A 72089-nucleotide genomic window follows, 5' to 3' on the forward strand; every position below is an offset into this window, starting at 1 on the left:
TACCCGGATCCTGAACGCCACAGTTCCGACTGTGCCGCAGTATGTCAGGTGGTCGGAAGTCCCGTGCACATTTGATAGGGAGGATCACCCTGTCATTGTGCCAAAAGAATGCTACGCCTTGGTTGTAAGTCCCCGCATAGACGGGTATGACTTCTCCAAGTGCCTCATGGATGGTGGAGCCAGCTTGAACATCATGTACCTGGAGACTCTAGAGCGGATGAACCTCACCAAGGAACAGCTCAAACACAGCAACACTGAGTTTCATGGCGTGGTTCCGGGTAAGAAGGCGAATTCCCTCGGCATCATCACACTTCCCGTGGCTTTTGGCGATGTTCACAATTTCCGCGAGGAGAAGATCACGTTTGAAGTTGTGCCCTTCAAGAGCTCCTACCATGTCATCTTCGGCAGGCCCACCTACCACAAGTTCCACGCAAGAGCGTGCTACATCTACAACAAGCTCAAGATTCCGGGTCCTAAGGGTATGATTACCGTATCCGGAGACTACAAAAAGGCTCATGAGTGCGAGTTAGGCGAAGCCGCCTTCGCAGAGTCTGTGATATCTGGAGAAGAGCTGAAAGGCTACAGAGCCGCCGTGGATCCGACTGAAATGCAGACCACCAAGAAGCAGATCTCCGAGCACAAAAACTCCTTCAAGGCCGCGATAGAGACCAAGAAAGTCAACTTCAAGGAAGACGACAATTCCAAGCAGGTCTCAGTCGGAGCCAACATGGACCCCAAATAGGAAGACGCGCTCGTCGAGTTCCTCCGCGCTAACATGGATATCTTCGCATGGCAGCCTTCTGACATGTCCGGAGTACCAAGGGAACTCGCCGAGCACTACCTCAACATAAACCCGGGGGCTAAACCGGTGAAGCAAGCTATGAAACGCTTTGGAGACAAGAAGCGCCGCGCCATAGGAATGGAGTTAGCAAAGTTACTCGAGGCAGGTTTTGTAATAGAAGTTATCCACACTGATTGGATCGCAAATCCCGTCCTTGTACCCAAAAAGAACACTGAAATACTAAGAATGTGCATCGATTACTCTGGCTTGAACAAACATTGCCCAAAAGATCCGTTTCCCCTGCCGCGCATTGACCAAGTCATTGATTCGACGGCAGGGGCGGAACTTCTGTGTTTTCTTGATGCGTATTCCGGGTATCATCAGATCCGGATGAACGAGTCCGACCAAAAGGCGACCTCATTCATCACCCCGTTCGGCACTTACTGCTACGTTACTATGCCCTTTGGCTTGAAAAACGCAGGTGCCACCTACCAACGTACGATGCAGCTGTGCTTGAAGGACCAAATTGGCTGGAACGTACACGCTTACGTCGACGACATCGCGGTCATGACTCGGAAAAGATCCGACTTGATCAGCGATCTCACAGAAACCTTTGAGAATCTCCGTCGGTACAAGATGATGTTGAATCCGCTAAAGTGCGTCTTTGGCGTACCAGCTGGAAAACTCCTTGGCTTCATTGTCTCTAATAGGGGCATTGAAGTGAACCCGGAAAAAATAAAGGCAATTTTGTGCATAAAAAGGCCAACTTGTCTCAAAGATGTGCAACGGCTTACTGGTTGTGTCGCAGCAATCAGCAGGTTTGTTAGCCGTCTGGGCGAGAAGGCACTACCCTTATACAAGCTACTGAAGAAAACAGACAAATTTGTCTGGGACGAGGCAGCAGATGCAGCACTTCAAGGGTTGAAGGAAATACTCACCTCCCCACCTATCCTAGCAGCTCCAGGAGAGTCAGAGCCTATGCTCCTTTATCTGGCAGCTACCAACAGGGTCATAAGCCTCGTCATCGTGGTTGAGCGACAGGAAGAAGGTCACGAGTACGGAGTCCAAAGGCCAGTCTACTATATTAGCGAAGTCCTTACGGAGTCCAAACAGCGCTACCCTCACTTTCAGAAGCTGGCCTACGGAGTATTCCTAGGCAGCAGGAAGCTGAGACACTACTTCCAGGAGCATCGAGTAACAGTCGTGAGCAAGGCTCCGCTGTCAACGATTCTCAACAACGCTGACGCAACAGGACGCACAACAAAGTGGGGCATTGAGTTATCTGCCTTCGACATCAACTACAAAGCCAGGACCGCGGTCAAATCCCAGGTCTTGGCAGATTTCGTCGCAGATTGGACAGAAGCTCCGGATATGAACCTGGAGCCGGAACCTGAGACATGGGTCATGCACTTCGATGGATCCAAGCAGCATCAAGGCTCGGGAGCCGGAGTCACCCTGAAGTCCCCTACCGGAGAAGAACTGCAGTACGTCTTGCAGATACACTTCGAAGCTACAAACAATATGGCGGAATACGAGGCTCTACTACACGGATTGCGCATCGCCAAGGAGATAGGGATCAAGCACATCATATGTTGCGGAGATTCAGACCTGGTGGCACAGCAAGTAGCCGGAACCTGGAACGCCAGAAACTCCATCATGGCGGCTTATAGAGACGAAGTTGACGAGATCGCCAAACATTTCCTCGGATACGAAGTCAAGTACGTCAGGCGAGATGACAACACAGCGGCAGATATGCTATCCAAGCTCGGATCCGGCAGGAAGCCAATTCCGCCTGGAATTTTCCTGGAGCATCTCCGGATACCCTCGGTGAAGGGCGCTAACCCGGAAACCCAGAAGTGGCAGTGTCTCCGGCTAGGGAAGTGATGGCTATCATTCCGGCTTGGACACAGCCTTTCCTGGACTACCTCATCGATCAAAAGTTGCCAGAGGACGAGGTCCTCGCGCGACAGATAGTCAGACGAGCAAGATCCTACACAATTGTTGATGGACAGCTCTACAAACGAAGCGCAACAGGGGTATTTCTCAAATGCGTCTCCAATCAAGATGGCATTGAAATCCTCAGAGAGATCCACGCAGGGGACTGTGGGCATCATGCCGCCCCCAGGTCACTCGTTGCAAAAGCTTTTCGGCTAGGTTTTTACTGGCTCACAGCTAAAGAAGATGCTGACAAGATAGTCAAGACCTGTCGAGGTTGTCAGTACTATGCTACTCAACCAAACGCTCCAGCCCAAGAGCTGAAGACCATACCTATCACCTGGCCGTTTGCGGTCTGGGGGCTCGATATGGTTGGTAAGTTAAAAAGATCATCTCCTGGCGGTTTTGAATACCTTCTGGTCGCTGTTGACAAGTTCAGCAAGTGGATCGAGGCAAAGCCAGTGAGGAAAGCCGACGGTGCTACGGCACTAAAATTTGTCTGCAGCCTCGTGATGAGATTCGGCATCCCACACAACATAATCACAGACAATGGCACAAACTTCGCACAGGGAGAATTGAAGGATTACTGTGAGACAGTAGGGATTCGACTGGACCTCGCATCTGTGGCTCATCCACAATCGAATGGTCAGGTCGAAAGGGATAACGGCCTAATATTATCAGGAATTAAGCCGCGCCTTGAAGAACCGCTGCGACGAGCAGCTGGAGCTTGGGCTGACGAATTGGAAGCTGTTTTGTGGAGTTTACGAACTACCCCTAACAGATCAACAGGGTTTACCCCATTTTTCCTGGTATATGGATCCGAAGCCGTGCTTCCCTCCGACATCATCCACGATTCACCGCGAGTTTCCGCCTACAATGAAGAAACAGCTGACGAGGCCAGACAGCTATCTGTGGACCTGATCGAGGAAGCTCGGAACCTAGCTGACCAGCGCTCCGCCATCTACCAGCAGAAGCTCCGGCGCTATCACAGTCGTCGAGTTCGGAATCGCTCCTTCGTGGCAGGAGACCTGGTCCTCCGCCTTCGGCAGGTGAAAGACCATAAGCTGCCGTCTCCATGGGAAGGACCCTTCGTCGTTAGCAAAGTGCTTCATAACAGGTCATACTACCTTGTTGATTTCCGTGAGCTGAAGGATAGACCTGCTAATTGGCACCGGAAACGCAAGCGTGAGGATCCGGATGACATCTACGACGAGACAGATCACCCTTGGAACATTGCACAGCTACGTCCTTTCTACACTTAGCGTATTTTTTCCCGAGTTACAAACTCTGTAATAGTTATACATGATCAATGAAATAAAGCTTATGGTTCACTCTCCGAGTCTTTTACCTCCTTTACTTGTTCATTTTTAGATCATGTATGTTTTCCGACTAAAACCGCAGAGCTGGATTTTTCCGCCTAGGCGTGTATGAAAGTTGTGATTTTCAAAAATCGTCCTTTAGGACGTAAGCTTAAGTTTTCTGATTAAATTGTTATCTGTTGCGAACTCGTGGATTCCTAGTAGCGATTTTCGGCACCTATGCTTGGGGGCTTGTTTCCGCGGTTATTGACGGATTGCCATTGGGCTTCGTCGCCGCTGGCGAGTGTTTTCGGCTAAGGTCCTCCGGCTCGCGGAAGGTCAAGCGGGCAAGCCGGAAAAACAATAAAAATCAGCACTTGCTTTCCAACATAAAACGAAACAGGCGCATAATATTAACGGATAGCAGGATAAGTGTTTCCGCCCCATGCATAGTCGTTTCGTTTCCTAGCTACTTAAGAATTTAAAGTCTTATTACAAACCCACTCTGGGGCCAAAATGATGCAACTTGTTTCATTGTCTAAACAGGAACTCTACTCGGAGTCCTCTTCTTCAGATTCCTGGTAGGCAGAGCCGTCGTCGTCACTGTCACCGGATCCGGCTTCGGAGTCATCACCAGAGCTTCCTCCGGAATGCTTGACGCTTGACCCGGAGCCTTCCCCATAATACTCCGGCTCACCCTCTTCCTCCTCTGCATCGGAAAATCCCTTGGGCAGATCGTATTTGTTATACCAGAACGAGTGATTCACTCACCTGACAAACAACTGCTCATAGCCTTGGGTTTCCGCAAGGATGGCACCCATGTCGGAACCCTTTGGGGCTCCGCGTGCAACATTCGCAAAGTTGAGCGAGGGGAAGTGAGCCTTGCAGGTGGCCAAGACCAGGGAGGCGACTCCGCGTGCGGAAGATTTTTGCTAGTCCTTGATGAAATCCGGCACTTGTTCCATAAGATTGGTCATCGTATCGATGATTGTGGTTTTGGCCTTCTTCAGAGACAGAGTCTTGACGATTCCGCGACAGGCTTCAAATAACGCATCAATAGAAATCCGCGCTTCATCGTATGCCTCCGTCCTCTTCAGGTTCGACTCTTTCGACCACTCGAAGCCAAGGCTCGCTGTGGAAGAAGGAGGTCCAGTTCCGTTAGAAAGAAAGCATATAAGGTAGTCGGAGCAACGACACGGAAAAAAGCTTACGAAAGATAAGTTGGTCGATGGCCTCCGCCTCCGCTTCTAGAACTTTGTTCTTGGCTACCAAGGAAATCACGCGACCCTGGCTCTTCTCTATTTTTTCATTCAGATCCGCCAGGTCGCGGGCATGCTTCTTGGAGAGCTCCTTCCTCGCCTCAGTCTCCTTGTTGGAGGATTCTTGGATGAAGGTTTTGAGGGATTCGTTCTCCGCCTCAAGCACCTTGACCTTGGCGGACAGCTCATCAAACGAGGAGTGCTTGGCAGTTTCTTCTGAAGGCGGAAAATTGCACATATCAACCATCATGAACAGTTATATCAGTATACGAAATCAACTCGGATCTCGTACCACGGAGGCGGGTCTCAAGAAGCTGGACAGCCTTCTAGTTGTTTTCCGCGTTCTGACGCAGCCCTTCGATCTCCGTGATCTGCTCCAGCACATGAACGCGGAGATCCTCGTGCAATTTCCGCGTCGTCTGAGAAGCAGAGAGGAGTTAGCCGGATATTTAAAATCTGGGGGGCTGGCGAGGAATTCAAATTCTTGAAGGAATAAAAATTTTAAATCTCCGCCTAAGGTACATTTTGAGAAAGCATCGGCTAACACATGTTACTCGGAAATGTCTGACCCAATGCTTGGGGGCTAGTATTACCTGCCGCACTTCTTTGTGCTTGGCGAAAAATTCTTTCAGATCGTTCTCCAGGACGGTGAGCTCTTGCATCTCCTCATCCGACTTCCCCCAGACCTTGTTCAGCATGGCGGAAACTTCCGTGTGGCGCTCGGCGAGTGTAAGCTTTTGCAGAGACTGGGTCGGACGAGGGTCCACCCGGATCGCGTTGGAGGCTTGAACGAGCTTTACCTTCTCCTCATATTCTTCCTCGGTGGGCTCCACGAAAGTGGCGCTTGGTTGATCTTGAGGAGGGGCAGACGAGGAGGCACCCTTGGCGGAATCGCCGTGGTCGGCGGGATCTTCCGGAAGGTCTTCAAGGTCGATGACATCCTTGGGATCCGGCTTGGAAGCAGATGAAGCTTTGGGTGGGACCTCCACCTCTGGAGTAACAGGAACTGAAGCCGGAGATGGCTTGACCTTCTTCTTCAAGACCTTTGGAGCCTTGGGGGGCTGGCTTCCGGAGCTTCAGTAAAAAGAAAAAAGCATAACAAAGTGAGGAATTGCTCGTGGAGCTAGAACTTGGATCTCGGAAACAGACACTTACCCGGAAGGTTTGAAGAAGTTCTGGATGGCGGGCTGCCCCTTGTTGCTGGTGTTAATCAGCTTGAGGCGTTTCTTTTCCGCCTCCGCTTTCCGAGTTGCCGCGGTGCTAGGCACTTCGCGGGCGCGTTTGGCGGTGGGGCTGGAAGGAGCAGGCCTCTTCCTCTTAGGAGGGCGCGGGGCCTCGTGGACTTCCGCCTCTGATGCAGCTTCCGGATCCGTGTTGCCGGTGGAAGGAACCCGGAGAAGAGTTCCGAGTTCACTTTCTTCGAGCGCCTCAAGCTAATGCAGTGTTAAACACTTAGACAAAAAAGTTCAAATACGAAGAAAACTGATGGATTAAACAGTCGAGATGACGTACCGCGGTTCCAGAACCATTCATGTGAATGTTTTTGTTGCACACGTGAACGTGAAGTTCACGCGGAACCTTGATAAGGAGCCGGATCCTCTTGTCGATGGCGTCGGCGGATAAGTTGTCTTTTGTGGCGCGCATTGGATCGTCGCGCCCTGAGTATTGGAACATCAGCCGGTCCCTGTGTTGGAGCGGCTGGATCCGCTTGGTGAACCAGGAAAGGGTCAAGTCCTTCCCTGACAGCCCCTCCTCCGTGAGCTTGCAGATCCGCCTGACGGCGCGAGTGAGCTCGGGCGACTCGGAGAGGTGGGGGCAGTGCGTCCATGTCGGAAGCTCAGTGGCGGGGCAGTTCTTGAACGGCGGTAGCCTCCTTGTGCTCGCCGGGTCGGAAACGTCCTTCAAATAGAAGAAGCCTCCGGACCAGTACCGCGCGGATTCATGGCGGTCAGTGTGGGGGTAGACGCGGCCCGGGCGGAACATGAAGGTGATGGATCCGCATGTTGCCAGCTCGGTGGAGTTCCGGATCCTCTCTTTCTTAACGGTGAAGTAGTATTGAAACAGAGAAAGCTCGGGAGTTACCCGGAGATGGCCCTCGCACAGGGTGACGTGATTGCTGATCGCAAGCACGCTGTTTGGAGAATGTTGTGGGGTTGGAGCCCGTAAACCTTCAGGATCTCCAGGAAGAAGTCCGAAGGCGGAAATGAAAAACCCCGCTCCACCAGTGCCTTTGTCAGCACCATTTCGTTGTCCTCCGGAGCTGGGGCTAAGGCATTAGGAACTGACCTCCAGCTTCCGGGTTGCAGGAAGCCCTCCGCCTCGAGATTCGTCAGCTCCGTCTTGGTGGTGGTGCATGGCCACCACTTTCCCTTGGCTTCAGCATCTCGCTGACGAGCCTTTGATTTTTTGGCGGCGGTCTCTTCCACCTTGTGCTCCGCCTGATCCTCCCCGGAGGCCTTCTCCGGGTTAGCGGAAGTCCCTTCGGTTTGCTTGCCGGAATCCTTTGAAGGACCCAGCTTAACTGGAACGAAAGGTGGAGGGGCGGAGGAGATTGGGGTGGCCATGATTGGTTCAGAGGCTGGAGGCGGAGTCGTTGAAGACATCTGAAGAAAAGACGAATGGCGGAAAATGTTCTTTAGTCGGATCCAGCATCGTCTTCCCCAAGTTCATCCCTACCAACTACGGCGCGAGAGCAAAGTTCGAGAACTCACCGTAATGGCGTTTGCGGCGGTCGGAGTCGCCGGCGACGAGGTTTCCGCGCGGTGGCTCGCTGATGTTAAGAACAAGATGAACACGACGCGGCGGCGAAGCAACTCCGGCGATGTTCCGGTGAAATTTCGGCACGGCGGAGAGGGAGCTCGCGTCGGCGCTTGGCTGAGAGGTGAAGAGGGGGGTGAGTGAGGGTTAAGGCGTCGACAGCGGATATTTATAGGCCGGTGGGACGAGATTCGTGTTCCGCATCCTGTGGTCGGAACGCAAGCGTCGCGCCGTTGGATGCGTGACACGTGTCCTAAACCCTAAACGGTAAAAATGGCTAGAGATAAGTTACCGCGCAAATCGCGCGAAAATGGCGCCAGAATTGGCGGAACCGTTTGAGTCTTTTAAGATTCCGGGTAATTGCGTGAGGATAAGTTGGTTTTCATTCGCGAGCAGGGAGTAACCCGGAAACGTTTTTCGGAACGTCGATGGATGAAGTCTCGCAGGATGGGAGCATTTTTCGACTAAAAGTTGGGAAAGGAAGAAAATGTGAAGTTGGAGTTCTTCAAGTTTCTCCGCGTTACCAACGTTTGCCGGAGATCATGATGGACTAGCAAGGCGGAAACAACAGGTGAAACTCGGAGAACTCTGGGGGCTACTGTTGTGGGTATACTTCATGGGTGTACCATCGACAGTGCCTAGATCCGGCAAGCCCGGGTGGCCCACAGATGGTGATGAGGCATGTGGCCCATCGGGCGGCCCAGTTGCTGTTGATCCTGACGGAAGATGTCCGGCCCAGGAGCAGGGAGCCGGATCCAACCGACATTGAGGAGGAACCCGGATCCACGGAGGCCCATTAAGGGACCCGGATCTGGTACGACGTAGATGGAAGGGCGGATCCTTGGCGTACACGGCAAGACATTGTACCGTAGTTAGGTAACCTGTATCCGGGTAGGACTCTCCATGTAAACCCTAGATCCGTGCGCCTTTATAAGCCGGATCCTGGGAGCCCTAGAGGCAGAACCTCAACTCATTGTAACATCGCGAAAGCGCCCAGATAATTCCAGACAAGCAGCAGTAGGCCCTGTCATCGTGCAGGTGTTCCGAAGCTGGGTAAATCGCGTACCACCGTCCCGTGTGCACTCCGCCCTATGGCCCCTACTTCTTCTCCCCCTCGTGAGGATCCCTCCTCCGGGGTACCATCGATTAGGCAACGACAACCGGATTGGCCAGCCACTCAGTGTGCAGTACTTCCACGATGAAGCCGGCAACCAGTAACTTTGTCACCTCTTCTCCAATGATCTTTCTCCTGTCTTCAGCAAACCGGCGCAGCGTCTATCTTACCGGCTTTGCATCTTTCCGGACATTTAAGGAGTGCTCAGCCAACTCCCTCGGAACACCTACCAAGTCATCAGTAGACCAAGCAAAGATATTCTGATTCTCACGGAGGAAGCTGACGAGCGCGCTTTCCTATGCCTTATTCATGCCGGCACCGATACGAACGGTGCGCTCAGGGTAAGCCGGGTCCAGCACAATGTCCTTTGTTTCTTTTGTCGGCTTGAACGCCGGTGTGCCCAGGTTTGCACTCATTGCTGCTAAGCTCAGCTGTGAAGACTGAGCCAGCGCAACCGCAGTTTGCATCCTCCTCTTTTCCTCTGCGATCACCAGCGATTCCGCCAGGTTTGATCCGGCGGAAGCAGTTTCCAGTGAGACTTTATAATTTCCCACCACAGTTAAGGGTCCACGAGGTGCCGACATCTTCATCTTGAGATACGCCGTGTGAGTTGAGGCCATGAAAGCAGCCAACGCCGGTCTCCCCAGCAACGCATGGTAAGGACTTTCCAAGTCCACCACCTCGAACTCAAGGTTTTCCACCCGGCAATTGTCACGTCCTCCAAACGACACATCCACCCGGACTTTTCCAACCGGCACGCAGGACAGGCCCGGAACGATTCCGTGGAAAGTTGTATGAGTTGGCTGAAGCATGTTTTCTGTTATGCCCAGCATGTTCATGTTGTGCCGGTACATGATGTTTATGCTGCTCCCATTGTCTATCAGCACCTTGCTGAACTTGACTCGAGCGTTTGGCCCTTGCATGATTGGGTCCAAGATAAGAGCATAGCCACCCGGGTTAGGCATTATCTTGGGGTGATCCTTGAACGACCACGAGATCTCTTGATCAGACCACAGAATGTATTTTGGCACTGCCGGCATCACCGCGTTCACTTCCATAGAACGACGATGCAGGCTCTGTCTGTCGGTTGGCTCAGTCACGAACACAACGCAGCACATATCTGGCTTATGGTAAACATTCCGGCCCAAAGGTGCCGGTGGAGGCGGTTGGCCATTGCCCTCTCCCACCTGGTTAACTTGCTGGTACTGCTGCCGGTTTGGCTGAGGCTGTACCGGTAAAGCATTTGCTCCGGTAAGCGGTGGTGGTGGTGGTAGCTGATGCTGTCGTAGCATATCTTGTGGTGGTGGTTGCACGGTGGAGCACCCTTGTGCCTGTGCATCTTTTGCTGCTCCCTTGAGCATCAGGTACTCGGTCCAGGTACAATCCTTCGTCAGATGATTTGACGGGTGAGCCGGATTCGGTGTGTGCCACCGGCAAGGTTGGTCCATGGCAGCTTCCATGGTGTACTTCGCGGGTTCTTGCCAGTTCTTTTTCTGGCCCCAGGGTTTCTTTTCGACCCACTGTTTCTTTGGACCCGCCCATGGCTGCGATCCGGTTCTTTGCCTCTGACTGCCGCTGGCCTCAGAGTTTTCTTGTACAGCAGCAACTTGCTGCGGACCGTACCTTCGATCCGGGAAATCTTCCCTTCTTTTGTTGTTCCAGTTATCCCGGTGTTGCTCTTGGCGCTGCTGTGGCGGGTTTGATTGCTCCGGCTCAGGTTGCACTGCCGGTTGCATTGGGTCTCCCAACGCATAGTTATCCGCCACGCGTATCATTTCCGCCAGCGTTGTCGGCATGTTCCGCTGCAGCTTTTGCCACAACGGCGAACCTCTTCTGCACCCACTGCTAAACCAAGCGATGGCTTGCGCCTCTATCACCCCTTCACAGGAGTTCCTTGTGGTGTTCCACCGGGCCAGGTAGTCTCGGTCTGTTTCATTCGGGCGCTGTATGCACAGAGCGAGCTGCTGCGGCCTGTTTGGCCCCCGGTAGGTGCTGCTGAAGTTACTCACAAAAGCTTCCTCAAAGTCCAACCAACCGTTTATGCTTCCTGCCGGCAAGTTGTTCAGCCAAATTCTTGCCGGTCCCACCAAGAATGATGGTATGATTCTCACGGCCCAACGCCGGTTTCCTCCTCCAGCTACGGTTCCTCCGCCACCAGCGACGTATACCGCGGTCACATAATCTGCGAGCCAGTCTTCCGGCTTCGTGGTGCCATCGTATGTTTTTGTGTCACAGGGCAACTGGAAGTTGCGGACCGGCGGCCCCTCTTTCATGATCCTTGGACCAAAACATTTTGGGCCCGGAGGACCTTCTGCCTCGATCATTTCCGACAAATATACTCTGTCCAGACGGTGCCTCGCATCCCGTTCTGGCAGTTATCTTTCTCCCAATCGTTCTCCCAATGGGTTCCGGTATGCTGCCTGTCTTGTGGAATCAGCCTCATCATAACATTCCGGTACCGCGGCCCTTGCCTGCCGGTATCTCGGGGGATCCATTTCCTCCTCATCATACGCTGCCCTTGCAGCTTGATAATTTTGCCCGGTTTCGTGTCTATCGGCATGATTGTTTCCGGCATAGCCTTCTTTGGTGTAGCCTCTGTTTACCCCTTGGCTTTTTCTACCGGCATCGTGTTGCCCGGCTTGTTGTTTTCCGGCAAGAACCGGATCGTACACAGTCATCTGCTGCGCATTCATCTCTTTTTCTCTTCTTCTGTCCGGATGGGGGGACGAGGCCTGCCCATGGGACTTGCTACCGGCATTCCTTGTTGAACGCGTAGATTTTGAAGCCAAAGCCTTGTTCAGCTTATCAAGCTGCTCAACATTCTGCTGCTCGATAGTTTCAAGTAGCTCCCGGACACGCTCTTGTTGCTTTGCCAGAGCGTCCCCGGAAAGCGATTCGCACAGCTGTACTGCAGCTTTAGCAGCTTTTATAGTTTTATCCGGGCTACTGTACTTAGGCTTCTCTACAATGCTCACAGATGCAGAGGTGCTTTTGCCGGCATGAATTTCCTTACGTAGATCCTGATCTAGATTGCGAGCCTTAAGCTGGTTCTCCGGTATCCTAGCAGCATGAGCGCTAACAGAAGCAAAGCCATGGGCAGCGTTATACTCATGTATGGTTAGGTTCAGCTCGCGCTGCGCCCTGATGACGTCCTTGCCGCTCTCGAGCATCTTCTGGCGCTGAGCCTCCAGCTCCGCCTGAGCTGCTGCCGGGTCGATGTTCTACGCGATGGGCGTGGCGAGGACGCTCATCGCCGCTTGGAGCGGTGTCTCCGGTAGCGCGGACGATGCTCCCGCAGCGCCTGCGTCGCGCTCGAGCGGTGGCTTGGCCGCACGGGTTGAAGCCGCACGCCCAGCACCTTCTTCCACAGCTTCTTTGCCGGCGCCGACCACGCCTGCCATCATCACCTCCATGCTGCCGGGTGCGCGGCCAGCATGTAGCCACCTTGGCGGATCCGGCGCCACCAACACCGGCGAGGGGCGCTGGCGCACAGGGACGGTGCCGAAGTAGATGCGGTGGCTGCCAAACTCGATGATGCGGCCGTTCTTGGGGAAGATGCCGCCGTTGGCGAAGCAGCCCGCGTTGTCGTTGATGAAGTCCATGTCATAGAAGCGCTGCACCAGCGCGGACACTGTACGCTGGCCGGCGACGTCGAGGATGCCCGCCCGAATGTGAACTCCAGCAAGCGCCTCTTCATGCCCCACGGTGGGCGCCAACTGTCGTCGTGGCGAACGAGTAGATGCCATGGGATGGCTTAAGTTGGGGCCGAATGGGCGCAAGAGGATTCGGGGGAGGGTTTGTGATTAGATGGGATGAACTTCCGGATGCTTTCCTCAAGAACTCAGCCAAAGGCAGTGATACAAGAAGAAACACACAAGGAAGAACTCTGCTCTAGATCACGATTTTCATTGATCTCAACATGGTACAAGTTTCTGGTTACAATGTTCCTCTATTCCTCTACCAGTTCATCGTCTGAGCTAAGGGCTATGCCCCCTCTCCTTATATAGGGGAGAGGGTGGCTTACAGGGCAAGAAACCCTAATGGCACCTTTGACTGGACAAACTACTTTACAAAGCTACTTTAATCATGGATGACGCCGGGGTCTTCTTTAATCAGGAAGGGTGACGTCCTCCGGCTTCTTTCAGTATCATCCCTCTCTTTGGCGCCAGGGCTTCGTTTAAAGTCACTTTGCTTTGCTCATCCTTGTCCTCTAGCTCTGAAGAGAATCTTTGACCAGTCTTGCCGACATGCTCTTCTTACCGGTAGACCGGTGTCTTCTTCATCCAGTTCCGGTATACCCCTCTTGGGGATACCGGCCTGACTTTACTTAACAAAACTCTTATCTTTGTGCTCCGGTGTAAACATTAAACCGGTATCTTGATGGCTCAAACCATCCGGTTGGGCATGCCTTTGGCATACCGAGGGTCATCCCCCCAACACCATTGGACTATTAGCATGGACATAGCGAGGATTCGACCATAGAGGGTGCAAAGAAGAAAGCGACTAACCAATGACATAAAACATATTATATATATAGTTAGTTTAAAACAACAATGAATTATTACACAAGTGACTATTGTGTATTTATATTCATTTTTGAAGCATACGATTCTGAAGCAAAATTGTACTTCCAACTGTAGGAAAATTAACTAATCTCTTGCTTTTGACTTGTATGACTCTACGATTGTACAAAAATCAACCGGAAGTGTGTGATTGCTCTATCAACTAGACCAGGTTAATTATTATACTTGTGCTCTCGGAACGTTGATATTATGGGCAGTGCGTGTTGTTCAGAGTAAGATAAACCACTACCTTGTGAAATAGAGACTAGTCCACGTGCAACCAAAAATCAGAAAAATTACGGAATGAAAGTACCTGACTGCAAAGAATAACCATGATCTTTTTTTTTGATAACATCATTTCTATTAGGTCGACAAGCCCGCCTCATTAAAAATCTCCCAGTCCTTACGGTATCCTGGAAGGAAAAGAGTGCGTCCAGAAAACTTGCCGCCTCACAAAAGTTACAGAATAGTTACATCATGGAGGAGAGGTTGGAGGAGAAAGCTAGGGGGTTCATCGACCCAGGTACAAGAAATTCTAGACCTAAAACAATGCCTAGCAATATCATGGGCTACTTTGTTTGTCTCCCTCCTACAATGCATGAATTCTACTACACCAATGCTACCAGCACACTCTAGGATCTCCGCATAGATCGCCGTTGCATCATTCCAAATTCGTTCAGTACCTGTGCAAAGTTGAATCACTTCCAATGAGTCCGATTCTGCCTGGACAGTGGTATAACCGAGGTCCCTTGCCAATTTCAATCCGTGACACATAGCCAGAGCTTCCGCCATACTTGCCGAAGAGACATGGGGTATGAACGTAGACCCAGCAGCTAGAAAACCCCCCTGATTGTCACGGATCACTGCTCCCGTCGCCCCAGCTTCCTCACTTTGTATGAACGCTGCATCAGTATTAACCTTCACATAGTTGTTTCTTGGTTTCACCCAAACCACTCTATCATGTACCTCAGTTGAGGTCTTTATGCGCTCATTGTTCGATGTAATTGCATGAATAGAGGTAATACATTGCCTTATAGGCGGGACTTGCTCACCATGTGATCTTGTCCTTCTCAACCACCAGATATACCAAGAAGCTACCGCCACTAGTTCTCTCATGTGGATAGAGTCGAAACCAGGAACAGTCAGGCTGCTCATATTTAGCAAAGATGCCAATACTTCGGAGCCAGAAGATCCATTTGTCTTAGCATTTTGGATCACACCGGTGATACCAAGCCCGTTCCAAATTAATTCTGCCTCGGGACAGTTGAATAACATGTGAAGAACGTCTTCCTCCTCGGATTTACAGATTGGACAAATACCATCCGTGCCTATATGCCTTTTGAACAGAATATTTTTTAGTGGTATAAGCCCATGTAGAATCCTCCAGCAGTATATTTTAACTTTTGCAGGAACCTGCAATTTCCAAAGTAATCTCCAAATCTGGCTGTCAAGAGGAGTACCAGTAATTAGATACCTGCATGTCACACCATTAAATTGATGGCGCCATTCCGTATGGTATGCCGACCTCCCAGAAAATCTCCCTGATCTTGTCCCATGCCATGCTAAAAAATCATCAAAACCATCTATACTCAGAGGGATCTGCAAAATCCTATTCACATCAATTTGGTGAAAATTTGATTGGATAATCTCCGTGTCCCACTGACCAGAAATAGGATCAATAAGCTCCGCCACTTTTGAGAGTATACAATGTCCCCTTGGTGACATCACCTTTCTGTTGGGACTAGTTGGGATCCAGGGGTCCCTCCATATGTCAACGGACTCTCCACTTCCTATTCTCCAAATGCATCCTCTTTTATATGTTTGAATCCCAGCACAAATACTTTGCTAGGTAAATGAAGATCCAGATTTGGGTCCAGCCTGTAGAATGTTCCCATTTGGATAATATTTACCCCTCAGAACTTGGGCACATAGAGAATTTGGCTCATCAATCAACCTCCATACCTGCTTAGCCAACATAGCTTTATTAAAGGAGTGTAAATCTCGAAACCCCATACCCCCATCCTTCTTTGGAAAGCACATTTTCCACCAAGCGTACCAGTGCATTTTCTTCCCCTTATCATCATCACCCCACCAAAATTGGGCAATAATATCAGTTATTTTTTTGCATATATTTTTAGGCAGAAGAAAAACAGACATGGCATAAACAGGAATGCTTTGGATTACTGCTTTTATCAGTACCTCTTTTCCGCCTATTGAGAGCATTTTCTCTTTCCACCCTTTTATTCTCTGAAGGATCCTCTCAACAAAGTGCAGGAAACAGTCACTTCTATCAGCCCCCACAATAGCTGGTAAACCCAGATACTTATCAGAGATAGCCTCAGTATTTATATTGAGGGTAGTACACATCTCAACCTTCACCTCCACACTTGTATTAGGACTAAAGAAGATGCTCGATTTAGCCACACTAACCATTTGTCCCGAGTTGGCACAATAGGTATCAAGCACTTGTTGCAACGAGATTGCATTATTCGAATCTGCCTTCAAGAGAATTAAAGAATCATCAGCAAATAAAAGATGTGATACCGATGGTGCATTTCTATACACCTTAATCCCTTCAATGCCACCAATCTCCTCTTCATGCATCAAGCAACTAGATAAACCTTCTGCACACAACAGAAACAAATACGGGGACAGAGGGTCCCCTTGTCTTATACCTCTGGTAGGGGTGAAACCATCTGTCAACTGAGAGTTATATCTGACCACATAGGAGACAGAAGTAACACATGCCATAATAAGGTCAACCCATTGTTCATGAAAGCCCAGCCGTAACATCATCATCCTTAAGAATTCCCATTCAACTCTGTCATAAGCTTTGTGCATATCAAGTTTGACTGCACAGAGACCAGATTTGCCTTTCCTCTTATTCTTAATTTTGTGCACACACTCGTATGCAACCAGAACATTATCTGTAATTAGTCTTCCAGGAACAAAAGCACTTTGGGTGGGAGAGATAATATCTGGAAGAATAACCTTAAGCCTCGCAGCTAGCATCTTAGAGATAATTTTATACACCACATTGCAAAGAGAGATAGGTCTAAACTGCGATACTTCTTATGGATTATCCACTTTTGGAATCATGACAATAACTGTTTCATTCCATCCAGCAGGTATACTTCTTTCATTAATCGCCTTGAGTACTGCCGTAGTAATATCATTACCCACAAGGTGCCAGAATTTTTTAAAGAAAATAGCATGTAAACCATCCGGCCCTGGGGCCTTTAGATCGCCAATACTGAAAACGGCCTTCTTGACATCCTCTGCTGAATATGGAGCAATCAACATATTGTTCATAATATCCGAGACTTTCGGAACCACCTTATGAAGAAAAGCTGGGTCGACCACAGGGTTATCCGATGTGAACAGATTCGAGAAATAATCCAGAATAATTGGGTTCAGAGCATCAGTACCTTCCCGAAAATTACCTGTAGGGTCTTTTAATTGCTTAATATAATTTCTTCTCTTCCTTGCTGAAGCAAAACAGTGAAAAAACCCGGTGTTTCTGTCTCCATTCTGGAGCCAATTAGCTCGTGATCTTTGGCACCATTTAATCTCTTCTTGCTCGAGTAATTTTTCAACTAATTTTGCAAGTTCATGTTTCCGCTGATCGCTATCTGGAGACATCGGGCCAGACATCAACACGTCGAGCTCCCGCTGGGCCTTTCGAAGAGAATGCTTCGGCCCTTTAACGACGATCCGATCCCACTCATGCAGCCCGTTATGCATGGCTCGTAATCTGCCATGCACGTCGATCGTGCCATCCTGGGAAGCTTCCCAACAGTTCTGAACCACCCCCCTGAATTCCTCCTCTTTAAACCACTTCGCTTCAAAACATCGCTGATTAGCGACCGTTTGTCCAGGGGCTGGTGTATAGTATTCAGTATCCATAAGCAGCGGCCGATGATCAGAGCGACTATACTCAAGATGAATAATAGCCGCTTTATCATGCATGTGAATCCATTCAGAGTTAGCTAAACCCCTATCTAGCCTTTCTCTCATTTGTCCTCTATGCCAAGTAAACAAATCACCAATATACCCAATATCATTCAACTGACAATCATCTAGTGCATCATGAAAATCCTTGCGAAATCTATCAGGCCGTAAACGGCCTCCCTCTTTCTCATAATTGAAAAGGATTTCATTCAGATCCCCCATAACAAGCCAAGGAAGACTATTCTGTTGATGAATATTGCGTAATCGATCCCAGGTTTTATATTTTTCCGCCCACTTGAATTCACCATACATACCCGTAAACCTCCATATTTTGTTGAAACCTTCATCAATCTTGACATCAATATAGTTTGGACAAGCAAAAATCTGGGTAATATTCACCTCTTTTCTCCAGAACATAATGACACCCCCTTTTCTACCATCACTTGGCTGGATAATCGAAAAGTCCATACTCAAACACCTACCCAAACACTCTGCCGGATAACGGTCAAGGTGTGTCTCCGACAAAAACACAACCTCCGGGGAATTGCGCCTCTTAACATCTAGAAGCGCTAGAACTGCCGCATAATTCCCTAATCCACGACAGTTCCAAGCTAAGATCCTCATTGCGACCGGACAGGCTCCTCATGGGAACCTACCGATCCTAGTGAGGGGGAGACAGCTCCATCCCTCTTTGACCTCTTCTTCCTGTCCTTATCAAATAAACCAGCCAGATTTTCCACATTTGAATTTGGTGGAGTAACCATCACACCATCATGTGTAATATCAGCAACTTGTTCCAGTTCATCAGTAAGCATCGGAGTCTTTCCCTCTAAGACATCCAAACTAATATCCTCATTTTCTGTAGCATCAAAATCAAGTTGTCTTTTAGTCCCAGAGTCAGCAGAATTTGCAGCATCCGTGATCATAGCATCCTTCTTGGCTGGGCTACTGGCTGTATCATCTTCCTCACCTTCTTTCCCATTCCTTTGTTCCCCATTATTTTCCCCATTCTTGTTTTCATTCATACGAACCCGGCCTTCCGTGTATGCAAGGGCGTTATAGCGCCAACTCGCTTGGATCGCATCTCCACTTCCTCTCCCAATTCCCTCTCGACCTCTCCCATCCGTTCTCCCACGACCACGCTGTGCCCAGGCACCACGCTCAGTCCATCCACCACCACGTCCGCCAGCAAAACCCCTCATAAACCAGGAGTCCCGATCAGCCTTTAAAAATTCCCCCCACTTCAATTTGTCTTCCTCAAATTCTCCAGTGCCACATTCTAGATGGGAATGTCCGACATAGCCACACGCTCCACAAAACCGAGGCATTTTCTCAAACTTTATAGAATATACCTCTCTTGCACCTCCTCTGGAAATAGATACAAAACGTGCTAATGGTTTTCTCACATCAAGCCGAACCTTAGCCCTGACAAAATTGCCATCTCCTTTCACATCCAACTGGATTTCAATAACTTTGCCAACTTTCTTCTCAATCAGGTTTTTTATTGTTGCATCCTTTCGATAGCCAACAGGTAGCTTATGAATTTGGACCCAGGTAGAGAAAAAATTCAGATCAACCGTCTCTGGCGCAGAAAAACCATCATACTCCTCAATGGAAACCACAGCTTGTCTAAATAACCAGGGACCTCCTTTTTCCACCTTTAACCAATCTCCTAGACAAGAACATTGGACAGTAAACAAATTCTTTTCCAGATGATTGAATTTTACCTCTTGAGCAGGACTCCAGGCCACCAACATGTTCTGTTCAACTAAAAACCATTAACCTATGATTAATGATCTACAAATCCCGAACCCACCACAATGGTCGGCGCATATGGCTGCTAAAAGGGAGGTTCCATGTCCTCGGAATAGACCAACTAGGGCTAATCAGGGTTTGAAAAATAGAGTAGGTCGCTCTCTCTTGCTGCACTTTCGGCAAACAATCCCCATGACTCTTTTGCCAGTATTCTTTGTCGTTTTGGATGCGAATTAGCATGGACGACTTCTGTAACTTTTTCAGCATTTGGAGATCCAAGGACACGGTGCTTTTTCTCCTACGTTTTTGTCGTCGCTTCGACCTCATGACGAGCTTGTTGTGTGCACGTGAGAGCTGCTTCTTGAACGTTCAACATGTACCACTCACGTGAACCCAGTGCCACAGTAAGCAATTAACGAACACGCAATGAGTGTAGTGGAAAGCCTGAAGTGCAAGACCACAGCTGGGCCTGGAAGTGAGGTCTGCTCGGAGATCCAGCCCATGGAGATAAATTTATCCCAGAATGGCAGCCCATTGGCATAGCGCGATGACTTATCCGGGCTATACTCTCACGGCCCACGACAGCATCGCGCATTCACTCCCGCCTCGGTCCGGCGTCTGCAATGGCAACGGCAGCGGCGGCGGAGGCCTTCTCGCGCCGCCTGAGCGCGGCCGTGCGCGGCCTCTCCGGCGCCTGGTACGGCAGACACATGGCTGCTGCCGACCGCGCCATCCGCGCCCGCATCCCCCTCGTCGACCTCGTCCTCGAGGTCCGCGACGCCCGTGTACGTTTGCCTGCCGCCACCGCTCCCCTCCTCCACTCGCCGCCTTTCAGACGAGACAAAATTCCTACTGCTACTAAAACTCACTGGCTCGTGAACTCTCCCCATCCTCCTCTGCAGGTACCCGCCACCTCGGCATTCGAGCCTCTCCGCCGCCGCTCCCCGGAGGAGCCTGACGTGCGCAGGCTCGTCGCGCTCAACAAAGCCGACCTCGCTGATCCCTCCGAAACCGAGGTAATCGAATTACAACCCCGCGCGCTGCACATGGGAGAATTTTGAACTGCCTGGGACGCGCAGATATGTTCGGTTAGGATATACGCAATTTTAACTGTATCCTGTTGCTGCTTCAGAAGTGGGTGACGTTCATGAAGCAAAGGGGCTGTTCGTGCGTCGCCGTCAATTCACACAGCAGGGAAAGCATCAAGGAGGTAGTCAGAACCGTGCTAGTGTTGTCTCAAGTGCAGCTTGTTTCTAAGTGCATCGATTACCGATTGAATTCCTTATTATAATGTGATTTCCTATGTGTATCTAACTGGGGCTCATTTCAATAGCTGTTGAATGTTGTGCTGGGGAGGATCAGGGAGATCAAGGTCGGGGTAAGCGACTGCACAGGAACTGTTCTCTTGGTCGGTATTCCTAATGTTGGCAAGTCGGCCATTGTCAATGCGATGCATCAAATTGGGAGGATTGGGGCAGCAGGTGATGCAGCTTACTTTTTTGCCTTTGTGTTTGTAATAGTATTTTGATGCAACTTATTTTTCCTATTACTATAGTTGGTTTGATATTGATCATGATCAGTGCGTGAAAATTGCTCCGTTGTCTTTCAGAGAAGGGAAAGCTCAAGCATGCGATTGTCAGCAGCCATCCTGGAGAAACCAGGGATATAAGTGGTTACAAGGTAACTTGATGCTGTAATACCTCGGGTGTACAGTCCAATTGAATAAAAATAATCTGTGGTTTTCTCTGAGCTTGTTGGAGTACTTGTGGTTGCTGATGTGGTTATCTCACTAACAGAAAATGAACTAGCTGGATGATTTGGAAAACCCTCTGATTTAATAGTCGAGCAGAATGCAAGCATCATATAAGTTAATTTTTGTTCACGTTGGCCAATATTCTGCACTTTTCTTTAGACAAGGGCAACAAAACTCAAGTGTGCTGATTGTAGAAATAGCTGAAGCCTGTGCCTTTTGCAGCCTCTAGTGTGTGCAGGATGCCACAACCATCATAATCTGTTGGCTCGGTAACTGTGTATATGTTTGTAATGTGTCATTTTTTATCCCAACAAGATAATTTTGCTGGTTTTCAGGTGGCTAGTCATCCAAATATATATGTGTTAGACACTCCGGGTGTTCTATCTCCTATATTTGCTAATGATGATTCTGGTCCCAGGCTGGTTTTGACAGGTACTAATTTCAATGGAAGGAGGAAGCTTAGATTCTCAGTTGCTATTATGTACTATTATCTGATGTATAAACACTTCATTCCAGGAGCAATCAAGGATTCCTTGTTAGATGAGTATGAGATTGCACAATTCCTTCTTTCAATTTTGAACTCCATGAAGGAATACAGGGAGTGGGACGACCTGAATATATTGGGAAATAAATCTTGTTTTGCTGATGCATTGTCCACCAGGAGTCACCATAGTAAAAGACAGTATTCGTCTGATCATACCCAGGTAAAGTGTACTTGTGAGTAATCTAATCCGTTGTATTGATCTCATGCAATTCTTACCATCAATGCTAGAAAATGGACTTATTTCTTGGTGCATAGCATTTAAAGAGCATCTAGTTACTTGTTCTTACATGCATAACATTAGCTGCTCTGTTTAATTTCAAGCATTCTATTGGTGTGCAGGATTTTATTGTTAGAGGTGTTCGCCAAGCGCTTTTTGAGACTATAGCAACTTTTCAGGGAGATTTAGGGAACGAGCATGATTTAAGAAGATTGATAGAAATCCAGCTTACATCCTTGCAGAATGCTTTCAGGCTTTCTGCTGAATCCAGTGATGTTATGAGTAAACGTGTGGCTATCAAATTACTCAATCTCTATCGCACGGGAAGGCTTGGCCATTATACCTTAGACCATGTTCCAGATGTTAGGCTGGAAGTAGCTGCATAATCATCCATGTGAAATACATGTCAGAGAAGGATACATTTTGGATAAAGGCATTACTTACTGTCCATAAAACAGGTGAATTAACTCACTTGATAGACTAAACATCCTTCCAAGTCTGATCCCTGGTAGATCTGCAAACAACTCGTTGGTACATTAAGAATTATTAATTACCCAAATGTCATGCTAACAGTAGTAAAACTGAGGTTATACAGCTCATCTTTTTCTAACAAAAGAATAAATACATATTGTTTTCAGAATGATTGATATGCTGCTGCTCTGATCTACAAGTGAGTGCTTATTCAGCTGCAGCAGACACTGTGTGGCTGCCTGGTACACCATTGTTGTTTCTCTTCTCTTCCTTGCAAGTGAGATCAATGGTCAGATGATCATGCCCAGTGAACTCTTTAAAATTTGCAGCCCTTTCCAGTTCCTTAACTTCCTCAATAACCAGCTCCAGTCGTACTACCATTTCTACCAGTAATGAAGCAAAAGCAGCGAATGGAAGTGCTTCAGAGAACTCAAGGCTCGTGATGGCTATCTTACTTAGTGTCCGCCCTAATGTGCTCCTCTCATTGCGTTCTGGTGGTCGATCTCCTTTTGTGATTTTCCTTTCTAATAGTGATGCTGTATCGGTCTTGAATGAAGGCAGAGCAGTTCTTGAGGTAGTATGCTTGGTTGAGTTCAACTCAATTAGCATACGACTATTGGCAGATCCATGTTTTGAGCCAAGAAATAGCCGTGGTTGTGACCTTATTGCTGAGTTTAGATCCTGTAGTGCTTCGTGAAGATGATCAGACAACACATCAGGGGCACAACGATGGTGATTTCTTATGCTGTTTGCAAGCTCCTGTAGAACCTTGGTCACTTCTTGTGCAACTCTAGTGCATGGATTTCGGAATAGTGATCTGACGGATGTTGGAGTCTACAGCATTTATAAATAAAATTATGTGAGCACAGATTATTTACAGAGAGTTGTTTTTATCTGAAATAATATGTTATGTCATATTCACTTCTACATGTTACACGTTAATTGGCAGAGGATAGATATGTGTAAATATGGAAAACCGCGATGTACCAGAAAATTTTAGTGTTCATAGTACCTGAATTTCCGATTCGAGACACCCATGAAGTGCAGCGACAGTATATGCGAAGTGCCTAAGCACTGATCCAAGCTTCACATACTTTTGCCATGGGTAACTGTAACACTGCGTTGAGTGTCTTGGCTCCCAGCTTGCATAGTGTGCCTGCACAATTTGTTATTATGTTCTAACCATCATTAAGGGCATAATTTTTCAAATGAAATATATGCCTGACATCAGTCCGATAGAAAAAAAGTTGCACCTAGAAGAGGAAAAGAAGATTGAAACATTAAATGGTGAATTACTTACCAGTGTCTCATCATTTGATTTTGATTCTAGTACTGCTCTATAGCCAGTATGAATGTAATCTCTTGACGCTTGCTTATCAAAAATGTTATCATCCTTCTCTTGATCTCGGAAATACTCATTCACACAACCTGCAAATTTTCTTTGGTAAATATTTTATTGAGAACCGATACCTTCACATTCTTAGTAGGATAACAGTTACCACCTTACTGTTATATGATGATACCCACCTTCAACTGATCTTGCTAATCCTTCAAATTTGCGAACAGTGCAGCTGTGGAGGTCCTCTCCTGACCAGTTTGGTAGTACTAAGAGACTCATAAAGAGACATATGGCACACCCTATTGCAATTGTACTTAAGCGATCTCGTGCTAAAGGCAGCACATTCTCTTGGCGGAAGCTTGAGACCGTGATCAGATTAAAGGTTAGTAGAAAAATTACCACCCCATAGTCATAGCTCTTCTTAATGGATGGGAAGAATCTCAAATATGTTGCCGCAAATCCTGTCATTAAGAATTGCGATACCATTAGATACGGCCAAGTTGTATTTCCCGAGTTTACGTTTTAAAAGGTTCATACCTATCAGAAAGACTGAAGATGCCACAAAGAAACCACGGAAAACTTTTCCAGATTTTACTGCTACAAGTTCAATGATAAATGCTAGAGATGCCGCAACAACTGTTCCAAATCCTCTATTCAGACCTTTGCATATAGTTGCACCTGTTGATCATTATTCGCTTGTCAGAATCACGAGAACTACGTTCAGAAATAACACATACTATTATCGATTTGATGCTAGATTACCTGCAGTAAATTCGAGCACAACAACAACTGTCATGACAGCCCACATTGCATTCTTTCCCAATCCTTTGAACAGTGGTTCTAGTATGTACAAGAGTGAGACAAGTGTGAGAGCCAGGCCAACCTTGAGAGCATGAATGGCTCTCCTCTGATCTTCTCTTCCAATACTCCATGCGTATGCCGCCCACGAAGCAGGAACCCTGCCAAGTTTCTTCACTTTCTCACGAAGCATCAGCAAGCTGCTCTTGTTGCTGCTGGAATCTACAGTAGAGGCCATTGGTGCAGCCTGAAGCTCAAGACGCTCAGGTTCCTTGGAAGATGCCAATGCAAAATGAGGTGTACCAACCCTAAGTAAGTAATGCTTCTCCTGCCATAAGTTCCTTATATAAGGTCTGTGGTTCAATAATGCGTGTAACCTTGCACTTACTAAACTTCGCTAATTTAGCGCTTTGCAAAAAGTGGCTTCATGTGCTTTCTGGAATGTTGCTATCGTGTGCCCTTTAAGTAATGGCGTGATAGCTGCCTCGCTGGTCTTTGCATGTGATAGCAAATGAATTTACCAGTTTCTTTACGTGTTTCTTCTAACGTATCTTTGTGAACTCTGTAAACAACAAACTAATTTACTGATTTCGCATCTTTGCTGCAATATTTTAATACCACTTGGATTATTGGATCTACGTTGGTTATCCCTTCTCTTTTAACAGCAACCATTCCCAACTCTGTTTTTTTTTCATAATTTTTTCCTATTTGAATTTCTGGTTTGTACAGCTTACTGATTGGTTTTCATCGTAGATTGTCCTACCATACACCCACTTCAACCCCTCTTTGGCTCTGCTCTGTTTTTCCTGACGTGACGCTGGTGACGCTGTTTTAGGTGTCCCAAATATCAGGAATCGAGTGGACACCATCTTCCTCTGTTTGGTGAGCAACTTGCCGAGTCACAAGACGATACACAGTTCTCCTTTTCCTGACGCTGATACATGGCGAAGGCAGCGTCGCCGGCCTTGACCTTGCATTGCACTGCACTGGACTACCATGAGCTCACGTGAAGAGGAGCTGGAAAGGGCACGAACTCGGCGAGCCGCTCGTGTGCGCACACCTTGATTGGACGACAATGGTCGGCTGCTCAGTCATGCATGGCTGCGTTGGTTTTGATGGAGAACGACTTGTGCCGCGGAGGTTGAGTCCGAGCAACGGAGTTCAGATTTGCTGTAGTGATTGTTGGCCGTCGGATTTCTTTTAGTCAACCGGTGCCTTCTGCTGGTCGACACCTTGCCAGGTGAGACAACGGAAGTGAGCACAGCTGTGAACTGGTTGGTGGCGTCGTGTCAGAGAACCTGGACTTGAAAGTTGAAACATACGGCTGGTGCTCGACTTTGGGTTCGTTTGCATGGTCGCGTCTTATTTAGGGACAAATTTTTTTTGTCACTAGTATAGCTAGATATATATGCTGTTGTCGTTTTTGCTCCCTTTTTTTTTTGCAACGATAGGTGACTAAAAAAGAAAAAAAGAATTATCGGTTTTATTGTTGGGACCCAGGATCAAAATTAGACCGACATGTGTATTAGGCAAGCTAGATTCGTGATTACTAGGACGAAACATATCCAGAAAACCATCGAAACCAGAACCCCTTGAACCACTATGTTCACCATAACCATTTTTTGCATAACAATGAGCTCGAACGCCTTAAACCCCTCACATGCACTTTATATCAATACTAGCATCGTGCACGTACTGAGATGGGTAAGCACAACAATAACGCTACGACTTAAAGGAGTAATAGTTCAACTCTTAGTAGAGTAAAGATCCAAATTATTATGCTCTTAAGAGAGTAAAGACCATTATTATGCACAAATGTCACTAACACAAGATTACGACGAGCAATGAAAAAGAAAATTATGTTATTGCTACATAACAAGATAGCAACGGAAATGACGTCTCATAAATCTCATGCTACTACCTAGGAACCACAAACTATTCAGCGACATCAACGTAGAGCCCACCATCAGGCGCATGAGCTTTATCTGTACCAAAAATAGGAAGTACAGGTGTACAGGCTCGGTTATGATAGTCTTTCTGTTGAGCTAGTTTAGAATAAAGCAAGTTTTCTTTACAAAATCAGTAAAAGTAGAAGCTCGTCTACTCATAACATTTAAAAGAGGGTAAGAGTTAGAAGCTCATCCACTTGTAACATTTAAAATGAGATAAGAGAGGATATTACTAGCTATATCATCATCATCTGAATCTATCAATTAGGATAGTTGCCAAATTTCACAATTAGGTTTATGTTCACTATGATCATCACGACCATTCCTAAGCCGTCTGTAACTGTGGACACGGATTTTCAAACATATTTAACCTTTCACAGGTGCACGGCTTATCTACACATGCCAACCAACTCTTAATGAAATATATTAGCTATCTTTCGAGAAATGCTGACATAGTGTGGTTGACCATGATCTTTACCTTAGTATCGCTTAAACCATGAGTCACTTCAAAAGGATTATTTTGTTGTAATGGGCCAAGTCCCAAAGTCAATTCCTAGGCAATTCACGAACGTTTTCTAGACACGTGCCAAATGAAAAGCCAGGGCTATGTGACTCGTGTAATAGACTAGGCAAGTTAGTGAGTCAAGAGGATGCCATTGTAGGTTCATGTGGATATACGCTCAATGTTAGCTCAATGTTAGTTCAAGAGGCAAGAAATCAGATCTTAGATCAATGAGAATGGGGTAACCCACAACCCGATGTGGTGGACCTTCCAAGCCTTTAAAAATATTTAACACATAAATCGTTGATCATACCAAGTCATCCTATCATAATAGATTCATTTGGGTTCGGGTTCTGATTCATCAACCGGATGGACCATACTTATCAAATAAGCACGACTAAACATAACATGTACGCCCTCCGTTTCATGAAGTTTGTCCGAGATTTATCAAAATTTTAAATGTATCTAGATGCTATTTAGTGTTTAGAATTTAGATACATCCAAAATTTAATAAATCTTATATAATCTTCATGGGACGAAGGGAGTATAAAAAAGCTCTAACGATGCAAACACAAACCTAATTATATTATTAACATTAGATCATGATATTTAGGCTACAAGAATTAATGATTCATGCAACATATATATGAAGTCAATTTACCGGTAAAAAGTATTGGAATTATATGCAATAAATAGAGTGGGAGAGCCAAAGTAAGTTTTGAAAATACAGAATTCAGAGGTCACGCTTGCCTTGTCCTTAGTAGACGAGTACTTCTTATCGAACGAGTTGAGATGAGGCTCAATCTCGGTCCTATCACAAAGAACCAACTACAGGAAAGGGAGTATAAACGTTTAAGATATAGCATAATAATGCAATGCACACAGAAATGTATGGCATGTTAAATGTTAGAACTAAAACCCTAAATAATTAAAAATAATTTAAATGGACTTAGAATTCCTCAACATTTTCATTAACTCCATATCATCATAAAAGAGTTATTTGTTATTCTAATTAAAACAAAGGTTAGAAGTTATCTAAACATAAATTATTTTGACATAAACAAATATATGTTAGGTATTGTGATCCGTGAACACTTGGGCTCTGTCATATTCACGGAATGGAAATTTATACCGTATTGTGAAAGTGCGGAAGAGGTGGAAGTGCTAGCAAGTTTGGAGGGGCTAAAACACCTCGTACGCCTTCATCGCTGGTCGGCAACCCTGGAGTCAGATTGCCTACGTGTTGTCCAAGTAATGAACAACCCAGCTACTGAAGCATCCTCATACTGGGCTCTCTGGGGCGCGAGCTCCTGCAAGTCTACAATAATATAAAAATCGCCAAAGTAGACAAAGTTAGTAATGGGGTGGCGCATGTGTTGGCGCATTTAGGTATATCGGGTTTTAGTGGTGTCTTGTGTGATGCAGCCCCTACCTGTGCGCAGGAGTTGATCGCGGATGATTATAAGCACATTGTATAATTCTCAGGGCATCAAGTTTCTACGCACTCTTTTTTCCTTACCAGGGTACCTAAATGGACTGGAAGATTTTTAACGAGGCAGCTTGCTGCTCTTATTTATATTGATCATCCTTAAAAAATATATGTTATTTTCTAACCATTTTGATAGCTCATTTGCATTTTTCTGAATCAATATTAACTTCCCGTGATTTTTATAAGTTTAACACAATTTCTGAATTTTACAGAAAACCCTGGGGGGCTGACAGCGGGCCAAAGTCACCTCAATACTTCAACAGCGACGTGGAGTCGTGGACGACAGGCCTACTCTACTGCCAGGGTTGAACTACCGGCAGGGCTGGCCGGCCGGCTCCCGCGATCGCCGAAACGGCGTAGGAGGGCGCGGAGGGCTCCAGAAACGCACGGGTCGGGAGCACCTCGACGCGAGCATTGTAATGGGCGGCGCTAAGGACCATATGGTCACCGCCTCGCCGGGGTTGCGCCGGTGACCAAACTAGCGGCGGCTCACGGCGGAGCTCGTCGGCACGGCGAACCAGGGAATGCAGAGAGATAAGGAGAGGTCCAGACGGACCGTTTGCTCACCAGGAGGCCGGATGATGTATCGGGGAGGATGGAGAAGGCTTCGGAGGCGGCGGATCGATGGTGGCGGCCTCGGCCAGTGACGGGGAAGACGAGCTCGGCGGCGGCGATTGCGGGCTCCCCGACTCGATTATTTTTTCTAGGAGGAATAGGACGGATATTCGTAGATCGTAGAATGCTCGGAGGAACTTGGGGAGGCTTGGAACGGCGGCGCTAGGAGGTGACCATGGTTAAGGTTTCGTACGTGGGGGGAGACGCCGGGGATGAAGAGAGACGGAGAGGATGGAGCTAGCCTAGGGGAAATTAAAGGCATGCCGCGTGCGATGCTTCGGTGCTCACCAGGTGGTCCTCCTCGGCCACGAGGACGGCAAGCAAGAGATTGCGTCGGCGGGCTCGGGCGCCGCCACGCAGCTGCTTGAGCTAGAGCCTAGAGGACGTACCTGGCAGGATGGGTCCTACCTGTCAGGGATCTCTTGATCCTCCGTCAGTTTCTGTTTTCAAAATCTGAATCTAACTGGTGATTCAAACAAGCTTCAAAATTATGAAAATATTCTTGAGGTTTCCTAAGTTTACGTAGAAGTTCCCGACCTTTTAGTTTGAAATTGGAAACCTGTTTTTGTAGAGTTTGAAATAGGTAGAAATGTAGGCAACTTTAGGGTTTCTCTCTTTGTTTTTAATGCATTTTTTCTCAAGTTAAAAATTAATGCATTAAATGATCATGATTCGCAAGGGACACTTGATTACAAAGTTGGGGTGTTACCTCTATGGCTCTATCTTCTTCCTTTTCTTGAATGGGCTGCTGGAATGATATGGTGCCGTTTTTTTTTTTTATAGTAACTTATGTGAGGATTTGACAAATCCAAATGAGTCCAGTGCAAGCAAACAAACAAAACGTTCATAAGCCCGCTGCAAGATTTGTTTATATGGACCCCTTCTTGACAGTAACTTATGAGAGGTCCTAAGTCCTAACAAATCCTGATGGGTTGGTACTCGGTTTGGATGCAACAAAATTCAGGAACAAATCAAGTAAAAAACAACAACTATTCCAACAAAAAGAGTAACTAAAAAATCCATGTAAAATAGAGTAACTAAAAAACCAACACATCACCGGCCTTCCCACATCATGCCGCCTCTGTAGCATTAGCTTCTTCGGATGTGCGATGAGCGCACTCAAGCAACAACTGTCCCCCTTGAAAACACCGCTGGTGGAGGCGCTAGGTTTGTACCACCAACACTCCTCGCTCCATAGCAGCGACGATACTAGTGTTTTGCTCTGCAACTCCCTAGTTGGTAGCAAAGCCGCCAACACCAGTGACGTTAGCGTCGTACCTGTGTGCAACAGTGGTGGTGAGGCGTAGCTACCATGAGTGGTCGTTGGTGCTTCCAGAAACATGGAGGAGCAAGGTGGAGAGGAGCAACCCCCCCCCCCCCCCCCCCCCCCCCCCCCCCGAATTTGGCCCAAGGTCCTCGCCTGGAGAGGAGCAAGCCCAACTACCTGGCGCATGCATGCGGAACAAGCGGGATAAACTTCCACAACTACCCTCAAGTACTCATGGCTAACACTTTGTATGTGTTGGTAGCTTGCGGGAGGTCTAATAAAATCCAGCTGATGTGGTTTCCATATTTTTTAACTAGAAGGATGATCCGTGTGTTGCTGCAGAAATTGAAAAACTTACAAATATGTAATAGAATTGTAAGAAAAATAATTTTCATTTTAAATGGTAGATATTTTTACCAACAATGTAGAGGTGCTATACATATATTGATAGATAGAAGTAACATTAATAATGAAAATAGGAAATATTATTTGTTACAACTATGGCTATTTTCAAAGACACTCAAAATCTCATTTCTAGTTATTTTGACGGCTCTTTGAGCCCTAAGAATGACTTGGATATGTGTTTTTGTATTTTCATAGTCGATTATTTTTCTACCTTTCCTCTTCAATGGGAAAGCTTGGCTTGTCAAGGTACAAAAGTAATGGGTGGATAGATACATACGGACCACAATCTGAATCAGACGCTATTATTATTATTATTACTACTACTACTACTACTATTATTATTATTATTATTATTATTATTATTATTATTATTATTATTCGGTGACGTTGATATGTTGCATGTGAAGGTAGACTATAGTAATGCTTTTTAGTGGTAGTTTTCATTATATAAAAGTTGATCTAGAGTAAAGACGTGAGGTATTTGAGATATTTGGTTGCACACATGAGCAATTGGGTGACCCACACACTACTTAAAGCACCTCTAGCTAGGTCTTGGATTAGGATATTCAACATTTCGAGCTATGCCAGGTCCACTGCTCAAGTGACCAATGCTTCCACTCATTATGATCTTGATGCATGCAAGTGCATAAAATGATTGTACCTATATTGGGAGTAAGAGTGTTGAAAGATCGAGATGTCGCCTAGAGGGGGGGTGAATAGGCAATTACAAACTCTTGCGGATTTGTCTTGTAAGAATGCGAAATTAAACTAATGTTTAGTTTACAAGCACAAACCCTAAATATGCTAAGCTCAACTAAGTGTAACAATGGCAACTAGAGCTAAGCAAGATAGGCACAAGATATATGTAGCACAAGTGATAGCAAGATATATGTACTTCAAGCACGATGGCTATCACAAGGAAAGAGAGCTCGGGTATAGAAATAACCGAGGCACGCGGAGACGAGGATGTATTCCCGTGTTCCCTTGCTTTGCAACAAGGTACGTCACGTTTGGAGGAGTGGAGGTCCCACGAAGGATTCCCCGCGCCACGAAGGCTCACCCTATTCTCCGAACCTCACCCACGAAGGATAATGGCCCTTTCCTTATGGTTAGCTTTTCCTCCGCTCCGGAGATGGCAAGCTCCACAACCACTTCACAAGCTCCACGAAGGAGAAGCCCGGGCCTCTTCACAATCTTCTTGAAGAGATCACCGGAGCACCAACCGCCAAGCCAACTAGGAGGTTTCCCTCCAAGAGTAACAAGCTCACGGTCTCTCACTCGAACTAATCGTGGTGGAGAGCTCAACACTATGCAATGATGCAAAGCAAGAACACTAGAGGTGTTCAAATCCTTCACTCTCAAATCTCACCCAAACAACAAATGCTAGGATGAGATTGGAGAGGAAGAACAATGGGGAAAGTCAACAAAAGACTCCAAGATCTAGATCCCAAGAGTTCCCCTCACTTAGAGAAGAAATGGATTGGTGGAAGTGTAGATCTAGATCTCCTCTCTCAAATCCTCAAGTATGAGCAAGAATGGTTGGAGGAATCAAGGGAGAGAGCAACTTCTTCAAATGCAACAATGGAGGTGAGAGAAAAGGGAAGAAGTTTTTTGCTCAAGGTGGAAGAAGGGTTATTTATAGCATGGGAACAAATAAAACCGTTGGGGGAAAAGACAAGTGAAAAAGGCAAGAAAAACGGGCCAGAAATTCGCCCAGCCGGCGGCCCAGCCGGCCGACCGAGGCTGGAGCCGGACAGGCCGGTCAGCAGCCCGGCCGGACCGGACTGTAGACCGGAAATGGCGGGTGGGCCGCGCGGAGGGAAGAAAGGCCCAGGCGGGGCGATCTGGGGGCGCCGGCCGCGGTGTGGGCCGCGCGGGAAAGGAGGCCCGGCGTGGCGAATCCGGCGGACCGGAGGAGCTGCGGGCGGGCCGGTCGTGGACACGGCCCAAGGCCGGTCAGACCGGGGCGGCGGCCGAGCGGGCCGGCGTGCAGCCCGGCGAACCGGTCGCCAACCGGCTGCCCCGGGTGGGCCGGCGTGCAGCCCGGCGGACCGGTCGCCAACCGGCTGCCCTTCCTCCTCTTTTTCTTTTTTCCTTTTATATTTTCTCTTTTTCCTTTTTCTTTAATAACTATTGCTCCCGAACTCCGATTGACATGAAACCAATTTTGTTGGAAAGATAACGACGAATAGAACCCCAACAAAAACGAGACTCCTCTCAGAATATTTTAGATAATTTTAGAGAGGGAGTCTCCCACCGTTAAGAAACGGTGAAGACGTCCAAACTCGAAAACGCAATAGAAGATGCATGCGGATTCCGTTTTCGATGAACTTGGGCTTGTTGTAAAGCTAGCAACAAGCTCAAGAACCTCACACAGATAAACACCAAGAAGCAATAAGGATATGCAAAGTATGCAAATGATTGAGCTCCCTAAGACGATGTGATCAAGTTACCCAACCGAAAGCCCTCTTAATAGTGCGGCTATGTATCCTATAATCCGGTCTCCCATCAACCACCTTGAGACCGGTAAAAGGAAAAACCTAGTAAAGCCATACCTTTGCCTTGCGCATCCCGCTTGATCTTGATGATAGCTCTTCAAGCTCCATACAAGCCGGTATGCCTCAACTTGATCATCGTTGCTTCATGAAGACTCACAAATGCTCCCCCATACACCATGATGGGAAAGCTCCATAGATGTACATCTTCACATGTCCATTATCACCAATGGACGGCAAGCTTCAAGCATGTGATCCACTTGAGATGCTCATATTGAACTTGCCCAAATCAACCTTGTATCTTCTCATACTCACTTAAGATAGAGCATGGCTAATATTGAGTTCCACATAAGAACTCCATCTTCATTTCTTCTTCTTGATCATGTCACATATGTATCTTTAAAACAATGGTCTTGATGCCAATACACAAGGTGTATCTTTATCTTCATGGCATCCATACTTGAATCCAACACATGGAATACAGGTAGTACCTATGGAATATTCCTTCATATAAACTCAATAAAAACATTAGTCCATAGGGGTTGTCATTAATTACCAAAACCACACATAGGGGCAATGTACCCTTACAAGTGTAAAACTAGGGAGAGCTGAGGTAGCGGTCTTTTACTTATGGTTCTGAGTTTTCTAAAATGTTTATGGGTGGCTGGGTTCGTGAGGTATTGAAAGAAATCAAGTATATAACAAAATAGAGAATAAACGATGTAAATGATGAGAACCAAAATAGGGCAAAAACCGCTATCAAAGAGTCAGATTCACCTCTAGCATTTAGTAGAATTGTGTGGGATAGTATTATTTATTGTAACATGTCATGCACGAGCATAGCTCCACATAAAGATGTGTCCGAAACCTGGGTTACACATCCCCCACAACCACCACTAGCCCTCATATAGCATGCCGTTGGAGTAGGTTAACAATTAAGGGTCTCCACGTGGATGTGAAGAAAGACCTAGGATATCTGTTATTTGCTCACTGATTGTCGACAAAAGAGCGGAGAAGCTTCTTTAACCACTATGACCACTAACCCCGTCTTGCACCAACGATAACATGATTTATGTATGATAGAAAAATATTATGCAATCGACATTCGCGCAATATCATGAAAAATACTACCACACTTTATATACCAATAATAGCCAATAAATCCTTGCATAGAATTCATGGTGGTGCTAGGATTTCTCCCACTCCCTGAGAACTAAGGGAGCTACTTAGAGATGAGGGCACAAGGCATCATCACAACAATAATATGAAAGACAGATGAATGATTGAAAGATTGAGTACACGTTCAAAAACCACACTAGGGTTTGGAATTACAACGAGATGAATGGAGAAGTCATCGATGAAGGAGTAGGTGATGGTGATGATGATGTAGATCGATGCCGTGCCCTTCATGATCCAAGCTATGGCAGAGACGGATTCCCACTTGTTGATTTCCCCTCCGGATTCCTTCCAGAAGCGAGGTTTCTGATAGTACTATATTTTGGACGTGGTGGCTTCTCTGTGCGTCTGAACTCTGACCCGATCACACGAGGTAAAAGTACTTGATGTGGCGAAATCGTTGGAGTGTGGTACGACCACACAATACTGGTGGGTGCGCCTCTACTTCATGTCGTTAGAGCTGTTGTTATTTTGTTGCACCAATTGGCTCCTCCTCTTGACTCCCAGGTGTGTGGCTTTTTTGGATGAAAGACTTTTACTACTCGTAGTGAACATACTACTCCAGTAAAAAGGATTACTTTCCTTAGTTTGACTTTTCTCTTCTATTTTTAGGATCCCGATGAATTCAGTAAAATAGGTATGCGGCAACGCGGTAAAATACTAAAAATCATACGTCCATATGTAAAACACTTACTGAATTTACTGATTATGACGCAAAATGGTATCATCAGGTCTCTAGACAAAAATAGGTCTGGCCTAATCATACGTCCATGTACTACCTACTGGTGGGCATTATTGCATAGTTCTGTGGCGATTACAAATGGTGAATGATTACACGCAGGAAGGAGTCCTCCGGGGGAGGCCGCTGTGGTGCTAAGTGTTCCAGAAGATGAATCATCAACGCTAGCGATAGGCTTGTACACTTGTGCATCAGCAAGGAGGGCTCGCAGCAGCGTCAGTCTAGTCCATCTGGATCGAAAGCGAACCGAAATCAACCAAAAACAGGAGACTTCCTCCTCCGCTCCGTTACATGTGTCTGCTTAACTAACCACAGGTTCAGGTGTAGGTGCAGTGCTGCGTTCTCTTCCGTAGACATGATTGATCTATCTATTAATTTGGGTTTCGTGGGCGGGCCGAAACGCTCCAAAAACCGAGCTCCCCAATCATCTCCATCGCACGCCAATGGGGCATCTCATGCCATGTCGTCGAGTCCCCTCTGACGTAGCAGGCAACGATGCTTCTGCTTCCCGATTGGAGCTTTCCACGACGACAAGGGCAGCAGTAGACTTATCTACTTGATCGATCGGCTAGGATCATGCTTTTGCCTTCCTCCAGTAGGCATTGGCCTCTACTATTCAGAATCTGATCACTCAAGATGTATATTGTGCTCCTACTTTTATGTTAGGTTTGATTTGATTGTTTCGTTGAGGTAAGCGTGCGTTTTGTTTATTTAGAGCACAAGATAGGTTGATCCAATTAGTGCAGCTTGAGATGATAATTTAGTATGCGCACGTTGCTATGTTAGTTTGACTAACAAAACAAGGCGCCACTGTTTTAGTCTACGTTCATAATACAGTGGGCGTGTTCGCCGGTATTGTTTCCACACTTGATCAGCTATCGCAAATCTAGCAGTGAGTTAACACTTCCTTTGATATAAGTAAAAAGAACTTATACAGCATCAACGGGGATGTAGCTCAAATGGTAGAGCGCTCGCTTTGCATGCGAGAGGCACGGGGTTCGATCCCCCGCATCTCCATTGTATAATTTTTTCGGTGCTCATCGTTACCTCAGTCGTGGTCAATCTCCAATCCGATTGTTTTTGGTGCTCATCTCACCCAGCTGAAAGTTTTACTTATTGTCTGCAGTCCTCCAATCCCACGGTCCACTGAACTTTCCTGCATGATCTCAGCAATGATCAAAGCAGATATCGTTGCCCTCCACATCGGTTATTCTTCGATGGCTCAGCAGGTTTCTTGCATAGGTTAATCGCAGAAGGTCAAGGCTCCGTTCCGTGAGGATGTTGATCGTCTACCCTGCGATTTTCCTCCTAGGACGCCAGGACGGCGTCAAGTTCTTGGATTTTTCTTAGATCCTTGCTTTGCCACCCCAATAGGCCGATACACACAAGGGGAGATCGGGTCTCCCCAAACCGCTGTCGTTTCGCTCTTGTCCACTGAAGTGCCATAGTACCCAGCCGGTCGATTACACCGAGGAAATGCAAGGACGAATCTGTCCTGCGCAAATTGTGTTGCAGTTGCAGTTGCAGCACCGATATCTGATCTGTCTCCTCGTCGTCCCAGCCTGTGCCACAACGATGCGATAAACAAGCGGGTAACACCTCACGTGTGCCTGTCTGTTTTGTCATTCAGTGCTCTTAACTGATTAATTAAATCTACCGGCATGCCACTAGGTTAACCTTATCATTTTTACTGCTCCAGTCGAGGAGTTAAAAAGAGAAAACAACCGGAGCAGCAGCATCAGTGCTAACTTCGCGGATCATTTTCAGGCGGACTAGCATAGTACTTCTCCAAGACTTGGATCATCAACTCGATCGACAGAGACTATGCAGTTAAGCAGTGGCGGCGGTGCCGAGACTGCAAAACCGGACGTCGTCAAACGCTACATGGTAAAATCCACGTTGATCCCGAAAACATTGCTACAACATGGTTTTGGATACTTGAAATATATTGTCTAGCTCTGGTACATATAGCCACTTTTCATCAGCTAAAACATTTGTTTGAATAAGCTGGTGCACCAATTTTAGTATGGTACTAGTTTGGATTTTTGTTTAACAAATTGGCTAGTATATATTCAATATGGTAACACATCTAGGGGTTGTTTGATTCAGATAAATCTTGTAGGAGTTTTGAAGGATTTTCATTCTCATGAAGTTTCCCTATTTGCATTGTTTGATTTGTAGGATCGAATCCTTAAATTGCATAGGGTTTTTCTTCCTATAGGAGTGCACTATGTTTTGGAGGAAAATTTCCATCCACTCAAACCTCATGGTACAATCCCTTTGATTTTCCTATGAATCAAACGCTACTTAAAAGAGTTATTGTAGGTCTCAAATCATATCGGATTCAACTGAACATGACATTCTAATGTTGCGATTTTCCTATTTCTGTGTTCTACAAATCCTACGAATTAAACATGCCTCTAAGAGGTCTCAAGTTCAAGATTTTACTAACACAATATTTTAAAAACCTAAAACCTATCACGAATGTGCCCGCAATGTTGCCACACAAAAAAAGCAATGTTACCTAAAAAAAAAGCAATGTTGCCACAACAGGATATACCAGGAGTTGCTAGGGTCCACTCAGAAGTTCTCCCTGACAACGGGGTGAATAGTTTTGGCACATTCTTGCCCTACGGGTGTTCTTAAGAATAGATTATGAGGCCTACATCAAACCCAAGTCTAAGGACTGAAATAGCTTGGACGCGACTTGTGTGTATTGAAATATACTGCTAAAATAAAATAGCTTAAATGAGGAAGAGTATTTTGAATTAGGTGAATAATGCACCAATTCAACATTGAAAATTTGGAACCATGTAGCACTGGGACGAAGATAGAGCACTGGGACGAACAAGGTAAAAGGGAGGTAGGGGGCCACAGTGTGGTGCGATCCGGACGCGATGTTCCAGATCCTACGGGACACACCCCGATGCGACGACAGCTAATCGCCGGGACCCACGTGGCCCAGCGGGCCGCCTGCACATTTTATTCTGAGCTCCCTCACTCTTATTTTAATCCTGGCCCAGCCCTCGCCAGCAGAAGACTTTTCCGCCGATGGGAGCCCTCTCCTATAAACACCGCCCGCTCCTCTGACTCTAGAGTCTAGACTCTGCTTGCTCCGAGCGTGCGGAGCGAGATGGCGGCGACGGCGGGCGTGGTGGAGGAGCTCACGCGGGTGTTCCGGGAGCTGCCGCCGCGGCCGGCCGTGGAGGAGGTCGAGGCGGCGGCGGCGGTGCTGGCCTCGGCCGACGCGGAGGAGGAGGCGCGCCTGGCCGAGGTCGGGCGGGAGGAGGCGGCGCGGAAGGCGGACGGGGTCCCCGGGGAGCTCCTCGCCGTGCTGCGGGAGGCCAGGCGCGCCGCGGTGCGGCTGCGCGCTCTGCAGCAGCGCAAGGAGGCCGCGCACGTCGTCGAGCTCGAGAGGCGGTTCAAGGTGCTCGATGGGCTCATCCAGAGGGCGTCCAGGATCGTGTCCCCGTCTGGTGACGGAGGAGGAGATGGCGGTGGAGATGGTTATGTGGAGGAGGAGGTCGTGGAGGAGACGGAGGCCAAGCGGGCTGCGGTCCTGGAGATTGAGCGCGGGAACACGGGCGTTGGCTTCGGCTTGGACTCCGAGGCCATCTCGTCTCTGCCTCGCCATGGCTCTACAGGTGAGTTTGTTTCCGCTAGTTTCATGCCTGTTTCACCATGCATGCTTCTGTTCGGATCACGATTTTATTGTTGTGGATTATTATTTGAAATAAAATCTTTAATATTCGAAACGAATTTATCTACACAGTAGATTATAGTTATTGTAACTGTGTTATTTGTATGCAGCCTTGTGGATCTGTTTCTTGTCTCATATTAATTGTTGGAATCGTGGAATCTAGGTTTACATGGTTCGAGTAATTAAGACTTGATTTATGAATTGGATGCTTGCGGCTAGATATACATGGTCATAGGTCCCATCGGGCCGCACTGCCATTTTTTCAGGAAAGCTGACTAGAAACTAGTACTGGTAGTTTGATTAATGTGGTAAAACACAATCCACTAAATTTGCCGCCGCTGCTTTTTAATCATCAGCTAGCTGATTTTCCATTTCGCCTTAAGTCATATCTCTATGAACATTTATTTTACTCTACATTAGGATTTGTACTGAATATAGTTTTATCCGACCTAAACCCGACCTATTAGAAAAAGGCAGCACATATGCGGGGTGTTGCGTTGCGATTCACGTTGGATTACACGATCGAATGGCCCAAATCTGACTTGAGGTGAAATTCTTGTAGAACTATGGTATCGTTTTATTTGGCCCATTTCGTTTGTAAATGTATTGTTCATATGAATGCCATGGTAGTCGCATTCCATACCATGGGCTACTGTTATTTTCTATGGTACCCACTACTGTTTTTTTAGAAATAAGAGTTTTATTAACCCAGCCTCTTGCATAAAAAATGCATATTGCCCACATATCACATGCTTCTACTATAATCTGAATATTAAACACCGACCTGATCCACAAAAAAAGTTGACAGGCCAAATGACGCATACTTATTCAAATCTGGTACCCTTGGCATCACATGCAAGTTCTAATAGTCAACTCTTGAGCTGCTCTTTTACACCCAACAGACCCCCTTGGCATCACATGCAAGTTAAATAGTCAACTCTGTTGCCTGACTTTTTTTTCGCTGGGCAGCTTCAGTGGCAGTAATCTCTTGGTCAAATGATGTTTCTTCTTTCTGTGCATGTATGCGTGCACACGTATTATGGGATTATAATGGTTAGGCAATCATGCCAATAATTTTGATTGGAAACCACCTCCATAACACAGCTTGAGAAAAAATACCATTAAAAGAATTTGGCGCACTTCAATACCACCATTCTTGAGCAGATGTGACAACGCAAAAATGATTGTTGTGTCCAACCCTACCAAGTCCCTTATCTCTCTCACCATATGATAACTGATATCCATATCGGTAGAGCCAGGGGAGCAGGGGGTAGATGTGGTAGAGAGAGTGAGTGGATTGTATAGAATTAGAAGGACACTCCTTCCTCTCAAAGTAGAAAGAAAGAAGGAAGCTCCGCGTTTCTCTCTGTGCTAAGGTTGAGTGGTACACCCTACTCATGATTGAAGATGATGATACAGTTAATGTTTGACAGCATGGAGTGAAGGCTAAAATATTTACGTTAGGGATTGCCTCTCCAATTGGGTCTATGGGTGGAGTTCACAGAGAGCTGCAGTGCAGGATGGAGTTCAACCTGCGCTTAGCAGCCTATTTTGAGTTTCGGAACGAGGGGTAGACTAATTTTTTTTATAGATGATTAGAGGAGAAAATACACAGTAACCCCTTTTAAGTGACTTTAATAGTCGTAACTCTTAAGACATTTCTTAAGGTGGGTGTACCAAAGCAAACCTCTAATTATTATTTGAGGTGCTTTGTAGCATAGCGTGTATAGTCCTAAACATATGGAAGGGTCACTCCTTTTCAAAAAAGTATAGGCCAAAACCATTCTTAGGCTAGTAAAGATCATTTTGTAACGTGGCATAAATATAATAAAAATTACGAGCTCTCGTGTTTATCCTAACATGCACCTGTAAACATTATGCAGGCACTGACATGGTGGACCAGAAGTTGAGCCTTATCCAAGTGGCAAGCCTTATAGAGTCATCAGCAAAGAGAGGGACCACAGAGCTCAATCTCCGAGGGAAGCTGGTAGACCAGATTGAATGGCTCCCTGTTTCACTTGGGAAGTTGCAAGATGTTACTGAGCTTGATATATCCGAGAATAGGATCATGGCACTCCCATCAACAATTGGTAGCCTTAGATACTTGACGAAACTTGACCTCCACTCAAACCGGCTGAACAATCTTCCTGATACATTCGGGGAACTGTCTAGCCTAATTGATCTTGATTTGCATGCAAACCAGCTGAAGTCTCTTCCTGCATCTTTTGGAAATCTCACAAGCCTAGCAAACCTTGACCTGAGCTCGAATGAGTTCAAGATATTGCCAGATTGTATAGGAAAATTGATTAACTTGAGAAGATTAATAGCTGAGACAAACGAGCTTGAGGAACTACCCTATACTATTGGATCTTGCGTGTCTCTTGTGGAACTTAGATTGGACTTCAATCAGTTGAAAGCCCTTCCAGAAGCTATTGGGAAGTTAGAAAAGCTTGAGATTCTCACATTACACTACAACAGAATCAAAGGCCTGCCTACAACCATTGGGTCGCTTACCAGATTGAGAGAGCTGGATGTCAGTTTCAATGAAGTTGAAGGGATCCCTGAAAACATTTGCTTTGCGACTAGCCTTGTGAAGTTGAATGTCAGCAGGAACTTTGCCGATTTAAGAGCACTGCCAAGATCAATAGGAAATCTTGAGATCCTCGAGGAGTTGGACATCAGCAGCAACCAGATACGCACACTGCCTGATTCATTCCAGTTCCTTGCTAAGCTTAGTGTATTTCATGCTGACGAGACTCCACTGGAAGTACCACCAAGAGAAGTTATAAAGTTAGGGGCTCAGGTGCGTATTTTGTGCTGTTCTGCTATATTTGGTATATTTAGTCCTTAGCTAGCTGAATCATGTGTTCTTTTTAATGTCAGGCCGTGGTTCAATATGTTGCTGAGATGGTTGCTTCAAGAGGAGCAAGCCAGAAGAAAACAGAGCAGACAAGCTTCTGGGCCTGGTTCCGCTCACTCTTTGGTTGCTGCAAAAATGATGAAGAAATGGGAATTGTTCCAGCTTAGCTGAAGCATTTCATCTGTATGTATTTGGTGTTGGTGCGAATTCATATACTTGGTCAGCAATGATAGGAAGGTTGCTCGTCACTTTTGATCTTTTTTTCAGTTTATGTGTGTATTGTGTGTGTGTTTTTTTTTGTAAAGGCCCATTTCTAGTTCTTTCCCCAACAACTAGTAAGATTCACTTCTTTGTGTAACTCCACATGTAATATATGATGGCAGATCACTCTCATTACATTAAACATGTCTATTTGAGATTACATTTAATCTATCTAAGTAGTGTTGAGTCACTCATGCCTGTATATTAAGATTAGGTTTACTTGGTGTCATACAAGTTTTTTTTAGGGCTTCAGGGTTTACAAGCAAGCATTGCACCATCGCGTCAACTTGATTCTGATCCCTATAACCATACCTTGTGTGCTAATGTGCCAAATTTCACCAACAAACAACATGTGTTGTCTTATCTACCTCTTATGCACATTAAGACCTCATGCAGTGATATTATTGTAAACCTTGCCATTCTATATACCTACAAACATGCTATCTTGTGTGATCTGTCCTATGAAATCGTTGGTATCTATTTTTGAGAAAACGCAGATGTGACCTTTGTGTTTCTTTTCATTTAATTGAAAAGATAAGAGTTTGACATACATCCTACGAGGAGGTGGATCACATTTTTAAAACCCATACACCAGTTGCACTTCCCAAGTGGATGGCAGAACTACCAGTAAACCCCTGGGTGCCTGCACGAGCCCATAGTCTGATCTCTTCCTTGATGTTTGCTGTTAGAAGTGGCATCGATGGCTGGGCACCTTCGAAAACGCAGACGGTTCTATGCTTCTAGGTCATCCAAGGGATGGTCAAAGTGGCAGAGGCGAGACCTTTGTGGAGCGGCATGAGCGTGTTTTGTTTTTCTTGGCGCCACCAGTCTATGAGGGAAGGCCCATGGTCCAGTGCTCTTGCAGTCATCCTTAGCCAGGCAAGAACCTCGTGCCAAACTTACCGGTCGAAAGGACACTCCAACATCAGGTGGTGCATAGACTGTGACGCTTGGTCACAGAGCAAACATCGAGGTTGATGAGGTAGCCGCACCTGTCCTTGTTAGCCAGCCAATGGACGTGTCTCTGCTGGTATCTATGTAGATCAAATATTCCCTATGTCTGATATACATTATCCTTGCAATATGTGGAAAATTCAAAGTACAACAAGGTAAAAAATTGTCAATATTTATCTGTTGTTCATGGGTACAAAGCTTCACCACTGTTGTTGATGTGCTTGTCTTTGTATATCATTTTCAGTCACACAATATTCTTCTGCTTGTGTTTTCTGCTGTTGTGGCATTTGAGATTTTGAGTTACTATACTAGGAGATAATAACTTCCATGTATGTTAATTTTATAGCTTGAGATGCGTCATTGATCCTCCGGGTAAACATGAAGTTTTTGTGATAAACTGAAAGTAACGACATGTCTAAAACGGTATATCACCTAGTGCACATCATGGTACTTTGAAGTGTGTGGTTTATTGGGGTCCAAAGTCAATTAGGTTGACTAGGTGAGATATTGTTAACTGGTGGTACATGTGGTTCGTAGATAATTCAGATGAGGACTAAAGACTGATGGCGCTCCGGTTGAGCTCTCTAGTACTTATATGGAGAATAATCTATTATGATGTGGAGACTTTGTGTTGAGAGGAAGATATAGTGTCACATCAGCAGTAGAAGAAGTCAGTGCTGATCCTTGGTGAAAGCAACATCAATATTTTGCTTGACCTTTTAGAATGATATAGCTGAATCAACTTGGGCGTGTTTGGTAGACCGTGCGACCTCTAGCCAGCCCCCCGGGAGATGAAATCAGCATGTACGGTTACATGGGCTCCCTCGACATCGTGGTCAACACGGCTATTAAAGCACATGTCTAGAGGAAATGTTGAATCAACAATTTCCGTGGAGCCAGGCCCGTTGGGGCGCAATGTGTCGCCTCGGCTGCACGCATGACGAAATAGAAGGGAACACCGCGTACCTTCAGGACACGCGCCATAAATCCCCGCACCGCTCACTCTTCCTCCTCTCACCCACGTTTCTCATTCTCACTGCATGTCATGTCCCACCGCCACCTGCGCATCCGTTGCTTTGTCACGAATAGGAAGAGCAGGACGACATCCCGAGCAAAGGCAACATCAGCTACAATCGGAACAAAATAGATGTTGTGGATATACTTTATGGGTATTGTGGTGGACTAGGGTGGCCCATAGGGGGTGAGGCATTTTACGCTCTTCCCGACTGGACGGTGCGCATCCGCCGTAGATGATCACTGTGGGCCTTATCCTCCTGAGATGTGTTTTGCTAGATCTTGTACATGGTGGCATCGAGGAGGAGAAGGCGGGGGACCGTGAGAGGACGCGGCGGAGGTTGACCGTACGGCGACGGCGCTGACTACCCGCCGACTCAAAGGTATACATAACCTCTTGCTTCCAAGTTGAAGAACTAGCTAGCTAGGAGATTATGTATGCTATGCACTATATTAAGAGATCCCAGGTTGCTAAAATGGGTTGATCATGTGAAAAAACATGAACTTGTTCATGGCTACCGTTAGCTTTATATTAGCTTGTAATATAGGAGTAGTGCCATTGTCTGTATTTTTCCAAGCTATATATTTTGGTGAGAAATGGAGCTTTTTTTCGTATACGTATATTAGTAATGTATATACTACTACTCATCAGATGAACCTCGCTACCCACGGGGGTAGCTGCACACCACTCCACGAGTTGACACGTGTTCACTTTGGTCAAAGACGATTAAGAGCTCCCACCACTTACTGTGCACCATATTATTTGCTAGCTGGTGATTAGCACCGTTTTGAATTCAAATAATGGCGCCCGCCGAGGACTAGGCAGCTGGTATATATACCGGCATATTCGAATATTCAAATGTCAGCTTCTTCTATCCTGACAATCATTTTTCCATTCCAATGTCCTTTTAGAATGCAGTTTGTACCGAAGCAAGCTCATCTTGAAGACGTTGATAGGAATGCCTCGATGAATTTTGTGTTGTCTTGCTCATGCGGACAGGAGCGTGTAACAATTACTTCCACTTTATCTTCTTTTGCAGCGTGGTTCATCGAAACTGTTTATACTTTTTTGTTTGGATAGCGACAAAGCACCATGCTAGAGAAGTTTGTCCATGAGTTTGATAGTATGCCGTCGGCTGTGCTCAGCAACTTCAAGACTACTGTTTATAGATAGCAGTGCGTTGTCGTCGGTGTGCGGGTGCTCGAAGACCACTGTATGAGGGCTGGAGCTGGACGAAGATCAACAGTGTCAAGAGATAATCTGATTTGTTTCACGCTGCTACTCACAATAATTGGGCAGCGCTGTTCACCAATGTATTGCACTGTACACATAGATGGTAACACTGTTGCAAAGCAAAAAACACTGTGATGTGTCTAAAGCTACTGTAACTATGGAGCGTGGAGCAATGGCAGTAAAACAATCTCTCCTGACACCTCCGGGGGCTGCTAGCCTACTTTGTGCCATTGGCTCTCTCTATAATTCTCAGTGTACGCGATTGGAGTTGGTAGTCTCGGCTCTCTCTATAAAAAGTCCGATTTTTTTTATACGTGGCTCCGGCTGCCTCCGATGATCAATCACATGCAGTTGTACTGTTCAGCCCGCGAAAACACTGTTCAAGCGCGTGAAGGGACTGTTCACGCACGCAAAACTATTGCTCACAACGCGCGCAAAAGAACTGCTCACGTTGATTTCCTCCCTCTTCTTGAGTTTTGATACTTGTTTGCATCATTATAAGGTAGAATCAGGGGTAATTTTTAGTTTCCCTTTTCAATGTTGTAGGCAAATGTTCCTGAAATTTTTGATCTAGCAAATGTGGTTGCCGATCCCAGAATTCGGAGACCAATTGAGTCATTTGGTACCCCTGAAATCAGAGACAAAATTAGATGGGAATATTTATCGACAGGTCGTGCTTGTTTAGATGGTCATAATTTTCTCAAAGGTCCGGATAAGCGGTCGTTTCTTAGTGCATGGTATGACAAGTTTTATTGGTTGGAGTATAGTGTGGAGAAGAATGATGCATTTTGTTTTCATTGTTTCCTTTTCAAGTCTTCAAGCAATGGTAACCACTATGGATTAGATGCTTTCACAAAGGCAGGATTTACAAATTGGAAGAAAGCATCGGAATATTTCAGGGGTCATATGGGTGGATGTTGGGGGGATGACCCCCGGTATGCCAAAGGCATGCCAAACCGGATGGTTTGAGCCATCAAGATATCGGTTAAATGTTTATTCCGGAGCCTCAAGTTAAGCTTTGGGCTAAGTAAATCTATACCGGTATCCCAAAGAGGGGTGTACCGGTATAAGCTAAGAAGACACCGGAAGCCCGGTAAGAAGTGCACTGTAGCACGTTGGTAAGACTGGTCAAAGATTCTCTCAGAGCTAGAGGACAAAGATGAGCTAAGCAAAGTAGCTTTAAACGAAGCCCTGGCGCCAAAGAGGAAGGTGACGCCAAAAGCAACCGGAGGACGTCAGCCTTCCTGATTAAAGAAGATACCGGCGTCACCTATGATTAAAGTTACTTTGTAAAGTAGTTTGTCTAGTCAAAGATGTCATTAGGGTTTCCTAGGGTTTCTTCCCCTATAAGCCACCCTCTCCCCTATATAAGGAGAGGGGGCACCCCCCATCACGGGCAGATGTTAGGTTACGAGCTATGTTGTAGCCAGAAACTTGTAATCTCACGAGATCAATGAATAGAAGGATCTAGAGCAGAGTTCTTCCTTGTGTCTTTCTTCTTCTACCTCTGGTTCTTGAGGAAAGCACCCGGAAGTTTATCTAATCTAATCCAAAACCCTCACCCGAATCCTCTAGTGTCCATCCGGCCCCAACTTAAGCCATCCCATGGCATCTGCTCGTTCGCCACGACGACAGTTGGCGCCCACCGTGGGGAAAGAAGTGGCGCTTGACGGAGTTCACATTCGGGCGGGCCTCCTTGACGTCATCGGCCAGCGTACGGTGTCCGCGCTGGTGCAGCGCATCTACTCCATGGACTTCATCAACGACAACGCGGGCTGCTTCGCCAACGGCGGCATCTTCCCCAAGAACGGCCGCATCATCGAGTTCGGCAGCCACCGAGTCTACTTCGGCACCGTCCCTGTGCGCCAGCGCCTTTCGCCGGTGCTGGTGGCGCCGGATCCGCCAAGGTGGCTATGTGCTGGCCGCGCCGCCGGCAGCGTGGAGGTGATGATGGCTGGCGCGGTCGGTGCTGGCAAGGAAGCTGTGGAAGAAGGAGCTGGGCGCACGACATCGACTCGTGCAGCCAAGCCACCGCTGGAGCGCGAGGTAGGCGCTGCGGGAACATCTTCCGCGCTACCGGAGACACCGTTTCAAGCGGCAATGAGCGTCCTCGCCACGCCCATCGCGCAGAACATCGACCCGGCAGCGGCGCATGCGGAGCTGGAGGCGCAGCGCCAGAAGCTGCTCGAGAACAGCCAGAACATCGTCCGGGCGCAGCGCGAGTTGAACCTGACCCTACGTGAGTATAACGCTGCCCATGGCTTTGCTTCTGTTAGCGCTCAGGCTGCTAGGATACCGGAAAACCGGCTTAAGGCTCGCAATCTAGATCAAGATTTGCGTAAGGAGATTCTTACCGGAAAGAGCACCTCTGCGTCTGTGAGTATCGTAGAGAAACCTAAGTACAGTAGCCCGGATAAAACCATAAAAGCTGCTAAGGCTGCAGTAGGGCTATGTGAATCGCTCTCCGGAGACGCTCTGGCAAAACAGCAAGAGCGTGTCAGGGAACTGCTTGATACCATCGAGTAGCAAAATGCTGAGCAGCTTGCTAAGCTGAACAAAGCTGCGGCTTCAAAATCCGCGCGTTCAACAAAGAATGCCGGTAGCAAGTCCCAGGGGCAGGCATCGTCCCCCCATCCGGACAGAAGAAAAGAAAAAGAAATAAATGCGCAGCAGATGACTGTGTATGATCCGGTTCTTGCCGGAAAGCAACAAGCCGGGCAACACGATGCCGGTAGAAAAAGCCAAGGGGCAGATCGAGGCTACGCCAGAAGAGGTTATGCCGGAAACAATCATGCCGGTAGACTTGAAACCGGGCAAAATTATCGAGCTGCAAGGGCAGCGTATGAAGAGGAGGAAATGCTTCCCCCAAGATACCGGCAGGCAAGGGCCGCGGTACCGGAAAATTATGATGAAGCTGATTCAACAGCTGAAAGGCTCACAGCATACCGGAACCCGTTGGGAGAACGCGTGGGAGAAAGACACCTGCCAGAACGGGATGCGAGGCACCGTCTGGATAGAGTGTATCTGTCTGAAATAATCGAGGCAGAAGGTCCTCCGGGCCCAAAATGTTTTGGTCCAAGGATCATGAAAGAAGAACCACCAGTTCGCAACTTCCAATTGCCTCGTGACACAAAAACGTATGATGGCACCACTAAGCCGGAAGACTGGCTTGCAGATTATGTAACCGCGGTATACGTCGCTGGTGGCGGAGGAACCGAAACTGGAGGAGGAAACCGGCGTTGGGCCGTGAGAATTGTACCATCATTCTTGGTGGGACCAGCACGAATCTGGCTGAACAACTTGCCGGCAGGAAGCATAAACGGTTGGTTGGACTTTGAGGAGGCTTTTGTGAGTAACTTCAGCAGCACACACCGGAGGCCCAACAGGCCGCAACAGCTCGCCTTGTGCGTGCAGCGCCCAAATGAAACAGACCGGGATTACCTGACCCGGTGGAACTCCACGAGAAACTCTTGTGAAGGAGTAATTGAGGCACAAGCCATAGCTTGGTTTTGCAATGGGTGCAGAAGAGGTTCGCCGTTGTGGCAAAAGCTGCAGTGAAACATGCCGGCAACTCTGGCGGAAATGATACGTGTAGCAGATAGCTACGCATTGGGAGACCCAATGCAACCGGCAGTTCAAGCGGATCCGGCGCAAACAAGCCAACCGCGCCAAGATCAATACCGGGACAACCGGCACAACAAGAGAAGGGAAGATTTTCCGGATCGAAGGTATGGTCCACAGCAAGTAGCTGCGGTGCAGGATAACTCCGGCCCCAGCGGGAGCCAGAGGCAAAAAACCGGATCGCAGCCTTGGGCGGGTCCTAAAAAACAATGGGTTAAAAAGGAACCCTGGGGCCAGAAAAAAGATTGGCAGGAACATATCAGGTACACAATGGAGGCAGTGATGGAGCAACCGTGCCGGTTTCACACTCCGAATCCATCGAAGCCGGCGAACCATTTGACAAAAGATTGTTCTTGGATCAAGCACTTGATGCTGAGAGGTGCGACAAAAGATGCGCAAGCACAAGGCTGCTCCACAATACTGCCGCCCTCGCATGACATGTTGCATCAACACCCATTACCGCCACCACCGCCGCTTACCGGAGCAAATGCTATACCGGTGCAGCCTCAGCAGCACCAACAAGTTCATCAGGTGGCTGATGGCAATGGCCAACCACCGCCACCGGCACCTTTGGGCCGAAATATATACCATGACCCGGACATGTGCTGTGCTGTGTTCGTCACTGAGCCAACCGACAAACAAAGCCCCCGCCGCCGTTCCATGGAAGTGAACGCGGTGATGCCGGCAGTACCAAAATACATGCTGTGGTCGGATCAGGAAATCTCCTGGTCGTTCAAGGATCACCCCAAGATAATGCCTAATCCGGGTGGTTATGCTCTTGTGGTTGACCCAATCATGCATGGGCCATCGAATCGAGTCAAGTTCAGCAAAGTGCTGATAGACAATGGAAGTAGCATAAACATCATGTACCGGCACACCATGCATATGCTGGGCATAAAAGAAAACATGTTGCAATCGACTCGCACGACGTTTCACGGAATCGTTCCGGGCTTGTCCTGTGCGCCGGTAGGAAAAGTCCGGGTGGATGTATCGTTTGGAGGGCGTGATAATTGCCGGGTTGAAAACCTTGAGTTTGAGGTGGTGGATCTAGATAGTCCCTACCATGCATTGCTGGGGAGACCGGCATTGGCAGCTTTCATGGCCTCAACTCACACGGCCTATCTCAAGCTGAAGATGCCGGCACCTCGAGGAACCTTAACTGTGGTGGGAAACTACAAAGTCTCACTGGAAACCGCTTCAGCCGGATCAAACCTGGCAGAATCGCTGGTGATTGCAGAGGAAAAAAGGAGGATGCAAACTGCGGTTGCGCTGGCTCAGTCCTCACAGCTGAGCTTAGCGGCAATGAGCGCAAACTTGGGCACACCGGCATTCAAGCCAACAAAATAAACAAAGGACATCGTGCTGGACCCGGCTTACCCTGAGCGCACCGTTCGCATCGGTGCCGACATGAATGAAGCATAGGAAAGCGCGCTCGTCAGCTTCCTCCGTGAGAATCGGAATATCTTTGCCTGGTCTATTGATGACTTGGTAGGTGTTCTGAGGGAGCTGGCTGAGTACTCTTTAAATGTCCGGAAGGATGCTAAGCCGGTAAGGCAGCCGCTACGCCGGTTTGCTGAAGACAGGAGAAAGATCATTGGAGAGGAGGTGACAAAGTTGTTGGTCGCCGGTTTCATCGTGGAAGTGCTGCATACGGAGTGGTTAGCCAATCCGGTGCTGGTCGAGAAGAAAAAAGAAGAGAACCTAGAGGCAAAAGCTCCAAAGGTGTGGCGCATGTGCATCGACTACACCAACCTGAACAAAGCTTGCCCAAAAGATCCTTTCCCCTTACCCCGGATCGATCAAGTGATTGATTCCACTGTTGGGTGTGAACTGTTGTCATTCCTGGATGCTTATTCCGGTTTCCACCAAATCCCCTTGAAAAAGGAAGATCAAATAAAAACTGCATTTATCACCCCGCACGGGGCTTATTGCTATGTCACTATGCCTTTCGGTTTGCGCAACACTGGTGCAACGTACCAGCGCTGTATGCAAAAATGCTTGTTTAATCAAATTGGAAAAAATGTGCAAGTCTATGTGGACGATGTCGTAGTAAAAACTAAGGTAAAAGAAACCTTAATCGATGATCTCCGGCAAACATTCGATAACTTGAGAAGATTCCGGATGAAACTTAATCCGGCAAAATGCACCTTCGGTGTTCCCGCCGGCAAACTGCTTGGCTTTCTTGTATCAAGCCGGGGCATTGAGGTTAATCCGGTAAAAATCCGGGCAATCGAAAGAATGACTATACCGCGCGATCTTAAGGACATGCAAAAATTTGCCGGAAGCTTGGCATCGCTAAGCCGGTTCATAAGCAGGTTAGGAGAGAAGGCTCTGCCGCTCTATGCTTTGATGAAAAAATCAGATACGTTCGTCTGGACCCCTCAGGCAGACGCATCGTTCAAAGAGCTAAAAACAATGCTAGCCACAGCGCCTATATTGGCTTCGCCTCTAAAAAGAGAACCTATGCTGTTGTACATAGCAGCAACAAACCGGGTTGTGAGTGTGGTGGTTGTAGTTGAAAGAGAAGAGGAAGGAAAAACCGTGCAGAGACCGGTATACTACCTGAGCGAGGTGCTCTCCCTCTCAAAGCAGAACTACCCGCACTTCCAGAAAATGACTTATGGCATGTTCATGGCCGCCACAAAGCTTAAGCATTACTTTGAGGAGCACCCAATGAAAGTGGTGAGTGAAGCACCCATTTCCGATATCATGTGCAACAAAGATGCTAGCGGTAGGATTGCAAAATGGGCAATCCAGATATCACCTTACGTACCGGTGTACGAAAGAAGGAACGCCATAAAATCGCAAGCTTTGTGTAATATCCCAGGTATTGGGGTTACAAAAATAGAGGAAACAGATGTGTGCATTGCATTCATGCATAGAAAATCTGGGGAATTTTCGCGCTTTAAAGTAAAACAGTCACTGATGGCGAAGTTTCACTTGACCTTGGTGGAAATGAAGTAGCTCATCAAGTCAAGCGCTATAAACCTCAATGTGACTTTGCTAAAACCTTGTTTTGGGTAGAGATGATTTGATCTAAGGGGTTAGATCAAATGGAACTAATAATCAACATAACAACACTTTACTCAATGATCAATTGCTTGATCTTATAAAAGATTATAATATGGTAATCCTTACCATAACATATGAACATACATCTATTTGGAAACCAAGTAACAATAAGTGGAGAAACTATTCCTAACTTATCTTTTCCATATCCTAAACTAATCCATGATCCTACCATGAACCTCATGGTATTCATTCTATTTCAATCTTGGAAGCAAGACAAGGAGATCAACTCTAGAAGTATATATTCTTCTCTATTCCATCAAACCTAGAGAGGTGAGAGTTCTATTATAATTATCAGAGAAGCAATAACAAACTTTGAGCTGAACCTTGGATATACATCCAAGTATTCAAACCATCATTTTGAAGAGAAACCCTAGGATATTATTCCAGACCATCTCTAGAGAGAACCCAATTATGTTAAACATCAATATCGATGATCACATCGTTCTCTATGAAGCCTAACCTTAAGTTAGTATTAAAGTCCTTTCCAAAATGAGAGAGACCAATCATACAAAACATAGCTTTATCTATTTAAGAATAAAGGACAACCATTGAACTAGAGTATTATGAGTACACCATAAACCCTAGCATAACTATACCTATATGAAAGCTCAAGCTTTGGTGTTATACTCAAAATAGAAGAGGCAACACCTGAATTGAAGGGAGAGAATTATCCATGTAACCAGATGATCATATCATCATTGATTAAGTAGAACCCTAACATAATATCTCAGGCATTCTCCTGGGATATAAACTTTAGAGGCAACCATAGTAGTCACATGCAAGAAGGTAAATTAGAAGTACTATACCCTAGTTGATCAAGACAATGCTTGATCATGGGAGTGAGAAACCTATTTAATGAGAGATACCTTAGGAAGCCAAACCTTGATCATTATAAATTGAGTGATGATCATAAACCCTAAGAATTTGAGGTAGAGATATTCAGAACAAGTTGATCATGCCTAAACCATGATCATGCCCTTGAGATATGTGAGGATAAGTTAAACCCTAACAGGATAAGTAGATATCATTCACCACATGAAATCATAGGGAGGTAACTAGTAAGCAACCCTAGACTTATATCCCAACCTTTACTTGTGAACCACTTGGTGATCATAAGTAGAATCCTACCATATCTATACTTCAGAAATTAAACAACCTAAGAAAACCTTAGAGATAAACTCTATACTTTATATGGTGAGAAACCATATATCCATATGACCAAAGTTAACTATAAAAAAAAAACTATAACCAATGTAGTTACTTACATGATAAATTGAGGTTAATAATAGAAGCCAAATTGGTAGAAGATAAAACTAATTCTCAATATCTTAGTAACAAGAGGAGGACATAAAATGTTAAGTAAGCAACCACCTTATCATGGTTAGGGGAGATTAAACCCTAGCACATGCAATATGATGTCATCTCAATTCTACAAACTAGAATTATATCTCAACCCTAGTTTATGTATCACTATGATGATCCTAATATAAACCCAGGCCATAATTGAGATTCAAACCAATTGCCATTAGTAAACATAATTAGAACCCCATAATTGCACCCTAGTTAAAACCTATACTCAATTATGGAGCATAAGATAAACCTAGTTTAAACCCTTTAGTTAAACCATATGTGGTGATCAACCACTTACCTTTGTAACCAAGACCAAACCATGATGGGGACAATATCTGCTTTAGACATTTTCAAAGATAATAAGAATGCAAGCCTTGAGAGATTATCCTTAGGTCCCAAAGTGAAGGAAACTTGATTTGTCACTATTAAAATGTTATTTGAAAACTTATCCATATTCAAAACATAAATGAACAACCATATGGTCAAGAACACTGCCAGGACCTAATGGTATTCCTACTATGAATAATCCATTAAGTTCAATTGATTCAAATAGAAGTATATTCCAAATGAAAAAGGAGTTTAAAAGAACACCTATCTCCATGCCTATTTGATATTTATGCAATAGAATCAAATATAAAATATTTGTTTCAAATAGAAAAGTGATGTAGAGATCATTGCCCTACATCTTAATGGAATTAATATAATAAGAAACCTGCAAGTAAAACAGAATTCAAATTAATCTCAAAACAGAAAATAGAAAATAATACAAAACAGAAAATAAAAAAAATAGAAAGGAGAAAAGGAGAGGAAGCTTACCAGACCTTACCTACCGTCGCAGCCCATCAGTAGCCCAAACTTCTCAGCCCAGCACGGCCCAGACCAGCCCACCGTACCCCTTCGTTAAAATTAACGAGGAGGAGTTCATCCTCATCCTCTCCGTGAGCTGGAGAGCAGCACGACGCCGTGATCGTCTTCGCCCTCGCGCTGGCAGGCTCCCCTTGCTCGCTGAAGTGACGAGGCACCCGCACAACCGCCGTATAAATACCCCTGGACGAAATCTAGTCTCTCTTCTTCTTCCTCTGTTTGATTCCCTCTCCACACCAAACCCTGGCCGCACCGGTGATCTCAATTGCCGGCGATGGAAGCCTCCCCGAGCCAAGCCGAGCACACCAGCTTCACCACCGTCCTCGACAAGGTTAGCCCACACAAGGAATTAAGCCGCCGTGCCCTCAATCGGCGCCGTCGACCTCATTCCCTCCGACGGCCGGCGCCATTAATTCCGGCGAACCAGACCTCCATTCGCCTCGCCGTCAAGCCCGCTGTGTTCCTGGTGAGCCGTTGACCTTCCCAGTATTCTCGCCTTGCTCAATTACCTGTTGTACCGTCGCTGCGCCGTTCACCCGAGTGCACTGCCGCGGTATCTCGTCGCCGGGCACGCTCCGGTGACCATACCGGAGCGGCGCCGCCACCCTCGTGTTCCGCTCGGCGTGCTCGTTCCAGGGAGCATCTGCGTGAACCCGCGGGAATCCTGGACCGCCGCCGTCGTTGGCAACTGGCCGCCGGCCAGGAGCTTCCCAGGCCACCTCACCTAGTTAGACTTGGTCAGCCCCACGTGGCAGCTGACCTGGCAGCAGCCCCACCAGTCATAGACTGTGGGTATATGCTGGCCGGGTACGTTTAGTACTTCTTTTGTTTTAATTTCAAATTCATAATTGCTGCAACTTCAAATTATTGTAGAAAATTCATAAAATCTCAGAAAAATACAAATGAGATATCAAAATTCTTATAAAAGAAAAATCTATACAATAAAAATATAAAATGAAATTTATATTTTTAATAAAAATTCAATTATTTAATACTTGTTATTTAAGCCTTTAATTTTAATTCTAAATTCAATTAAAATTCAATAATTAGTAAAATTTTCCAAAATTAAATAGAAACCAGTAAATAAATAAAGAAAACATTAAACTTATTTTCTTTACTTATTATTTGTTAAATCATTATTAGAAGGATTTAAACCCTAATTAATAATTACCTTAATTATTAAATTCATTAAAAATAATAAAATATCAAATCCAATATTATTTTTATTTCAAACCCATTAATAACTTCAACTTGATAATGAAGTTATTAATCCAAGAATTATAGGGTAATTAGGAAACCCTAGTTCCAATAGAAACAAAGTGATAACCTCATAATTTCATGTGGAACCATAAAACCCTAACTCTACTAGGAACCCTAGTTCCATTAGTACATGTGAAACCTAAATTGTTTCTAACCTAAACCCTAGGTTAGAGTATGTGATTATGGTACTTTCTTTATAGCTCCATAGTAGCAACTAAAGATATACCTATGTCCACATAAAATGTAGAAACTTATCACTAGCAATGTAGTATTCCATGTATGCATACACCTAAACCAAGATGATCAAGTAGGATCAACCAAGTCTAAACCCTAGTTTCTAATGCCAAAACCATCAACCTTACCTATCCATGCTTAGCATCACACCATTATGATGAACCCCAATTGCAACCATGCCAATTTTGTGCATCCTATTCCATACACACTAAACCCTATTAGTGTGAGATAATTATTAAACACCCTATTTAGGAAACCACCATTCCTTACTTAGGGAATTAAATAGCAAACCTAAACAACCTCAACCTAATTAATATACTTCTTAGTATTTAAGAAGTATGTTCTTCAAAAGTTATTCTTTTGAAGAAAATAGAGAATAACCTCAACCCTACCTAACAGGATCTATAAACCCTAACTAGCTATCCCCAACAAGGTATACCAACCTTGATAGCAACTATTTATAATAGATTACTCAAGATGCTTAGGCTTAACTCAACCCTACAAGTTCTAGCTATTGATGAATCCAACTATGTTGTGATCCATCTAATACCTACTCCAGAAACTAAATGAAACCATAGTCAACCATAGAACCCCTCAACCTAATTATCATACTTGTTCTTTATTAAAGAACATGTTCTTCAAAAGTTATTCTAAGTATATGATAATTAACCATGCCATACAGTGTAAAACTAACCACTGTTCTTTACTTGCTAACATCATGCCAATTATCATTCTTTGTGTACTCAATTGATTATTATGCTTTATGATCTACCTGTTTATAGTACCAAATAATCACACCTGAATAAGAACCTTGTATGTGAATCACTCTAAAAGTGCAACACACCCTAAACCAATCATTACAACTTACTAATCCTAAATCATCAGGGTTAGGTCACGCTTAGAGCGATTGCATCTCATTCTTATGCATTATTGCATCCTTGCCAATCTTTTAAACATCGTCCTTACCGGACGATGATGCTATTTCAGAAATTGGAGTTATTGCGTATCGAAGACCTTGCCTGCATAATCTTGCAGTCAAGAAAGGCAAGTTCATCACTTGCTCATGCCATTTGAGTATTTCTATCAAACTACTTGCAAAGTACTATGGTTATCACTATTGCATAAAAACCAAAACCACTACTTTCATAACTATGAATATGACTATGTGGTGGGCAATGGAACCATGGATTGTGTTGATATGGTGGAGGTTCCATTGCAAGGGTTTATATCCATCTAGGATTAAACAACAAATGTCGCCAGTGATTCTTGTGCCGTAATACCCGTGTTAACCATAAGATCTGGAGTGGGACGGAATAGTCAATTGTATTTCCACCTCTTGTACATCAACGGATGCGCTTACCGTAGCAGTTGTATCTGGCGGAACAACCGGAGGGTGGGGATCCCATTCTAATTCCCCACGGTAATGCAATGCTTACCGTAGCAGTTGTGTCTTGCGGAACAACCGGAGGGTGGGGATCCCATTCTAATTCCCCACGGTAATGCGGTCTATGATGGGTTGCAGCTGCCGGCGAAGGAGTTTATGGTAGAGCCCAGAACTGTTGTCGTGGTCGGGGTCCACCCTGAAATTACGGGAATAATGGGACCGGCGAGGACCCAGGGTCGGGGTTTGCAACAAAGGGTGGGTGTGCGAGGTAGCGGAGGAATATAATTGGCTATGACCTTATACCGGGCCTCACACCAAAGGAAGTGTGGACGAGAACATGACTCGGTTGGCACCAAGGTTAAGATCTCTTATGGGTAAAGCAACACACCTCTGCAGAGTGTAAAGAACCGTGACCTGTCACTCCCTGTTCCGGGATATGGGCTGACAGCAATGCCGGAAAGGAGCTCCATGAAGTTCTAGTAAACCGGTGAAGGCTGACGGACATAGTTCTTCTGAATAAAAGCAACCTTTTGAAGAAATGATTATGAAATCTTGCATTGGTATTAGACTTTCTGGTCTAATGCTGTAGCTAGTGCATTAAACACCTCTTTCCTATAATGAACTTGTTGAGTACGCTCGTACTCATCCCACTCTTAAATCCCCTGCTTAGATATGGAGGCATCGAAGGAGGATCCACAGTGCAACTCGAAGGTCGAGGAGTCAACAACTACTTCAAGAGACAGGAACCTGTCAGAGGAGTCAGATACCACATCCAGCAAGGAGAAAACCTAGTTTAGCCATAGAAGGGAACTAGTTTCCTAAACCTAGCTCCTACTTAGCTAGAATCTATTCTTAGCCTCTTTAGCTAGTTAAACACTCTACAAATAGAGTTCGTGATAAGTCTAGACTACGAGTCATTCTTCTGGAGTTTATCTGCAGTTTTACCTCATTGTAAAGTAGGAGGCTGTGATGATCTTATGTAAAAGAGTCAATGTTGTAATTCTATAGACATGCCTTGGACCCGCATATGTTTCTGTTGTACCACTCTGAGCGATATAATACTAGTGGAACGGTGTTCCATTGGTGTTATATCAGACTTGCATACTACACCATGCAGTGGTATGCCGGGTCACCACAGTTGGTATCAGAGCAAATGCTTTGACCTTAGGATTAAAACCCTTTAAAGGAGACCTATAGGATTGGTAGTGTCTATAGGAAGTTGACTTAGGTGAACCAAATATTCTTATGACTTGAGATGGATATTCAATTGAGAATAATCCTGACACACTTGAGTCAACCTTTCTTACCTATCTTTCTTAAGTAAAGTTAGTTAGCCAATCCTAAGTATGTAGCACACCATTATATTCTTATAACAATAGATGAGTAGATCATTGTTGGTATACAATACATGGTAGTCCAAAGAGAGGATACAACCATAAGGAAGATATCCTATTGGAAGATGTGTACCAACACATATTATGATTAAATAAAAGTATTCAGACCGGTAATAGGAGTAATATCAAGTGATCAAGATAATTAAGATATCCTAATAAAAATTGTAGACCAAGTTAAGTAATAGGGTAAGTAAAAATTATCTAGACATGTGAAACAATTGATAGTAAGTGATAACTCTGAGTTATGTGAGGTAGTATAGACCATGATGAGTCAATCATGGGAGGTAAGGAAGAGAGATAGGAATAAAATATGCCTACTTACTTGGTAGGAATAGTAATCATATATGATTCACCTCGGGATCATTATTTGATGAACATCTAAAATATTTAGGAGGAGTACAACAAGAAGCCAAATGCTAAACAATAGTACAAGAATTGTGTTCCCAAAACTATGGGAAGTGTGCCAAGCACATCATGACCATAGTCTTATGACAGAAATACTTGGAAATATAGCAACTATATTCAAATAGTTATTTGTTTAGAGTAGCCATGTTACAACCTAGACATATCATGTGAGATAGTCCTCAACAAAATGGAAGTTAAGTAGTACTTCCGGAGAAAATTAGGTTAACCTTAACTATCCTAGACCACTTTGTTTCAAGTTTATCTCTTTGCAAATGTGCAATTAAGGTAAAGGTTGAGACAAATAGTAGAATCCCATATATTCGTGCTAAGTATCACGATATAAACCTATCTTATGTGGTGTTATATACTACACATCAGAGCCTGAGGTTTAGAGATGTCTTACTCAACTATTATATTCAGGCCTATGATGGTGTGTATTATAAGCACAAAGATGAATCTTCTTGAATTTTATTGGATTTTCATTGATTGACTAGATCCATACATGAAGTTTGACGTTGATATGCAAATGCATGTTGCAATATCAAGTTCCTACTTGATGTTATAGATCTAGAGGGTAATGGTATTCGTGTGAGGAAGTGACGAATTCTGGAGATTCTAAAGACAAGATGAAGGTTCACCAGATAAAGGAAACAAAGTTGTGGGAAGCAACCACAATATTCAGAAGGTAGTACCAATCAAAACTCATGCTTTACCTCAACAGAGGAGTACTTTAGTACATTAGAAGCATGAAGGTGAGAAATCTGGTGATTATGGAGTAGTAGAAGTAGAACCATAGTCATTATGGAAGAGGGAATGCATGGGAAATCACTCAGAATACTATATTCATAGTGTCAGCTAGTGGTTTTCTTGCAAAATAAACCCTGAAGGAAGGAAGATAACCTATGAACCCATAGCAGATATAAGAAGACCATAGTTGATATCAGAATACCACAATTGGTATAGGATCAATACTGGAAGATAGAGTAGAAGATGTCTCGTCCAGTTGATCAGAACCTATAATAGAAATCATTTTTAGATAACAAATAGCCACAATTGGTATCAAGTAGTCCACCATTGGACTATTTGTACCAAGAAGTTGTGAACAAATAAAATTTTGTTAGCCAAATAATTATGACTTATAATCATTCAGGCAAAGGATTCATGTTGGATGTCCACAATTGAGTGGATATACCACAAACATTCTTCGTGAGACCTTAGAAGAAGTGCAAACCCTAAGCTAGACCTAGACCAATATTATAATCATAAGACCAATAGTTGAAAGAAAAGGAGTTGAAGAACATAAGTAAACTCTAAGGGGTAGAGTAAAGATTGAGTTGGATGTATAATGACTCACTACTTTGAGCAAGATAGTTGATGAAGGTCTGAACTGAGAGGAAGTTCGATCTTATTTTCATAAGATTATTGAACACTACTTTCAAAAAGATGTCAGACCAGAAGCCGAGGTTCATACCTCGAGGAAGTAAGAAGTGGACTATAACTTGAGAAAGTGAGTAATATTTACTCAGAAGTACGAAAGCTCAAGTAAGTCAAGCATAAAGAAGTTGGACGAAGAAAATACCATAGACCAAATAAAGCCCAAGATGGTCAAAAAATGAAGAAGGTTGAACATACCAATATCAAAGACTAATAGAATGATTCCTTTCATGGAACCTAAATAACCCAAAATAGTTATAGGTATCAACTATAAACCATGATTGGATGGACTAAATTAGTCTAATCCATTCTTAGGAAAATAAACCATCACGACCATTCGATGTTTAGTACCTTACCAAGTACCATTATTGCAGTTTTGGTAGTAAGGGAAAACAAAGACCTGTTTATCAATTAGGAGTTTATTATCAAATTAGTCCTCAGTTAAGACTAGCAGCACCAGAAAAAGTCCCATCATTGATTCTTCAGTGAGAAGGGAAACAAGCATATAGAGTTGAAAGAAATCAATTAATTAGAGTTAGAAGCCATGGCTCAGAGACAAGTATTATTAGATTCCAGAGAAAAATCATAAACCTGGAGTAAGAAACTAATGTTCAGAGACAAACCCTAATGGGTTCCAGGAAGAATCTGGACAAGGGATATATTCAAATATATCCAACAAGATCAACACAGAGTTCGAAAAAATTTGTAGTCTGCATAAGACAGATCTACACTCCAAAACATGAGAGAGATCAAACTTCGAGGACGAAGTTTAGTTTAAGGGGTAGAGACTGTAATATCCCAGGTATTGGGGTTACAAAAATAGAGGAAACAGATGTGTGCATTGCATTCATGCATAGAAAATCTGGGGAATTTTCGCGCTTTAAAGTAAAACAGTCACAGTAACTGAAGTTTCACTTGACCTTGGTGGAAATGAAGTAGCTCATCAAGTCAAGCGCTATAAACCTCAATGTGACTTTGCTAAAACCTTGTTTTGGGTAGAGATGATTTGATATAAGGGGTTAGATCAAATGGAACTAATAATCAACATAACAACACTTTACTCAATGATCAATTGCTTGATCTTATAAAAGATTATAATATGGTAATCCTTACCATAACATATGAACATACATCTATTTGGAAACCAAGTAACAATAAGTGGAGAAACTATTCCTAACTTATCTTCTCCATATCCTAAACTAATCCATGATCCTACCATGAACCTCATGGTATTCATTATATTTCAATCTTGGAAGCAAGACAAGGAGATCAACTCTAGAAGTATATATTCTTCTCTATTCCATCAAACCTAGAGAGGTGAGAGTTCTATTATAATTATCAGAGAAGCAATAACAAACTTTGAGCTGAACCTTGGATATACATCCAAGTATTCAAACCATCATTTTGAAGAGAAACCCTAGGATATTATTCCAGACCATCTCTAGAGAGAACCCAATTATGTTAAACATCAATATCGATGATCACATCGTTCTCTATGAAGCCTAACCTTAAGTTAGTATTAAAGTCCTTTCCAAAATGAGAGAGACCAATCATACAAAACATAGCTTTATCTATTTAAGAATAAAGGACAACCATTGAACTAGAGTATTATGAGTACACCATAAACCCTAGCATAACTATACCTATATGAAAGCTCAAGCTTTGGTGTTATACTCAAAATAGATGAGGCAACACCTGAATTGAAGGGAGAGAATTATCCATGTAACCAGATGATTATATCATCATTGATTAAGTAGAACCCTAACATAATATCTCAGGCATTCTCCTGGGATAAAAACTTTAGAGGCAACCATAGTAGTCACATGCAAGAAGGTAAATTAGAAGTACTATACCCTAGTTGATCAAGACAATGCTTGATCATGGGAGTGAGAAACCTATTTAATGAGAGATACCTTAGGAAGCCAAACCTTGATCATTATAAATTGAGTGATGATCATAAACCCTAAGAATTTGAGGTAGAGATATTCAGAACAAGTTGATCATGCCTAAACCATGATCATGCCCTTGAGATATGTGAGGATAAGTTAAACCCTAACAGGATAAGTAGATATCATTCACCACATGAAATCATAGGGAGGTAACTAGTAAGCAACCCTAGACTTATATCCCAACCTTTACTTGTGAACCACTTGGTGATCATAAGTAGAATCCTACCATATCTATACTTCAGAAATTAAACAACCTAAGAAAACCTTAGAGATAAACTCTATACTTTATATGGTGAGAAACCATATATCCATATGACCAAAGTTAACTATAAAAAAACTATAACCAATGTAGTTACTTACATGATGAATTGAGGTTAATAATAGAAGCCAAATTGGTAGAAGATAAAACTAATTCTCAATATCTTAGTAACAAGAGGAGGACATAAAATGTTAAGTAAGCAACCACCTTATCATGGTTAGGGGAGATTAAACCCTAGCACATGCAATATGATGTCATCTCAATTCTACAAACTAGAATTATATCTCAACCCTAGTTTATGTATCACTATGATGATCCTAATATAAACCCAGGCCATAATTGAGATTCAAACCAATTGCCATTAGTAAACATAATTAGAACCCCATAATTGCACCCTAGTTAAAACCTATACTCAATTATGGAGCATAATATAAACCTAGTTTAAACCCTTTAGTTAAACCATGTGTGGTGATCAACCACTTACCTTTGTAACCAAGACCAAACCATGATGGGGACAATATCTGCTTTAGACATTTTCAAAGATAATAAGAATGCAAGCCTTGAGAGATTATCCTTAGGTCCCAAAGTGAAGGAAACTTGATTTGTCACTATTAAAATGTTATTTGAAAACTTATCCATATTCAAAACATAAATGAACAACCATATGGTCAAGAACACTGCCAGGACCTAATGGTATTCCTACTATGAATAATCCATTAAGTTCAATTGATTCAAATAGAAGTATATTCCAAATGAAAAAGGAGTTTAAAAGAACACCTATCTCCATGCCTATTTGATATTTATGCAATAGAATCAAATATAAAATATTTGTTTCAAATAGAAAAGTGATGTAGAGATCATTGCCCTACATCTTAATGGAATTAATATAATAAGAAACCTGCAAGTAAAACAGAATTCAAATTAATCTCAAAACAGAAAATAGAAAATAATACAAAACAGAAAATAAAAAAAATAGAAAGGAGAAAAGGAGAGGAAGCTTACCAGACCTTACCTGCCGTCGCAGCCCATCAGTAGCCCAAACTTCTCAGCCCAGCACGGCCCAGACCAGCCCACCGTACCCCTTCGTTAAAATTAACGAGGAGGAGTTCATCCTCATCCTCTCCGTGAGCTGGAGAGCAGCACGACGCCGTGATCGTCTTCGCCCTCGCGCTGGCAGGCTCCCCTTGCTCGCTGAAGTGACGAGGCACCCGCACAACCGCCGTATAAATACCCCTGGACGAAATCTAGTCTCTCTTCTTCTTCCTCTGTTCGATTCCCTCTCAATTGCCGGCGATGGAAGCCTCCCCGAGCCAAGCCGAGCACACCAGCTTCACCACCGTCCTCGACAAGGTTAGCCCACACAAGGAATTAAGCCGCCGTGCCCTAAATCGGCGCCGTCGACCTCATTCCCTCCGACCGCCGGCGCCATTAATTCCGGCGAACCAGACCTCCATTCGCCTCGCCGTCAAGCCCGCTGTGTTCCTGGTGAGCCGATGACCTTCCCAGTATCCTCGCCTTGCTCAATTACCTGTTGTACCGTCGCTGCGCCGTTCACCCGAGTGCACTGCCGCGGTATCTCGTCGCCGGGCACGCTCCGGTGACCATACCGGAGCGGCGCCGCCACCCTCGTGTTCCCCTCGGCGTGCTCGTTCCAGGGAGCATCTGCGTGAACCCGCGGGAATCCTGGACCGCCGCCGTCGTTGGCAACTGGCCGCCGGCCAGGAGCTTCCCAGGCCACCTCACCTAGTTTGACTTGGTCAGCCCCACGTGGCAGCTGACCTGGCAGCAGCCCCACCAGTCATAGACTGTGGGTATATGCTGGCCGGGTACGTTTAGTACTTCTTTTGTTTTAATTTCAAATTCATAATTGCTGCAACTTCAAATTATTGTAGAAAATTCATAAAAGCTCAGAAAAATACAAATGAGATATCAAAATTCTTATAAAAGAAAAATCTATACAATAAAAATATAAAATGAAATTTATATTTTTAATAAAAATTCAATTATTTAATACTTGTTATTTAAGCCTTTAATTTTAATTCTAAATTCAATTAAAATTCAATAATTAGTAAAATTTTCCAAAATTAAATAGAAACCAGTAAATAAATAAAGAAAACATTAAACTTATTTTCTTTACTTATTATTTGTTAAATCATTATTAGAAGGATTTAAACCCTAATTAATAATTACCTTAATTATTAAATTCATTAAAAATAATAAAATATTGATGGCGTGTATTTCACACGTTCGTTGGGCAACCCCAAGAAGAAGGTATGATGCGCACAGCAGCAAGTTTTCTCTCAGAAAGAAACCAAGGTTTATCGAACCAGGAGGAGCCAAGAAGCACGTTGAAGGTTGATGGCGGCGGGATGTAGTGCGGCGCAACACCAGGGATTCCGGCGCCAACGTGGAACCTGCACAACACAACCAAAGTACTTTGCCCCAACGAAACAGTGAGGTTGTCAATCTCACCGGCTTGCTGTAACAAAGAGTTAACCGTATTGTGTGGAAGATGATTGTTTGCGAAAACAAGAGAAACGATGTGCAAGAGATTGTATTTCAGTAAAGAGAATTGGACCGGGGTCCACAGTTCACTAGAGGTGTCTCTCCCATAAGATAAACAGCATGTTGGGTGAACAAATTACAGTTGGGCAATTGACAAATAAAGAGGGCATGACCATGCACATACATATCATGATGAGTATAGTGAGATTTAATTGGGCATTACGACAAAGTACATAGACCGTCATCCAACTGCATCTATGCCTAAAAAGTCCACCTTCAGGTTATCATCCGAACCCCCTCCAGTATTAAGTTGCTAACAACAGACAATTGCATTAAGTATGGTGCGTAATGTAACTAGTGACTACATCCTTGAACATAGCACTAATGTTTTATCCCTAGTGGCAACAGCACATCCGTAACCTTAGTGGTTCTTGTCACTCCTCCAGATTCACAGAGACATGAACCCACTATCGAGCATAAATACTCCCTCTTGGAGTTACTAGCATCAACTTGGCCAGAGCATCTACTAATAACGGAGAGCATGCAAGATCATAAACAACACATAGACATAACTTTGATAATCAACATAACAAGTATTCTCTATTCATCGGATCCCAACAAACGCAACATATAGAATTACAGATAGATGATCTTGATCATGTTAGGCAGCTCACAAGATCCGACAATGATAGCACAATGGGGAGAAGACAACCATCTAGCTACTGCTATGGACCCATAGTCCAGGGGTAGACTACTCACACATCACACCGGAGGCGACCATGGCGGCGTAGAGTCCTCCGGGAGATGATTCCCCTCTCCGGCAGGGTGCCGGAGGCGATCTCCGGGATCCCCCGAGATGGGATCGGCGGCGGCGGCGTCTCTGGAAGGTTTTCCGTATCGTGGCTCTCGGTACTGGGGGTTTCGTCACGGAGACTTTTTATAGGCGGAAGGGCAGGTCAAGAGGCGGCACGGGGGCCCCACACTACAGGCCGGCGCGGCCAAGGGGGGGGCCGCGCTGCCCTATGGTGTGGCCCCTCCGTGGCCCCTCTTCGTCTCTCCTTCGGACTTCTGGAAGCTTCGTGAGAAAATAGGCCCCTGGGCTTTGATTTCGTCCAATTCCGAGAATATTTCCTTACTAGGATTTCTGAAACCAAAAACAGCGAGAAAACAGAATCGGCACTTCGGCATCTTGTTAATAGGTTAGTTCCAGAAAATGCACGAATATGACATAAAGTGTGCATAAAACATGTAGATAACATCAATAATGTGGCATGGAACATAAGAAATTATCGATACGTCGGAGACGTATCAGCATCCCCAAGCTTAGTTCTGCTCGTCCCGAGCGGGTAAAGCGATAACACAGATAATTTCTGGAGTGACATGCCATCATAATCTTGATCATACTATTTGTAAAGCATATGTAGTGAATGCAGCGATCGAAACAATGTATATGACATGAGTAAACAAGTGAATCATATAGCAAAGACTTTTCATGAATAGCACTTCAAGACAAGCATCAATAAGTCTTGCATAAGAGTTAACTCATAAAGCAATAATTCAAAGTAGAGATATTGAAGCAACACAAAAGAAGATTAAGTTTCTGCGGTTGCTTTCAACTTGTAACATGTATATCTCATGGATATTGTCAACATAGAGTAATATAATAAGTGCAATAAGCAAGTATGTAGGAATCAATGCACAGTTCACACAAGTGTTTGCTTCTTGAGGTGGAGAGAGATAGGTGAACTGACTCAACATTGAAAGTAAAAGAATGGTCCTCCATAGAGGAAAAGCATCGATTGCTATATTTGTGCTAGAGCTTTGATTTTGAAAACATGAAACAATTTTGTCAACGGTAGTAATAAAGCATATGCATCATGTAAATTATATCTTATAAGTTGCAAGCCTCATGCATAGTGTACTAATAGTGCCCGCACCTTGTCCTAATTAGCTTGGACTACCGGGTCATCACAATGCATTGTTTTTACCAAGTGTCACAAAGGGGTAGCTCTATGCAGCATTTAAAATCGTCTAAGGAGAAAGCTCGCATTGGATTTCTCGCTATTGATTATTCTTCAACTTAGACATCCATACCGGGACAACATAGACAACAGATAATGGACTCCTCTTTTATGCATAAGCATGTAACAACAATTAATAATTTTCTCATTTGAGATTGAGGATATATGTCCAAAACTGAAACTTACACCATGGATCATGGCTTTAGTTAGCGGCCCAATGTTCTTCTCTAACATATGCATGCTTAACCATATGGTGGTAGATCTCTCTTACTTCAGACAAGACGGACATGCATAGCAACTCACATGAAATTCAACAACGAAAAGTTGATGGCGTCCCCAGTGAACATGGTTATCGCACAACAAGCAACTTAATAAGAGATAAAGTGCATAATTACATATTCAATACCACAATAGTTTTTAAGCTATTTGTCCCATGAGATATATATTGCAAAGGTGAATGATGGAATTTTAAAGGTAGCACTCAAGCAATTTACTTTGGAATGGCGGAAAATACCATGTAGTATAGGTAGGTATGGTGGACACAAATGGCATAGTGGTTGGCTCAAGTATTTTGGATGCATGAGAAGTATTCCCTCTCGATACAAGGTTTAGGCTAGCAAGGCTTATTTGAAACAAACACAAGGATGAACCGGTGCAGCAAAACTCACATAAAAGACATATTGAAAACATTATAAGACTCTACACCGTCTTCCTTGTTGTTCAAACTCAATACTAGAAATTATCTAGACCTTAGAGAAACCAAATATGCAAACCAAATTTTAGCATGCTCTATGTATTTCTTCATTAATGGGTGCAAAGCATATGATGCAAGAGCTTAATCATGAGCACAATAATTGCCAAGTATCACATTACCCAAGACATTTATAGCAATTACTACATGTATCATTTTCCAATTCCAACCATATAACAATTTAACGAAGGAGAAACTTCGCCATGAATACTATGAGTAGAAACCAAGGACATACTTGTCCATATGCTACAGCGGAGCGTGTCTCTCTCCCATAAAGTGAATGCTAGGATCCATTTTATTCAAACAAAACAAAAAACAAAAACAAACCGACGCTCCAAGAAAAAGCACATAAGATGTGATGGAATAAAAATATAGTTTCAGGGGAGGAACCTGATAATGTTGTCGATGAAGAAGGGGATGCCTTGGGCATCCCCAAGCTTAGACGCTTGAGTCTTCTTGATATATGCAGGGGTGAACCACCGGGTGCATCCCCAAGCTTAGAGCTTTCACTCTCCTTGATCATGTTGCATCATACCCCTCTCTTGATCCTTGAAAACTTCCTCCACACCAAACTCGAAACAACTCATTAGAGGGTTAGTGCACAATATAAATTGACATATTCAGAGGTGACACAATCATTCTTAACACTTCTGGACATTGCATAATGCTACTGGACATTAATGGATCAAAGAAATTCATCCAACATAGCGAAAGAGGCAATGCGAAATAAAAGGCAGAATCTGTCAAAACAGAACAGTTCGTATTGACGAATTTTAAAATGGCACCAGACTTGCTCAAATGAAAATGCTCAAATTGAATGAAAGTTGCGTACATATCTGAGGATCATGTAAGTAAATTGGCTTAATTTTCTGAGCTACCTACAGGGAGGTGGACCCAGATTCGTGACAGCAAAGAAATCTGGAACTGTGCAGTAATCCAAATCTAGTACTTACTTTTCTATCAACGGCTTAACTTGGCACAACAAAACACTAAACTAAGATAAGGAGAGGTTGCTACAGTAGTAAACAACTTCCAAGACACAAAATAAAAACAAAGTACTGTAGGTAAAAACATGGGTTGTCTCCCATAAGCGCTTTTCTTTAACGCCTTTCAGCTAGGCGCAGAAAGTGTGTATCAAGTATTATCAAGAGACGAAGTGTCAACATCATAATTTGTTCTCATAATAGAGTCAAAAGGTACCTTCATTCTCTTTCTAGGGAAGTGTTCCATACCTTTCTTGAGAGGAAATTGATATTTTATATTACCTTCCTTCATATCAATAAAAGCACCAACAGTTCGAAGAAAAGGTCTTCCCAATATAATGGGACAAGATGCATTGCATTCAATATCCAAGACAACAAAATCAACGGGAACAAGGTTATTGTTAACGGTAATGCGAACATTATCAACTTTCCCCAAAGGTTTCTTTGTAGAATGATCAGCAAGATTAACATCCAAATAACAATTTTTCAATGGTGGCAAGTCAAGCATATTATAAATTTTCTTAGGCATAACAGAAATACTTGCACCAAGATCACATAAAGCATTACAATCAAAATATTTAATCTTCATCTTAATGATGGGCTCCCAACCATCCTCTAACTTTTTAGGAATAGAGGCTTCACGCTCTAGTTTCTCTTCTCTAGCTTTTATAAGAGCATTTGTAATATGATGTGTAAAAGCCAAATTTATAGCACTAGCATTAGGACTTTTAGCAAGTTTTTGCAAGAACTTTATAACTTCAGAGATGTGGCAATCATCAAAATTCAAACCATTATAATCTAAAGCAATGGGATCATCATCCCCAATGTTGGAAAAAATTTCAATGACTTTATCACGAGCAGTTTGATTTTAGCGGTTTAGGCAGTTTTTCGCGCTTTGCATTAGAAGTGGAAACATTGCTAACACCAATTCTTTTATTAGTATGAGTAGGAGGTGCAGCAACATGTGTAGCATTAGCATTACTAGTGGTGGTAATAGTCCAAACTTTAGCTATATTCTTTTCTTTAGCTAGTTTTTCATTTTCTTCTCTATCCCACCTAGCACGCAGTTCAGCCATTAATCTTATATTCTCATTAATTCTAACTTGAATGGCATTTGCTGTAGTAGTAATTTTATTATGATGATTCTCATTAGGCAAAACTTTTGATTTCAAAAGATCAACATCAGCAGCAAGACTATCGACTTTAGAAGCAAGTATATCAATTTTCCCAAGCTTTTCTTCAACAGATTTGTTAAAAGCAGTTTGTGTACTAATAAATTCTTTAAGCATGGCTTCAAGTCCAGGGGGTGAATTCCTATTATTGTTGTAAGAATTACCATAAGAATTACCATAGGAATTACCATAGCCGTTGCCATTATTATAAGGATATGGCCTATAGTTGTTACTAGAATTGTTCCGGTAAGCATTGTTGTTGAAATTATTATTTTTAATGAAGTTTACATCAACATGTTCTTCTTGTGCAACCAATGAAGCTAACGGAACATTATTAGGATCAATATTAGTCCTATCATTCACAAGCATAGACATAATAGCATCAATCTTATCACTCAAGGAAGAGGTTTCTTCGACAGAATTTACCTTCTTACCTTGTGGAGCCCTTTCCGTGTGCCATTCAGAGTAGTTGATCATCATATTATCAAGAAGCTTTGTTGCTTCACCAAGAGTGATGGACATAAAGGTACCTCCAGCAGCTGAATCCAATAAATTCCGCGAAGAAAAATTTAGTCCTGCATAGAAGGTTTGGATGATCATCCAAGTAGTCAGTCCATGGGTTGGGCAATTTTTAACCAGAGATTTCATTCTTTCCCAAGCTTGAGCAACATGTTCAGTATCTAATTGTTTAAAATTCATTATGCTACTCCTCAAAGATATAATTTTAGCAGGGGGATAATATCTACCAATAAAAGCATCCTTGCATTTAGTCCATGAATCAATACTATTCTTAGGCAGAGATAGCAACCAATCTTTAGCTCTTCCTCTTAATGAGAAAGGGAACAATTTTAGTTTAATAATATCACCATCTACATCTTTATATTTTTGCATTTCACATAATTCAACAAAATTATTAAGATGGGCAGCAGCATCATCAGAACTAACACCAGAAAATTGCTCTCGCATAACAAGATTCAGTAAAGCAGGTTTAATTTCAAAGAATTCTGCTGTAGTAGCAGGTGGAGCAATAGGTGTGCATAAGAAATCATTATTATTTGTGGTTGTGAAGTCACACAACTTAGTATTTTCAGCGTTGGCCATTTTAGCAACAGTAAATAAAGCAAACTAGATAAAGTAAATGCAAGTAAACTAATTTTTTTGTGTTTTTGATATAGCAAACAAGATAGCAAATAAAGTAAAACTAGCAACTAATTTTTTTGTATTTTGATTTAGTGCAGCAAACAAAGTAGTAAATAAAACTAAGCAAGACAAAAACAAAGTAAAGAGATTGAGAAGTGGAGACTCCCCTTGCGGCGTGTCTTGATCTCCCGGCAACGGCGCAGAAAAAGAGCTGTTGCCGTGGGAGGCAATTCTGCAATGGTGTAGCTTTTCTTGAGTTCCACAGCAACGGCGCCAGAAAAAGAGCTTGATGGCGTGTATTTCACACGTTCGTTGGGCAACCCCAAGAGGAAGGTATGATGCGCACAGCAGCAAGTTTTCCCTCAGAAAGAAACCAAGGTTTATCGAACCAGGAGGAGCCAAGAAGCACGTTGAAGGTTGATGGTGGCGGGATGTAGTGCGGCGCAACACCAGGGATTCCGGCGCCAACGTGGAACCTGCACAACACAACCAAAGTACTTTGCCCCAACGAAACAGTGAGGTTGTCAATCTCACCGGCTTGCTGTAACAAAGAGTTAACCGTATTGTGTGGAAGATGATTGTTTGCAGAAAATGTAGAACAAAGATGTGCGAGATTGTATTTCAGTAAAGAGAATTGGACCGGGGTCCACAGTTCACTAGAGGTGTCTCTCCCATAAGATAAACAGCATGTTGGGTGAACAAATTACAGTTGGGCAATTGACAAATAAAGAGGGCATGACCATGCACATACATATCATGATGAGTATAGTGAGATTTAATTGGGCATTACGACAAAGTACATAGACCGTCATCCAACTGCATCTATGCCTAAAAAGTCCACCTTCAGGTTATCATCCGAACCCCCTCCAGTATTAAGTTGCTAACAACAGACAATTGCATTAAGTATGGTGCGTAATGTAACTAGTGACTACATCCTTGAACATAGCACTAATGTTTTATCCCTAGTGGCAACAGCACATCCGTAACCTTAGTGGTTCTTGTCACTCCTCCAGATTCACAGAGACATGAACCCACTATCGAGCATAAATACTCCCTCTTGGAGTTACTAGCATCAACTTGACCAGAGCATCTACTAA

General features: G+C 44.6%; 3 protein-coding genes and 1 non-coding gene across 7 annotated transcripts; 3 read left to right on the forward strand and 1 right to left on the reverse strand.

Annotated features, from left to right (window-relative positions):
- The first annotated feature begins 20006 nt into the window (after window positions 1–20006).
- Window positions 20007–25919, forward strand: LOC127310806 (DAR GTPase 2, mitochondrial). 4 transcript variants are annotated; one of them, XM_071819623.1, is made up of 12 exons: window positions 20007–20197; window positions 20315–20428; window positions 20545–20622; window positions 20746–20893; window positions 21022–21092; window positions 21501–21597; window positions 21682–21869; window positions 22049–22384; window positions 22565–23256; window positions 23964–24118; window positions 24494–24846; window positions 25370–25919. In XM_071819623.1, exons 1-8 carry the CDS (start codon window positions 20036–20038, stop codon window positions 22310–22312), a joined length of 1122 nt encoding a protein of 373 aa, XP_071675724.1. In that variant the 5' UTR covers window positions 20007–20035; the 3' UTR covers window positions 22313–22384; window positions 22565–23256; window positions 23964–24118; window positions 24494–24846; window positions 25370–25919. The 4 variants fall into 4 exon arrangements, with proteins under 4 accessions (XP_071675724.1, XP_071675720.1, XP_071675725.1 ...); XM_071819619.1 differs by having other exon boundaries at window positions 22049–23256; XM_071819624.1 differs by having other exon boundaries at window positions 22049–23256; window positions 24572–24846.
- On the reverse strand, window positions 22503–24772 carry LOC127310796 (aluminum-activated malate transporter 12). Its single transcript, XM_051341437.2, has 6 exons — window positions 24499–24772; window positions 24274–24414; window positions 23925–24197; window positions 23698–23825; window positions 23410–23553; window positions 22503–23231 (listed from the first exon to the last, which is right to left on the reverse strand). The coding sequence occupies exons 1-6, from the start codon at window positions 24770–24772 to the stop codon at window positions 22605–22607; spliced, it is 1587 nt and encodes a 528-aa protein (XP_051197397.1). The 3' UTR covers window positions 22503–22604.
- A 10196-nt stretch (window positions 25920–36115) lies between the features above and the next one.
- TRNAA-UGC (transfer RNA alanine (anticodon UGC)) lies at window positions 36116–36188 on the forward strand. The gene has a single exon. It is a non-coding gene; the product is annotated as a tRNA-Ala (tRNA).
- A 2068-nt stretch (window positions 36189–38256) lies between these two features.
- LOC127310821 (plant intracellular Ras-group-related LRR protein 5) lies at window positions 38257–42182 on the forward strand. Its single transcript, XM_051341459.2, has 3 exons — window positions 38257–38815; window positions 40755–41674; window positions 41755–42182. Exons 1-3 carry the CDS (start codon window positions 38305–38307, stop codon window positions 41896–41898), a joined length of 1575 nt encoding a protein of 524 aa, XP_051197419.1. The 5' UTR covers window positions 38257–38304; the 3' UTR covers window positions 41899–42182.
- The last annotated feature ends 29907 nt before the right edge of the window (window positions 42183–72089 follow it).

Source organism: Lolium perenne, chromosome 1 (assembly GCF_019359855.2).
Source record: "Lolium perenne isolate Kyuss_39 chromosome 1, Kyuss_2.0, whole genome shotgun sequence".
Taxonomy (NCBI): Eukaryota; Viridiplantae; Streptophyta; class Magnoliopsida; order Poales; family Poaceae; genus Lolium; species Lolium perenne.

Coding starts and splice junctions, on each gene's coding strand:
- LOC127310796 (XM_051341437.2), bottom strand. CDS start 24,772: ATGGCCTCTACTGTAGATTCCAGCAGCAACAAGAGCAGCTTGCTGATG. Junction 24,198..24,273: donor ATCTTCAGTCTTTCTGATAG/GTATGAACCTTT, acceptor TCTTAATGACAG/GATTTGCGGCAACATATTTG. Junction 23,554..23,697: donor AATCAAATGATGAGACACTG/GTAAGTAATTCA, acceptor CAAATTGTGCAG/GCACACTATGCAAGCTGGGA.
- LOC127310806 (XM_071819619.1), top strand. CDS start 20,036: ATGGCAACGGCAGCGGCGGCGGAGGCCTTCTCGCGCCGCCTGAGCGCG. Junction 20,198..20,314: donor TCGAGGTCCGCGACGCCCGT/GTACGTTTGCCT, acceptor CCTCCTCTGCAG/GTACCCGCCACCTCGGCATT. Junction 21,093..21,500: donor GGGATATAAGTGGTTACAAG/GTAACTTGATGC, acceptor GCTGGTTTTCAG/GTGGCTAGTCATCCAAATAT.
- LOC127310821 (XM_051341459.2), top strand. CDS start 38,305: ATGGCGGCGACGGCGGGCGTGGTGGAGGAGCTCACGCGGGTGTTCCGG. Junction 38,816..40,754: donor GCCTCGCCATGGCTCTACAG/GTGAGTTTGTTT, acceptor AACATTATGCAG/GCACTGACATGGTGGACCAG. Junction 41,675..41,754: donor TTATAAAGTTAGGGGCTCAG/GTGCGTATTTTG, acceptor TTTTAATGTCAG/GCCGTGGTTCAATATGTTGC.